At 32.0% G+C, this 57,148-nt stretch overlaps 7 protein-coding genes and 1 long non-coding RNA gene across 8 annotated transcripts; 5 read left to right on the top strand and 3 right to left on the bottom strand.

Annotated features, from left to right (window-relative positions):
* The first annotated feature begins 2,116 nt into the window (after positions 1-2,116).
* Positions 2,117-2,451, top strand: LOC146957260 (uncharacterized). The gene is made up of 2 exons (XR_015022600.1): positions 2,117-2,291; positions 2,410-2,451. It is a non-coding gene; the product is annotated as an uncharacterized LOC146957260 (long non-coding RNA).
* Positions 2,452-3,654: 1,203 nt separating this feature from the next.
* On the top strand, positions 3,655-7,808 carry RPT5A (regulatory particle triple-A ATPase 5A). Its single transcript, XM_085735216.1, has 10 exons — positions 3,655-3,909; positions 4,026-4,142; positions 4,587-4,694; positions 4,912-5,103; positions 5,210-5,401; positions 5,818-5,936; positions 6,100-6,187; positions 6,496-6,615; positions 6,705-6,845; positions 7,563-7,808. Exons 1-10 carry the CDS (start codon positions 3,793-3,795, stop codon positions 7,638-7,640), a joined length of 1,272 nt encoding a protein of 423 aa, XP_085591342.1. The 5' UTR covers positions 3,655-3,792; the 3' UTR covers positions 7,641-7,808.
* A 1,764-nt stretch (positions 7,809-9,572) lies between these two features.
* LOC146957262 (Methionine sulfoxide reductase (MSS4-like) family protein) lies at positions 9,573-11,351 on the bottom strand. Its single transcript, XM_085735271.1, has 4 exons — positions 11,247-11,351; positions 10,609-10,682; positions 10,203-10,489; positions 9,573-9,898 (listed from the first exon to the last, which is right to left on the bottom strand). Exons 1-4 carry the CDS (start codon positions 11,272-11,274, stop codon positions 9,781-9,783), a joined length of 507 nt encoding a protein of 168 aa, XP_085591397.1. The 5' UTR covers positions 11,275-11,351; the 3' UTR covers positions 9,573-9,780.
* A 7,193-nt stretch (positions 11,352-18,544) lies between these two features.
* Positions 18,545-19,412, bottom strand: LOC146957263 (translationally-controlled tumor protein homolog). The gene is made up of 3 exons (XM_085735287.1): positions 19,375-19,412; positions 18,965-19,251; positions 18,545-18,866 (listed from the first exon to the last, which is right to left on the bottom strand). Exons 1-3 carry the CDS (start codon positions 19,396-19,398, stop codon positions 18,749-18,751), a joined length of 429 nt encoding a protein of 142 aa, XP_085591413.1. The 5' UTR covers positions 19,399-19,412; the 3' UTR covers positions 18,545-18,748.
* A 3,998-nt stretch (positions 19,413-23,410) lies between these two features.
* Positions 23,411-26,033, top strand: LOC146957264 (uncharacterized). The gene is made up of 2 exons (XM_085735223.1): positions 23,411-25,104; positions 25,193-26,033. Exons 1-2 carry the CDS (start codon positions 23,426-23,428, stop codon positions 26,031-26,033), a joined length of 2,520 nt encoding a protein of 839 aa, XP_085591349.1. The 5' UTR covers positions 23,411-23,425.
* A 985-nt stretch (positions 26,034-27,018) lies between these two features.
* On the top strand, positions 27,019-28,301 carry LOC146957265 (uncharacterized). Its single transcript, XM_085735245.1, has 3 exons — positions 27,019-27,276; positions 27,390-27,491; positions 27,590-28,301. The coding sequence occupies exons 1-3, from the start codon at positions 27,136-27,138 to the stop codon at positions 28,115-28,117; spliced, it is 771 nt and encodes a 256-aa protein (XP_085591371.1). The 5' UTR covers positions 27,019-27,135; the 3' UTR covers positions 28,118-28,301.
* A 3,079-nt stretch (positions 28,302-31,380) lies between these two features.
* LOC146957266 (branched-chain-amino-acid aminotransferase-like protein 2) lies at positions 31,381-38,534 on the top strand. Its single transcript, XM_085735233.1, has 20 exons — positions 31,381-31,570; positions 31,674-31,772; positions 31,869-31,940; positions 32,059-32,151; positions 32,219-32,356; positions 32,775-32,833; positions 33,040-33,142; positions 33,817-34,005; positions 34,113-34,213; positions 34,410-34,464; positions 34,655-34,741; positions 35,046-35,097; positions 36,169-36,254; positions 36,533-36,586; positions 36,670-36,753; positions 37,118-37,189; positions 37,329-37,409; positions 37,838-37,873; positions 38,025-38,156; positions 38,259-38,534. Exons 1-19 carry the CDS (start codon positions 31,502-31,504, stop codon positions 38,151-38,153), a joined length of 1,659 nt encoding a protein of 552 aa, XP_085591359.1. The 5' UTR covers positions 31,381-31,501; the 3' UTR covers positions 38,154-38,156; positions 38,259-38,534.
* Positions 38,535-46,081: 7,547 nt separating this feature from the next.
* LOC146957267 (translationally-controlled tumor protein homolog) lies at positions 46,082-47,901 on the bottom strand. Its single transcript, XM_085735257.1, has 4 exons — positions 47,802-47,901; positions 47,093-47,166; positions 46,684-46,970; positions 46,082-46,365 (listed from the first exon to the last, which is right to left on the bottom strand). Exons 1-4 carry the CDS (start codon positions 47,827-47,829, stop codon positions 46,248-46,250), a joined length of 507 nt encoding a protein of 168 aa, XP_085591383.1. The 5' UTR covers positions 47,830-47,901; the 3' UTR covers positions 46,082-46,247.
* Positions 47,902-57,148: the final 9,247 nt, after the last annotated feature.

The following is a 57,148-nucleotide window of genomic DNA, read 5'->3' on the forward strand; positions in this document are numbered from 1 at the left end:
TTAATTAGATTAACAACAATTGACCAATTTTAAATACTATTGTTTGTCATCATCAAAAAGGGGGAGATTGTTGGAACAAAATGTGTTTAACAATGAACCTCAAAGAGTTTTGATGATAACAAGGTATTAAAAATTGTAAATTGGACTAGCTAATATTTGTTCAAGTGTACATGACCATAGTTAAAAAGTTACATCATTAATTGGTTCTGAATGAGCAAATAAAGAGCAAATGAAAATGAAGCTTAGACGATTCTGAAGGCAATACGCTCCTGAAAGTGGAAAGCGCTCCTGAAGTCAAGCTGCTCCTGAAGAGAGTAAAACACGCTCCTGAAGAAATAGTGCTCCTGAAGACAAGAGGTCCAGAAGCCACATTATCAGAAGCTGCATCATCAGAAGCTGCACCATCAGAAGCTGCTTCATCAGAAGCTGCCTCATCAGAAGTCATTTCACCAGAAGCTGAAGATCAACTGGATTTGCAGAAGATTCAAAGATTGAAGAATCTACACTGCAAAAGCTGTCTATTGGACTCGAAAACACAGCAGAAAATTAGTGGAACTTTGCAACGGTCATTTCAAAGGTGTTTGAAGGCATGTGCTTGCAATTTGGACGAAAGCGTTGACATTGTACCTTTGTACGAACTGTACAACCACCTTCTCCACTACTCTGTTTTGTGTCCATGCTACAAGACAAGAAAACAGCTTCAGAATACGGCTTCGCCTGCATAGATGTTCCTTTAGATAAGGAATGGATTTCAAATTTGTTCTTCATAGGACAACAACCAAATCAGGCAAAATATCATTGGTGAAAGATCAAGCTTCAACAATGACTCTTTGGTGTGCTGGCAATTTCACAACGTCTCTTTCACACCTCTATATAAAGGAGTGAAGACTTAGAGTTTTGGCAATGCAAGAACGCTGAACGAAAGACTCACAACATTTTTACAAGTGCCAAACCTCTGCTGAAATTGTTCTGCATTCACTTAGAATTTCTGTGTCTCAAAGTCATATCTTAGAAATTCTTAAGTCCATTGAGTCTGTATCTGATTTATATTGTGAGCACCTCTGATTATATATCAAGTGTTCAACCTTAAACAATTTTCTGTGTAATTTTGTTAAGTTAGGAAGTCTCTTGCAGTTGTGCTTGAGCAGGAAGTCTCTTGATTGTGTTCTTGAGCAAAGGAAGTCTCTAGCTTGTGTGCTTGAGCAAAGGAAGTCTCTTGCTTGTGTGCTTGAGCAATTGTAATCAGATATTACTCTTAGTGAAATCTCCTTGGAAGTGCAAGGGGGACTGGACTACTTCCGGATTGTGGAAGGAACCAGTATAATTGCTTTGTGTCGTTCTTCTTCTCTCTCTCTCTGTTTTATTCCGCTGCATTTAGATTCTGATCATCACTTCAGAAGCTGTCTCACTTAGCTTCTGATCAGTGTGTTCAGTTTTTAGGAGAAACGAAGAATTTTTCAAAACACAATTCAACCCCCCCTTCTTGTGTTTTTCTCACCTTCAAACTCATATGTATAATTCATATTTTTGAATATAATTTTGCAGAAAAATTCATAATATCGTAAGAATCTCTCTAAAAAAAATAGAATTTTTTAACAAAACAATAATTTAATATGAATTTTTATTGTTAAAAATTTATATTTAATTTATATTTTGTTAAAAAATTCTAATTTTTTTAAAAATATTCTACACATTTTTGCACAAATTTATTAAAAAAAATACAAAAAATAACTTAAAAATAGGGACCAAAGGTAGTGATTGAAAATTTTATAAGGACTAAAAGTTGAAGGAAAATTTTAGAGGGACTATCACGAAAAGTTGGTATATTTACTGGGAACAAATACATATTTAACCCTAATTTATAATCTTATATATTGTTTTTTCTTCTTCTTCACTTTATCAATCCCTAATCTGCTACACCCTCCAGTCACAAATATAAGCAAAAAATCATATTATAGATTCAATCAATAAATGATGTATGTTGGCTACAACCACATACATCATTTATTGAATGAATCTAAAACATGGATTTTTGCTTATATTTGTGACCGGAGGGTGTACTGCTGAATTCAACCTAATTCCCAAATCTGCTATTGTGGTGAACTTAACCTATTTCGATTCACGTTATTAGGTTAATCTTATGAAAGGTTGCAGACAATTGAATTGAAATCGATATGGTGAGTGCAATGGTAGAAGATGCTAACTTCGAAGATGACCAATTAGCGAATATGAGCACCGACGATATTGTCAGAGCTTCTCGTCTTCTCGACAACGAGATTCGCATCCTCAAGGTTCCTTTTTTCTTCTCTCTTTATTCATTTTTCTATTTATGTAACTTTGTATTGTTAGGGTTTGCTTAGTTTTGTTGAGTTCCTGATTTTGGTTGAATTTTTTGTATTATTGATGTAGGAAGAGTCGCAGAGGACGAATCTGGAGTTGGAATCGTATAAAGAGAAGATTAAAGAGAATCAGGAGAACTTTAGTTGCAAAATGTTTGATTTAGACAACTGTTTCAGGACATGACAAACAATAACCGTATGTAAGGGATATAACAAAAACAATTTTTTTTTCTTCACTAACTACTACACAACTTTTTGTCTCAGATATAAATTATCTAAATACCAAAATAATCCCTAAAAAAAAAATTATGTCCACCGAAAAATTGTATATGACCAAAAATCATTCAATACAACAAAAATTTATTTTGTTCGGTACTTATTCCGTCTCAAAATAATCGTCTCTTTAAATTTTTTTCTCTATCTCAAAATAATTGTTACTTTAGAACATCAATGTCATAATTATTCTTTTTTTTCGTCCTATTAATATATCTTTATATATTGAACTTCATTCAATTTAATTATTATTCTAATTACAGTTAATAAATGTATATTAGTAAATAATACTAACTTTATCATTCCTTCAAAAAATACTAACTTTATCATTGAGATCAACCCAATTAATTATTTCTTTAAAAGTTGTAGACAAATATTAGACGACTATTATTTTGAGCCGAATATTTACCATTTTTGATAAAAAGCTTAATTACACTTTTGACCTCTTAAGTTTCCCAAAGTTGTGATTTTGTCCCCTTAAATAAACAACTCTTTCCCGGCCCCTAAGTTTACTTTTTGTTGCAATTTTGGCCCCCCCACGCCAATTTTGACCCAGTCAACGGACACGTGTGCATTTTTTTTAAAAATATTTTTATTTTTTAATTTAAAAAACATATTTTTTTTTGTGATTAAAAAAAAATTATTTTTTTTTTTGTTTTTTTAATTACTAAAAATATTTTTTTTTGTTTTTTTATGACAAATAAAAAAATTTAATTACAATTTTATTTTTAGTTTTTTATTACAAAAATTAAAAATAAAATTTATTTTTTTAATTACAAAATAAAAAAATTTAAAAATACAAAATAATTAAAACATTACACAAGTGGCACCCACGTCACTGGGTCAAAATTGGCGTGGGCGGCCAAAATTACAACAGAAAGTAAAATTATGGGGCTTGAAAAGAGGTTTTTTTTAGGGGCCAAAATCACAACTTTGGAAAACTTAGAGGGGCAAAAGTGAAATAAGCTTTGATAAAAATAATAAAATACTTGTGGGAAAGGACATAATTTATAATCTTATATACTGTTTTTTCTTCTTCTTCACTTTATCAATCCCTAATCAGCTACTGCTGAATTCAACCTAATTCCCAAATCTGCTATTGTGCTAAATTGAACCTATTTCGATTGACGTTATTAGTTTAATATTACGAAAGGTTGCAGAAAACTGAATTGAAATCGATATGGCGAGCGCAATGGTAGAAGATGCTAACTTTGAAGATGACCAATTAGCGAATATGAGCACCGACGATATCGTCAGAGCTTCTCGTCTTCTCGACAACGAGATTCGCATCCTCAAGGTTCCTTTTTTCTTCTCTCTATTCTTTTTTCTACTTATGTAACTTTGTATTGTTAGGGTTTGCTTAGTTTTGTTGCGTTCCTGATTTTGGTTGAATTATTTGTATTATTGATGTAGGAAGAGTCGCAGAGGACGAATCTGGAGTTGGAATCGTATAAAGAGAAGATTAAAGAGAATCAAGAGAAAATTAAGCTTAATAAACAATTACCCTATCTTGTTGGTAACATTGTTGAGGTAGATTACTATTTACTGTTACTTGCTTTCTGTTTCTGTTGAATTGTTCATATCTCACTGAATCTGTCTAGTGTTGTATGCTGATTTAGGGTTTTATTGGGAAATCTTAGACTTTTCTATTGCGTTTAATTGTATATCTATTTGCTCACATATGGTTATAAACACTATGGCAGATACCACAATCGAATAATTTTGGCAAATTAATTTAAAAAATTGGCAATAAGATCGAAATAAGCTTCTTTATAGTGTTCAATATTGTTCTTATTGTAGTGGGTTTGTTCCTATTGTAACACTGATTTTTCTATAATGAATGGTATAATTGGAAGAAAAAGTACTACTCAAAACTTAAGTATTCCCTTTATATATAGGTATATAGATTTAGATAATCTTCTGGATTTGCTGATAATGGATTTTAATGGTTTTTCTGGGCTATGCATAATTTAGATATTGGAAATGAATCCAGAAGACGAGGCTGAGGAAGATGGTGCCAATATTGATCTTGACTCACAAAGGAAGGGAAAATGTGTTGTGCTAAAAACATCTACTCGACAGGTGAGATAGACCATTCATAACGTTTCGAGTGGAATATTTCAATATCTGCTATACCTATACATACCATTTTAAGATTTGTTTGTTATATGTATTTTTTTTCCCCTTCTGTTTTTAGGGGCCTTAGTTAACAATAATATATTCATAGTTAGGTTTTGAAGAGATGCTCTTTATATATCTTGTTGCAACCGTATACTCAATAGTTTTCTTTTTATTGCAGACAATCTTTCTTCCAGTTGTTGGACTTGTTGACCCTGACAAGCTAAAACCTGGTGATCTTGTTGGTGTAAACAAAGATAGTTACTTAATCTTGGATACTCTGCCTTCTGAGTATGATTCTAGAGTTAAGGCCATGGAAGTTGATGAAAAGCCAACAGAGGACTACAATGACATTGGTGGATTAGAGAAGCAGGTAATCTTTATTTTTGTATTGAAGCACTTATGTTTTTATTGTGAATTTGTGGCCAGTGATATAACTGGATGGATCTTCTGATCAATAACTTTGTTTTTGTCAACAGATCCAAGAATTGGTTGAAGCCATCGTTTTGCCAATGACCCACAAAGAGCGCTTCCAGAAGTTAGGAATTCGTCCTCCCAAGGGAGTGCTCTTATATGGTCCACCAGGGACTGGGAAAACTTTAATGGCCCGTGCCTGTGCAGCCCAGACAAATGCCACTTTTCTGAAGTTAGCAGGCCCTCAGCTGGTCCAGGTATGACCATCTGAATCTGTTTTTTCTTAATGTCCATCATATATATTTCTAATCATGGCTAATGATTCCATTTTTCATTGTTTGTGTCAATATTCCTCCATGATTTTCTAATACAATTGAATAGATGTACAATTAGGCCTGATTTTCTGTTATCTTCAGTTCAATCTTTACTTAGCTAGTCATTTCTTCAGTTTGTGTCAAATCCCCCTGCTGATTGTACAAAGATTTTTTGTTATTCATTTCTTATTGTCTTTATTTTCAACACAAACTTGCTTGGTTACTAGTATCCATTCTTATGTTTTAATATCCCATCCCTCTATCTTTCCTTCCTTCATTCCTTCGTTGTCTGTATAAATTGAATTTACATTTTTGCATTGGGATTCATAGTCAATGATGTAACCTGAAACTATGTACAGATGTTCATAGGAGACGGAGCAAAACTTGTCCGTGATGCTTTCCAACTCGCAAAAGAAAAGTCACCATGCATTATATTTATAGATGAAATCGATGCAATTGGTACAAAGCGTTTTGATAGGTATGAAATTTTAGCATGCAGGCTTTTAGATCAACATCCCAATTTTTTTTTTCTTTTTCATTGTGGTAGAGTGAATGTTTATTGATTCAAGTATTGAATTTTAGATTGTTAATAAACAGTAGACTTTCGTCAATCTTATAATTTTTATTGTGGCTAATTGCAGTGAAGTGAGTGGGGACAGGGAGGTTCAAAGAACCATGTTAGAGTTGCTCAATCAGCTTGATGGTTTTAGCAGTGATGACCGAATTAAGGTTTGTCTTAATTTTCTTATCTGTATGGTATATTTTTTATTTAGGTGATGAAGTTACGTATCATAGATGAATGCTGGCTTTGGGTTACGCATACTAGTTCATATGTTCTTAAATGCTGTATTTTAGGCCTCCCATAATTTTGTTGACCTTCAATCTACCAACTTTTTTAAGACTACCTTCAATCTAAAACCTTGAAGGGCGATTAATTATATATATTTAGAAGTTGGAACCAAATTTATTGGTTTTCATTTAGTACGGACGAAGTGATTAAAGTGCCCTCCATTTTCATTTACACTTGTCAATTGCAGGTGATAGCAGCAACAAATCGTGCAGATATTCTTGATCCTGCCCTCATGCGTTCTGGTCGATTGGACCGCAAGATTGAGTTTCCTCACCCAACTGAAGAAGCAAGAGCTAGAATTCTGCAGGTTTGGTATCCTCATACTTCATCTGCTTTGTTCTATTTATTTTTTTGAGGATAGAATATTTGATTATTGTTTTCATGTGGATATTTCAGATCCATTCAAGGAAGATGAATGTTCACCCAGATGTAAATTTTGAAGAACTAGCTCGGTCCACAGATGATTTCAATGGAGCACAACTGAAGGCTGTCTGTGTTGAGGCTGGCATGTTGGCTCTACGCCGTGATGCAACTGAGGTTTGTTTTCTTCCAGATTTTGAACAACTAATTTACACACCCTGAATCATCTTACAAGATATATTCTATGAATTATATAAGCATACTACAAAATCCTATGAAGTAAATTACCAATAACAATTAATTTTGGTTGGACATTTGTCTTGGCAAATTTACCCCTAACAAGCTAGTTTTGTTTTCAAGTTTAAATCTACACCTTAATTGAAGAGAATTTTACTAATTTTAGTTGGTCATTTTTCTGTACGAATTTTCTTAACACAATTCTAATTCAAAATTTAAAACACATCATGAATATTGAAACTGAAATTTAGATAAGTTTATATAATAGATTTATAAAATTGAAACAATACACACACACACACACACACACAATGGAGCATGGCTTCATCATAATCCGAGCATAGGTTTTAGCTGCCCATTGGTAGTTCAAGCGATTAATAATTGAGCTTAATAGTTATACGTTTAGGCATTTAATATTTCATCATTTTATTTGTTACACATCATAATATTTCTTTAAGCATGCTTACACTGATAAAATGAAATGTGTTCACAATTCTAGTGTGTAGTTATCAAACCTTTCTATAGTTGCCATAATGATTTTGCCATTTTTGTTTTAAATCAGTGCAAAAGCAAGCACTAGACCAACATATATTTTACTTCTTATATGACCTGTTGATGTGGGAATTTCCTTTCTATCTCTTTTTGTTTCAAATGTAGGTGAACCACGAGGACTTTAATGAAGGTATAATTCAAGTCCAAGCAAAGAAGAAAGCAAGCCTGAACTATTATGCTTAAGCTAGATTCTGTAACAAACTATTTTTCAGTTCAAAAAAATTTGAGACTTTACAGGATAAGAGAAAGTCTAACTTGGTGTTTGACATTTATTTACTTATTTTGGGGTGCTATTTTACTCTAATCACATGATTTATTAAGGCTTAATACATGCTTTGGTCCATTAACTTATTTTTGGATTTCATTTTGGTCCCCTAACTATAAAGTGTCTCAATTTGGTCCCTTATGTCTGCTCACGTTACCTTTTTTGGTCATCTCTGTTGGTTTTTTAACATCAGATGCCTAAGGTGAACCATATTTAAAGGTGGTCCACCATATGCCTCACTAAATTTTTTAATTTACCTTTGATATTCTCTTTAAAAGATGACCGTTAAATCATGTAGGGTCTATTGTACTGTAATGTGAACCACTAACACCTAATAAAATCCATTCATCTTCTTCTTTCCTCATCTCTTCATGATCTTCAACAACAACTTCATCAATAAAATCCAGAATATCCTAAAAAATAAAATAATTAAACCTACTCTTATATCACCACACAACCATCATTGTCATCTTCAGCTATCGTTATCAACACCCTTCTTCCTAAATATTATTCTTCGTCTTTATATCACTTTTCAACATCTTCATCACACAAAAAAATTGAGAAAATCAAAAGGTAGTATTATTTGGGAATAATAAGCAGTAAAAACACATGAATTTGAGGTAGGGTGTTTGTCGATTAGGATAACCTTCTTCCTTCAACATCGTCGTAAAAAGTTGTATATGGTTAGGGTTTTCAAAAATCAATTTGGGGACAACAATGGTGGCTTGAAGTCATGGTAACGACAACAGATTCACTCTGGTAACATCATGGTGGTGCAGCGGCGAGAATTTCTGAAGTGAGGGCGGTCCGGCGAGAATTTCTTTGTTTTGAAAAACTGAATGGATGGGATGATAGATCGTGAACAGAGAAAATATTTGGTACTGGTTTTATGGCCAACAGAGATCAGGTGTGTGGCTAAGAGTGGGCGGCGATGGTGGGTCTTAAAAAGATGAAGATAGCACTGTCAAACAATGAATTCCAGAATGAAGAAAATTAATGAATTAACAAAATATTTTAATTTTAATTATATGATTAATATTATTTTTGACGTTTATGGTTAATATTAACATATAATTGAAAGTGCTTTGAATTGAAAACAGGGGTATTGAAATTGCAATTAAGCCAATTTTGTATGAATATGAAGAAGTGATGGAAGGAAGAAGATGAAGACAGGGAAATTTTTTTGGTGTTGGTGGTTCATTGTTGTATACAATAGACATGCAATCGAATGGTTAAAATCATATGAAAAACATCATACGTTAAAAAGTAATAAAAACTTAATCCACGTGTTATATTTGAATTAGTTTAATTAGTGTGATCAAGCATTGTGTTAGACCAGTTGAGTTGGGAGGATCATGTGTCTGTCTGGATCATGAATAATTTGGTTTTTGTTAATTTAGAATTGATCTCAACATAATGTTATGCTAAATATTACTAATAATAATAATTATTGATTCGATTTGGATTCGATGTTGTAACATTGCACCATGAACTGGTATTGTTTTAGCACAAGAATGGGTAACTTGGTTCAACTTAAATTATTAACCGGATATGAGGTCTAACTGGTATTGTTCTAACTCTCAAAAAAGCATCATCATTCACGATTGAGGTCTTTTCCTAGGCGAACCATAAACTTCCCAAATGGTCAAATGTGCCTTTCTAGCTGTCTTGGTATCACACGAGAATTCGCTAAGTACCAAAAACTCCAACTACCTACTAGTAACTTCTAACTTCACACCGACCAATGCGCCAAGCTGCGTTTCCAAACACAATACTAATATTAAATTGCGTATTGACTAACATAAAAAATCTATGAACATGATTAAATCAGCAAATATAACAAAAATACATAACAAAAACCATACTACTGAAATTTTATAGTGATAACATGTTGCTCTTAGAAATATAAGAATCGATGTAAAGATGCAAATTTTGAAACAATCTCCTAATTAGAAAATACGAAACTCATAAAACTCAATTGTATATCGAAAACCAAAATCCCAAAATCACTAGAGTAACATAATCTTTTTTTCAGCCTAACATGATAACTAAACGTGCTTAGCACTTGATTTCCTTCAAGCCATAGGCAAAGTAGAGAAAAGTTGGATCAGTGGCACCATCCTTGTAGTAAGCAAACACAAGGCTTCCATCATCATGCATGCTCTCCCCAACAAAACTGCAACATTGATTAATTACTTAATCAGTAAATATTATTTATTTATGGGTCATGTTAACTTGTGCCCTAAGGGCACAAGTTAAGGAGATTAAAATAGAAATTAAAAATAAATTTTACATTGAAAGTATAACTTTTGCAACGTTTTAGACATTGAATACACAAGTTTCAAGAAAAACTTTCTATATTTGTCTTCTTAACTTATGCCCCAAGGGCACAAGTTAACATTTCCCTTTATTTATCCACAAAAAAGAGAGAACTTAATAAAACCAAATAAAAAGATGAAAGATAATGATGAAATACATACAATTGTAGGTCCTTGAGTTTAGGGAGAAGGAACTTAGTTGCTGCTTCAATGTGCTTCTTGAACAACTCTTGCTTTTCTGGCTCTAATTTAGATGTCAGCAACTTAATATATCTTTTCATATAAGTAACAAATTGCTTCTTATCAAAAGCTGGTTGCTCCTGAAGCCTGAAAGTGTCAACAATATCAACCACTTTGACGGCTTGATCATCAACACCGTCATCCTCGTCTCCACCCTCTGCAGAAGGGTTAGCACCAATATTCACATCCACTGCTCCTTGAACAACCCACTGCAAATAATCACATTACACAACAATCAACTTTAGGCTAATTTATGAACATACATTTGGTGACATGAAAAATAAAGCATATAGAAAGAAACATTATAGAAAGGAAATTTGTTCCTAACCTTTCCTTCCACTTCCCACAACATTCCATTCTCAATTTCCTTGTAGGGGAATGAGTCAGAGAGAAGCTCATCACCTAAAGAAATTCATCAGCAAAGTTAGAAACATTATTTCACTCAATCCATCAGCAACCAAAAACAATAATCTCTAATATTTGAAGCAGTTAGCAATCTCAGAAACTAAAATCCATAATCAAGTATTAGATTAAGAGATAATCATGTTTAAGGGTTGAAAATATTAATTTAGCACTTTGTCATAAAACCATAAATTTAATCCTGTCACAACACAAACACAACAACTTTTACTTTAAATTAGACCAACAGAACACAAACAACATAAAATTTCATATTCTTTTGAAAACCTTAAAACTTCTCTGTTTTTATGGGACAAAACACATCACAAAAAAAAAAAAAAAACTCTACAGCTAGAAAAATATTAATTATCTAACAAGATAAAGAAGAATTATTTAAAACTAAAGTGAGGTTTATTATGAACAACATATGCATAAAAACATAACAAGAAATTCATTCACTAAATACAGGAAACAAGTATTCAATATTCATCACAATATCAAAATCCTATGAAAAGAAATACAAACGAAAACTAAAGCAAAAAATCTCAAAGATGATGATGGATTTACCTGTAAGAAGATCCTGGTATACAAGCATGGTTGCAGTTGTTATTTACTTTGTGTTTGTGAAGAAGAGAGAACTAAAAGAAGGATAAAGAGTTAATTAGCGAAAGTGAGATTGAATAGAATAGAGGTGGTGAGTATTTATAGAGCTGATAATGAAGAGTTCAAGTGATGGTAGGATTCTTTGTTTGTTACATCTTATTATTATTGTTACACATCATGATATGTTCATATTTTAAAAATATATTGTATATTTAGATTTAGATTCTTTTTGAAAATATATTTAGGTTTAGATACTGATATGTTTGTTTTATTTTATTTTTTGAATAATTTTTAGAAATCTTCCTATAATCTCCTTATCTAAATCTAATGAAGATTTATTGATCTTAGATATACAATTAAAAAATAATAATTTGTTGAACCACAAAAATTATATTTGAACCGTTTTTTCAGTAAGGAATTGTCAAGAAAGTATGATGGAAGGGAATATTTTGTCAATAAGATAATAGAAAGGGATGAGATACATCATAATAAAATGCTGAAATTTATCAAAATAGAAATAAGATGCTGGAATTAGATGAGCATCATTGGCCTAACTCATACATACCAAAAAAAAAAAAATCATTGGCATGTTTCTCATATCAAACGGAAAAAGAAAAGAAAAAACTTAAAAAGGCTAATCTATTTTTATCTATAAAAGTTAACCCGAAAGCTTATTTTAGCCCTAATTTTAACCTAAAACCTAATGCTTAAATTTACTGTTTTAACCCTAATCTATCTTCTATCTATATATAAAAGTTGTCCCAAGCCAATTTTGAAGCCCTAATTTTTCCAAAACCCTAATGGCTACAATTACTGTTTTACCCTAACTAAATCGTTAATCTATTTTTCTATAAAAGTTAACCCGGAAGCTTATCTATCTATATATCTATCTATATATAAAAGTTGTCCCAAGCCAATTTTGAAGCCCTCTATCTATATATCTATATATAAAAGTTGTCTCAAGCCAATTTTGAAGCCCTAATTTTTCCAAAACCCTAATGGCTACAATTACTGTTTTACCCTAACTAAATCGTTAATCAATTTTTATCTATCTATATATAAAAAATGTCTCAAGCCAATTTTGAAGCCCTAATTTTTCCAAAACCCTAATGGCTACAATTACTGTTTTACCCTAACTAATTCTATATATAAAAGTTGTCCCAAGCCAATTTTGAAGCCCTAATTTTTCCAAAACCCTAATGGCTACAATTACTGTTTTACCCTAACTAAATCGTTAATCTATTTATCTATAAAAGTTAACCCGAAAGCTTATCTATCTATATATCTATCTATATATAAAAGTTGTCCCAAGCCAATTTTGAAGCCCTCTATCTATATATAAAAGTTGTCTCAAGCAAATTTTGAAGCCCTAATTTTTCCAAAACCCTAATGGCTACAATTACTGTTTTACCCTAACTAAATCGTTAATCTATTTATCTATAAAAGTTAACCCGAAAGCTTATCTATCTATATATCTATCTATATATAAAAGTTGTCCCAAGCCAATTTTGAAGCCCTCTATCTATATATAAAAGTTGTCTCAAGCCAATTTTGAAGCCCTAATTTTTCCAAAACCCTAATGGCTACGATTACTGTTTTACCCTAACTAAGTCGTTAATCTATTTTTATCTATAAAAGTTAACCCGAAAGCTTATTTTAGCCCTAATTTTAACCTAAACCCTAATGCTTAAATTTACTGTTTTAACCCTAATCTATCTATATATAAAAGTTGTCCCAAGCCAATTTTGAAGCCCTAATTTTTCCAAAACCCTAATGGCTACAATTACTGTTTTACGTACCCTAACTATGAGAATGATGCTTGATTATATTTTGCTTTCTTTAGTCTTTAGATATACATTGATGAATAATTTGGAGGCTTATTACTTATCATGTTTTTTGGTTCCTGTAGGAATTTTGGAAGTTGTTTTGATGTATTTTACTTTTTCACATGCCCTGAGTTTTTCATGTCTCGATAGAGAAAAGATATATGATAATAGAGTATGTTGTTTTTACCCTGACATATCACAACCAAAACCTGGCATAATGTGGTCAACTAAAGCTATATTTGATGAGATGCTCTACATGTTTTCTTTAATCTTATTGTTTTTGACATGTTTTCTTATCCAAAAAAGGGGAAGTCAAGTCATGATAGTTTGGTCATTTTGCCTTTGATTTAGCCTGTCTTCGAGTTGGAGTTGTTCTGTCTGAGTAGTGTGTTGTAGTTTTTGCAGTGTTGATATATGCATACTATTTCAGGATTTTGGTTGCTGTATTGTATCTTCAGTGGGGAGTTGATGTATCAATCAAGAGAGACGTAGCTAGCAGACTATCCATATCACTGTTTTTCAGCTTGCCGAATTCATTTAGACTGTTGTATTTTGTGAGAGGTGCCTTATAACTGTGCAACTCATGCTTCTCTGTGGCAGAAGTTGCCTCTGTATAGTTTGCTGAGTATAAGTGATCAAGTTTCTTTCAATTGAGGCAAATAATGTGTCTTGACGAATTTTTTAGTGGCTTTGGTGTTATAACACTCTTTTTCCCACATTGTAATGGTGTAAGTCCGTGACCAACTTATTGGTGTTGAATACTTATGTAAACTATAGTTATAGTTATGCTGAAATATTCTAATACATTAATTTTACTAACTATATAAAGAACAACCATCAATTCTCCTAAAAAAGTCATATTGTTTTAAGCCAAGAGCACTCCCACGTGATTTTTTATAGTGAAGTGATGTCATCTTGGATCAGTGGCTTTCACACTCTTATAAGGGTTCTATTGTTGTCTGATGTATCAAATTATTTATTTTTTAACAGCAAGTGAAGTATCAATTTATTTCCAAGTTTTCAAAAACTACATGTTTTGCATATTAGGTATGTTCCTAATCAATTGGCACACTTTTAGTAAAATTGAAAGAGAATAAAGAGTAAAATACAATTGTATTCCACTGAAGTGTGTTTATGTCACATTACTAATTCAATCTTAAAAATCATAAATCACTGATATTGAACAATGCATTAATAAGCTTCCTAGACACACTTTTGCGACAAGCTATTGGTTTTTTTTTTTTTTTTGAAACAACAAAATAAGCTATTGGATGTATAGAGAGTGAATTGAATTGGATCACAGAGGAAACAATCAAACATGTGGAGGACATTAATATGATTAAGTTGTGATCAAGTTGTCTAAAAAATATCAAGTAGTGATCACGTTCCTATTACCCCATCCAGCAAAAACTTATAACTTAGACTACTTTTGTAAGATAAAATCTTATATTAGTGTAAAGTTGTGATAAATTTATTTTGTTTCATGTCATTATATTCGATTGTCTTATTGCGAATATAATATAAATGTCATACATGTTAGTCGCAACTAGCAATTTAAAAATCATTTGTTCAAAAATAATCTTCATCTATATCAGACCCGTGCGATAGCACGGGTGAAAAGTCTAGTGCATAATAAAAAGATATGTTTAGCGCACAAGCAAACAACACAGAGAATAAATTTGGAGGAGCTTTATCTAAAACACCGGTTCCTTAAAATTTTTAGCATCCAACTTAATCAAAAGATAATTTTGATGACGTGTCAAAAAATTAAGAAGGGGTAAAATTTATTTTTAGTAGACATTAAGTTTTATAATCAGAGAATAGATAAGTTAGTGTGTTTTTTTTTTTTGAGGGAATATAAGTTAGTGTGTTTTATTGAGTGAGTTTGTTTTAATTATTTTTTAAGAGAGAAAAATAGGGGGAAGTTGAAGCAAAAGACATAAAAATATATAATTTTGATGAAGTGTTAATAAGAGGTAAGATTGTATTTGTGGTAGACATTAAGTTTCATAATTAGAGAATAGAAGATTAAGTTTCTTTGTTCTTTAAAAAAAGATTAAGTTAATGTATTTTATCTAATGAATTTGTTTTAATTTGTTTGTAACAGAGAAAAATAGAGGAAGATTGAAGCAAAAGACACAAAATGATATAATTTCGACGACATGTCAAAAAATTAAGAAGAGATAAGATTGTATTTTTGGTAGACATTAAGTATTATTAGTGAATAAATCACATTTTTTTAAATAATTTAATTTGTTTAGATACAAATATATAAAAACATTTGTTTATTACAAAATCAACTCAATCTTTTATGAGTTGTTTTTTGCCTCCTTGAAATATTATTTTTTGTTATAAAAGAAACAAAATGGTTAAAATATGTTGAGATGAGATGGCAAATGATCAGGATATGACAAAATTATATTTTTGTTTGTCATTAACTTTCATCATTAGAGAGAGATTATAGAAAAATTTGTTTTGGTTGGGATTAAGAATAAGTTAGTTTATTCTTTCAGAAAAAGATTAAGTTAATGTGAAAATTTGTTTTGATCGGGTTAAGATTAAGTTTGTTTTTCTTAAAAAAAAAAGATTAAGTTTTTTTTGAAAAAAAGAAGAAGATTAAGTTAGTGTGTTTTAGGAGAGAAAAATAGGGGGCAGTTGAACCAAAAACATAGAAGATATAATTTTGATGACGTGTCAAAAAACCAAGAAATGGTAAGATTGTATTTTTAGTAGTAAGGTCATAGCCAAAAACTTGTAAGGTATTTCGCAAGTGTACGAAATCGTTCAAGTAGTAAAATAAAACGGTAAGACCGAGTGTCGAACTCGAGGATCGCGTTATACTATTGAATTGTATTTAGACTTAATCGAACAAAAGGTTACGAAGTTGGTTTTTAGTGCAATAATTGAAATTGAACAATATAGAGATGGTTCAAATTAATAAAGAGAAAAGTGTTGGAGATGAGTTTTACTAGATGACTTATTTCATGTTATTAACCTAATTCTCATCATTGAATTGACTCACTTAATTGCTACCGAATCCTCTATAAAATTCGTGCCCTAATTCCTTAGTGACAGAAACGTTGACTCTAAAATAAACACCTAATTCCTTAGTGAATTTTAAGATTAGAATCAAGCATGAACGAACAAGGATTCATAATTGGTTCCAAGGGTTTGTATCTATTCCTAGATTACAAAGGCAAAGATTTCTTATCTCAAGCGTTTATAAATTCCACTTCCGTATCACAATATAAACCGTAATTCAATTTATAGATGGCCAATCAATAAAAGCATTAAGAACAGAGATAAGAGAAGCAATTCAATGAAATTCATCAATAAATAAAATTAGGTCAAATAACAATCATGTTCATCTAGGGTTACTTTCTTCAACCGATTGATACTTTCTTCAACCGATCAATAAAATGAGCACAATAGTTCTTCTTCCTGAAGCTTGCGGCACAACAAAATCAATTTATCGTCCTCCCCATTTGCGGAGTAACACTCTTCCCGTCACCGTCACTAAAAAACCACGTCGGCAAAGCACTGTGTATCTCCCTCCCCAAAAGCGGACTAAAACACATTCAGAGTTGAAGACGAATGTGTTCTATGCCGGGTCACCAATCTTTTCAGCATCTCCACCTCCGAGTTCCGTTCCGTTACCAACCTACATCATTAAGAAGATTGTAGCTGAATGAATAGTAAAAATTGTACATAAGAAGAATTGTACATCAGAAGAAGTCGTTAATAGAAATATGTTAATATCGTTTCATTGTTTTTGTATATTGATATGCAGTTTTGTCGGAAATATTGGCACAATTGACCGAAATTTATTATAAAACATAATATGTTCATTGTTTACCTCTTTTGCGTCTATTCTTTTGAAATATCACGACACGACTGTCTTGATTGTTTTTTGTTACGAAAAGATATGAAACTCCAAATTTCATTCACTAAATTCACTAAATAATAGTCGATACCTTTCAAAGCCTCTGGAATTTGGCTGAGTTTTGAGCAAATTCATTTCAGCCGCTTCAAAATAGAGATGAAATATGTTTCCAATTCTTGTGTAGTAATCAAACCTTTATATAGTTGTTGATTGACATTTTTGTTCAATCAGTGCAAAAGCAAGCACATGACCATCATATAATTTGCTTCTTGTACTACCTGTTGATGTGGGGATTTCCTTTCTATCTCATTTTGTTTCAAGTCCAAGCAAAGAAGAAAGCAAGTCTGAACTATTATGCTTAAGTTATAGATTTTGTAACAAACCATTTTTCAGTTCAAAAAAATCTGAGACATATCAGTCTAAGAGAAAGTCTAATTTGGTGTTTGACATTTACTTACTTAATTTTGGGGTGCTATTTTACTCCAATTACTTGATTTGTTTATTTATTACCTATGTAGCTTGCCAAGATCGTAATGTAATCAATTTCGAAAAAGTAATAGAAACTTAATCCGCTTGTTATATTTGAATTAAATTAATTAGTGTGATCAAGCTTTGCGTTAGACCAGTTGAATTAATTTTAGTTTTTTGTTAATTTAGAATTGATGTTTCTCTATTTACACAAGTCACAGTATAGATACACAGAGCTCTGCGTTCAACACACAGCTCCAATTTCATCATCATTTGCACACCATTCATGTTGAAGATATCACAAAACTATGAAATGTACGATCAGTCAATAGACGCTCACGAGCCATAAGACATTCATGTTAATCTTTCCATTTCTATAATACTAGTTTCCATTCACCATCATATCCGATTCAATTTGTGGTGATATAATAGTATGCAATGCATTGCTAACCGGAAACTAATTAGAACTGTTATCACCCCAGCAAGTTATGTCATCGCAATCATCAGATAAAGGCGGCGAGATTGCAATGATCAAATTAAGTGCTTTCATTTCAAGAAAAACCAATTATGAATCAAATGTCCCTATCTAGCAGTCTTGGCATCACCCAGATGAAGCACATCTTAAGTTCACTAGACTTGAGTAAAAAACAAAGAAAGTTTACTAAATTTATTTTGACAACAAGAAAGTATAACAAACCAAACAAACCTACCAAACCAACAATAACAAAGAAGATAACATTAAAACTATTTTTGATTTAATTAAGTATTTATTATTTTAAATGGTTCAAAACTTAGCATTTTCAATTGATTAGCATTGGAAAAAACTTTAATATAGCTGAAATAGTAAATAGATTTAATATAATCTATGAATGAAGGTTGTTTAGAAACATTGTTTTTACGATCCCACCAGACATACCACCAAAAACTCAAACAACTGACTAGATTCACACTGATCATTCGCCACGCTGCGTTTCCAAACACAATACTAGTATTAAATTGAGAAAAAAAAAAGTGAGTTGTGGTCGTACTGACTATCACGGAAAAACTACGAACATGATTTAATCGACAAATATAACAAAAATACATAACCATAACCATACTACTGAAATTTTATAATGATACCATGTTGCTCTGAGAACAATATAAAAATGTAAATTTTTAAACAACCTCCTAATTAGAGAATAGTAAACTCATAAAAACTCAATCGTATATCAAAACCAAAATTACCAGAGTACTATCGATTAAGAATGTAATCTTTTTTTTTATCCTAACATGATAACTAAATGTGTTTAACACTTGATTTCCTTCAAGCCATAGGCAAAGTAGAGAAAAGTTGGATCAGTGGCACCATCCTTGTAGTAAGCAAACACAAGGCTTCCATCATCATGCATACTCTCCCCAACAAAACTGCAACATTGATGAATAATTAATGATCATTTATCCACAAAAAAGAGAAAACTTAATAAAACCAAAAAAGAGATGAAAGATAATGATGAAATACATACAATTGTAGGTCTTTGAGTTTTGGGAGAAGGAACTTAGTTGCTGCTTCAATGTGCTTCTTGAACAACTCTTGCTTTTCTGGCTCTAATTTAGATGTCAGCAACTTAATATATCTCTTCATATAAGTAACAAATTGCTTCTTATCAAAAGCTGGTTGCTCCTGAAGCCTGAAAGTGTCAACAATGTCAACAACTTTGACAGCTTGATCATCAACACCGTCATCCTCGTCACCACCCTCAGCAGAAGGGTTAGCACCAATATTCACATCCACTGCTCCTTGAACAACCCACTGCAAATAATCACATCACACAATAAACTTTAGGCTAATTTATTTATGATCATATATTTGGTGACATAAAAAATAAAGCATAGAAAGAAACATTATTATAAAATAAAGAAATTTGTTCCAAACCTTTCCTTCCACTTCCCACAACATTCCATTCTGAATTTCCTTCACTACAAGAAACACTACCCTTTGCCAGGGATTTTGTGAGGGGTTTGTAACCCCTGGGAAATTTCCCAGGGAAAATGCCAAGGAAAACCCGTGGCATATAACACAAGGGCAGGCCCTCAATTATTCCCTCGCATTATGCATGGCGCCAACTCAAAAATTCAAAAGGAGCATGCTGCAGGCTTGGCAGGTAAAAAGCTGTTGCATGTCAGCCCAAAACCGACGGAAAAAGCCAGGGAGAGGCCGTCGGATGAGCAAAAACGAGGGGAATCTCTGCTGTCTTTACTGTTGATGAGACAATGGCCTGGCAATGGAATCACGTGGCAGCATGCGAGGGGCAAAAGCCGTCGGTTATTGCATGAATCCCTGGCTTATTTTGGAACGTTCTGAGGCTATTCTGCACCTAGCTAAGCTAAGATTTGACCACATATGCGTGGGGCATGGCCGTGGGAAAAGCCCTGGCTTATTTTCTTTCCTATATAAGATTGTGTGCACCGGTTGGATAGTTTGCCCAACACTTAGAAAATTTCTTTACATAAAACACAACCCTTTCTCACAACAAATTCATCAAACTTCTTTTATTTGGTAAAAAATACTTCACTTGTTATATTTTTTATCATGATATTAATTTTTACTAATTATTAATGTTATTTATTTTGTATGTTTAATTTTTGCAGCTGTGTTACATATCTACCTCCTCCTGTGGTTAGCTAGTGCTCAACTCTTGCTGTTTGGATTGCATTGCAGATCTGCTATATTTTCAAGCTTCAACAAGTTAGTGATTTTTTTCCTCATCATAACTCTATAAATGATATGCATGTTGATGATATGTTCTAAAATATGCTAGTTGTCCAATAAAATGATGTTTTTTTTATTCTGAAATTCTGAAGAAAAATAATTTAATTATGATTTTTTTTTCGTTTTTTCATATTATGCCTGAATTTTGGTTGGTTTATTTTATTAGAATATTTCAATGTTAATTGTCCAGAAATTGATGCTGAATATATGCATGTGTGTTATGTGATATATGCATGTTTTTTTTTTGTGATAAAATGAAATATATGCATATATGTTGTTTTTTTTTTGTGATAAAATGAAATATGCATGTTGTTTTTTGATAAAATGAAATATATGCATGTTGTTGAATATATAGTTATTAGGTTGATTTTTATATATTATAGAATATGGTTTATTTAGTAAAATAGGTTTATTTAGTAAAATAGGTTTATTTAGTATGTTAGGAGCATAATATGTTTTTTGTAATTTAGGGCAGCTATTTTTCTGGTATTTTTTTTAAAAAAAAACTGTTTGACGTAACATAATCTGTTTTTAAAAATTTGTTATTTATTCAATTTTAAAAACTGGTTTATAAATAAAAATATATTTATACAATAAAGAAAGCAGTTTTTTCAATGTAACAATGTAATAATAAAACTGATTTTTCAAAAAATAAAGAAAGCAGTTTTTTTAACAAGTTAAAATCTGTGTATATGTTTATACAATATTTTAAAAAAATAATTTAATATATATAGTAGTGCCTATTGTTTAAAAATAGTAGAAAACAATGTAATATAAAGTTGTTTTTTTAACAAATTAAAATCGTTTTATATAAAAAAAAATACAACGTTTAAATTTTAAATCTTTTTATATAATAAAAATTTAAATCTGTTTTCAAAATATTATAAAAATAAATCTGTTTTTTCAAAAAATAAAGAAAGCAGTTTTTATTCAATTTTAAAAACTGGTTTATAAATAAAAATATATTTATACAATAAAGAAAGCAGTTTTTTCAATGTAACAATGTAATAATAAAGCTGATTTTTCAAAAAATAAAGAAAGCAGTTTTTTTAACAAGTTAAAATCTGTGTATATGTTTATACAATATTTTAAAAAAATAATTTAATATATATAGTAGTGCCTATTGTTTAAAAATAGTAGAAAACAATGTAATATAAAGTTGTTTTTTTAACAAATTAAAATCGGTTTATATAAAAAAAATACAACGTTTAAATTTTAAATCTTTTTATATAATAAAAATTTAAATCTGTTTTCAAAATATTATAAAAATAAATCTGTTTTTTCAAAAAATAAAGAAAGCAGTTTTTATTCAATTTTAAAAACTGGTTTATAAATAAAAATACATTTATACAATAAAGAAAGCAGTTTTTTCAATGTAACAATGTAATAATAAAGCTGATTTTTCAAAAAATAAAGAAAGCAGTTTTTTTAACAAGTTAAAATCTGTGTATATGTTTATACAATATTTTAAAAAAATAATTTAATATATATAGTAGTGCCTATTGTTTAAAAATAGTAGAAAACAATGTAATATAAAGTTGTTTTTTTAACAAATTAAAATCGGTTTATATAAAAAAAAATACAACGTTTAAATTTTAAATCTTTTTATATAATAAAAATTTAAATCTGTTTTCAAAATATTATAAAAATAAATCTGTTTTTTCAAAAAATAAAGAAAGCAGTTTTTTTTAACAAATTAAAATCTGTGTATATATTTATACAATATTTAAAAATAAATAATGTGATATATATAGTTATTTAATACCTATTGTTTAAAAATAGTAGAAAACAATGTAACATAAAGCTGTTTTTTTTTAACAAATTAAAATTAAATCGGTTTATATAAAAATAAATAAATACAAAGTTTAAATTTTAAATCTTTTTATATAATAAAAATTAAAATCTGTTTTAAGAATATTATAAAAATAAAGCTATTTTTTCAATACATAATAAATAAAGCTGATTGGAAATAATAAGCCCTTGTATTGGAAATAATTATTATATGTTTGCACGTATAATTAATAGTTATTACTAATAAGCCCTTGTATTGGAAATAATTATTATATGTTTGCACGTAGAATTGTTAGTTTTAAATTGGGTGTAAATGAAATTAATTGGTATGGACGTAAAAATTTATTTTATCGTTTGAGCGTAAAATTAGTTTTTTGCGCATAAAGCTATTTTCCTCGATTGAGTAATAATTTTTTGACGTGTGGAATATGATATGTCGATGAAGTTGGTGAACGTGTAGAAGATGGAGTATTATCAATATTATCGTAGTTGGATGTACGATAGGACGTTTCCGGGAAGAACAGGACTAAAACCGCAATTTGTGGCAGGAGTTGACGGCTTTATTTCATGGGCATGGGAGCAAGAAATTTGTAGATATGAGGGAGGAGTTAGATGTCCGTGTCTAAAATGTAGGTGCAGACATATAATTACCGATCCTGGAGATGTGAAGAAACACTTAAAAAGAGTTGGTTTTATGCCTAATTATTGGGTTTGGGCATATAATGGTGAAATTTTTCAGAATTTTGGGGTAGGGGACAATGCACAAGCTTCTACTAGCCATGGTGGAACAAATGTGGAAACAAATGTGGAGTACAACGAAGATGTCAACACAGAACAATTCAACATGATGGATGATATGGTTGCGGACGCTTTAGGGGTGGAGTTGTCTTACGGTGATGATGTTGAAGTTGATGAAGAGGAACAACCCCCGAATGAGAAGGCGCAGAGATTTTACCGATTGTTGAGTGAAAGTAATACACCTTTGTATGAAGGGTCTTCGTACACTAAGCTATCTATGTGTGTGTGGATTTTAGCTCATAAGTCAAATTATCTTAATCCTGATGATGGTATGGATGATATTACGGAGATGTTGAAGGCCGTGACTCCGTTTAAAGATAATCTGCCAAATGATTATTATGCTGCGAAGAGGTTGGTGATGAAGTTGGGATTATCAGTTAAAAAGATTGATTGTTGTAGAAATGGATGCATGCTGTTTTATGACAATGAGTTTGGGATAAATGATGGAGCATTGGAAGAATGTAAATTTTGTGATAGTCCGAGGTACGATATCAGCAAGCAGAAATGAGTGGCGGTTAAGTCAATGTTTTACTTGCCAATAATACCAAGATTACAAAGACTGTTTGCATCGATGAAAACTGCTAGTAAAATGACGTGGCATCATTCAAATGGAATTCCTGGAGTGATGCGACATCCTTCTGATGGTGAAGCGTGGAAACACTTTGATCGAGTACATCCTGATTTCGCAGCAGATCCACGAAATGTGAGACTTGGATTATGCTCTGACGGTTTCCAGCCATATGTCCAATCCTCGGCAAAACCATATTCTTGTTGGCCAATCATTGTAACCCCGTATAATCTCCCTCCCGAGATGTGCATGACAAAACCATACTTGTTTTTGAGTTGTATTGTACCAGGACCAGATAACCCTAAAGCAGGCATAGACGTGTTTCTACAGCCGTTAATTGATGATCTGAAGAGGTTGTGGGTTGGAGAATTGACATATGATATTTCTAGAAAACAAAATTTCAAGTTGAGAGCAGCTTTGATGTGGACCATTAATGATTTTCCTGCTTATGGCATGTTGTCTGGTTGGAGTACTCATGGTAGATTTGCATGTCCACATTGTATGGAAAAAACAAAGGCATTTACTCTGGATAATGGTGGGAAGAGTTCATGGTTTGACTGTCATCGTCCATTCTTGCCTCATAATCACCCATTCAGAAGACTTAAGAATGGCTTCAGGAAGGATAAGAGAGTATTTGATGGCCCGCCACCGAAGATTTCATCAGAAGAAGTGTGGACAAGAGTTTGTGATTATCCAAAAGTCACTGATTATGGCCGAACTGTCCCGATACCAGGATACGGAGCTGACCACCACTGGACTAAACGGAGTATATTTTGGGACCTCCCATATTGGAAAGATAACTTGCTCAGACACAATCTTGATGTAATGCACATTGAGAAGAATTTTTTTGATAATATATTTAACACAGTGATGGATGTCAAAGGCAAAACAAAAGACAATGAGAAGGCAAGAAAAGACTTAGAAGAATATTGCAAAAGAAAGGAGTTGGAGTTGAAACCTCAACCGAATGGGAAGTTGTTGAAACCAAAAGCCAACTACACCCTATCTGCCCAAGAAGCGAAATTAGTGTGTCAATGGTTGAAGGATTTGAGAATGCCCGACGGATATTCTTCTAACATAGGGAGGTGTGCCGATGTCAACACGGGAAGGTTGCATGGGATGAAAAGTCATGACAATCACATTTTCATGGAGAACTTTATCCCAATTGCATTTAGTTCATTGCCCAAACATGTGCTAAATACACTTACTGAGATTAGTCAATTTTTTAAAAATTTGTGCGCTTCAAACTTGAGAGTTGATGAACTTGAGAAAATGGAGAAGAATATTCCAATCATTATCTGTCAGTTGGAGCAAATTTTTCCACCAGGTTTCTTTGACTCTATGGAACATCTTCCTGTGCATCTACCATATGAAGCTATACTTGGCGGACCTGTTCAATATAGGTGGATGTACCCTTTTGAAAGATTCATGGGTGACTCAAAACGAGCTATTAAAAATCTGGCCAAAGTGGAAGGATCAATTATTGCTATTTACACTGCCAAGGAAACCATGTACTTTATCAGTCATTATTTCGTTGATCGTCTACTTATTCCATCAAATACAAGAAATGAAGTTGAGGTTAATGGTGAAAGGGATCCGTCAACCTTATCGGTATTCAATCTTCCTGGTCGACACGCGGGCAAGGTGCTTCAATATTGGATGGTAGATCCGAGAGAATTGCGGTCTGCTCATGTTCATATTTTGATTAATTGCGCGGAAGTTAAACCATACCTTGAGTAAGTTAATCAAACCTAACCTTTTCTACTAGACCCTTTTACAATAAGTTTTAACTCATCTAACAACTTTGTATTGAATTTGTAATAGGGAATTTAATGCTTATTATGAGGAGTTTGGTGATGGTTCAGCAGTTGGTTCGGTACATGAATATTTTCCAGCTTGGTTTAAACAAAGAGTGTACAATGCCGAACCAACTGAAGAAGTCATTCGTTTACGGTATTTATCTCAAGGTCCTTTACAAGGTGCCCGTGAATTTCACACCTACTTCGTGAATGGATATAAATTTCATACCCACTCTTGGTCAGAAGGTAAAAAGACATATAATAGTGGTGTTTATGTAAAAGGAGTTACCGAAGGAGGTGAAGATGATTTCTATGGCGTGATCAAACACATTTATGAGCTTTCATATAATGAAAATAAAGTGGTGTTGTTTTATTGTGACTGGTTTGATCCCTCTCCTAGATGGACAAAAATTAATAAATTATGCAACACTGTTGACATTCGAGTTGACAAAAAATATAAAGAGTATGATCCGTTTATCATGGCACACAATGTTAGGCAGGTATACTATGTTCCTTATCCCCCTACTCTACCACGCAAACGAGGGTGGTCTGTTGCAATCAAAACAAATCCGAGGGGCCGCATCGAGACCGAAGAACCAAATGAAGCAGCAAATGAAGAAGTTGCTTACCAAGCAGATGATATGACACATGTTAATGAGATAATTGAAGTAGATCAAGTTACAGGTTGGCGTGACTCTCAAGTAGAAGGGGACCAGGTTGACCCTTCTATTTTGGAGATGCCTAATGAAGTTGAAGATGAGAATGAAGAGGTTGTTGATGATAATAATGAAGGGGACCAGCAAGACAAGCAAGTTTATGATGGTGATGTCGATGAATTTGACTATGCGTCTGATAACAACACTTGAAGGATATAGTTATCCATATTTGTAATGATTGAAATTGAATTTGAATTTATTGTAATCTTGAATACATTTGAGTTTGAATGAAGATACATTTGTAATATGATTTGTTTTAATATATATGTTTGTTGATGATGTAGGTATATTGTCTTTTTAAAAAAAAGATTAATCTTTTTTTTGTTATTGATAAACTAGATTCGCAATGCCTCCGAAAGATAAGGAGAAAGGCAAGAGCAGGGACCGCAGGAGGCGGTACAATACATACGTTGTGGACGCTGCCACGCTTGCCACATTGACTCCCTTCCCCAGACCACCCTCTTCTTCTAGCCAGGGATCGAGTGAGTCATCCCAGGCTAGTGCTGTTGCACCCAGTGGAGTGTCTGCTGGTTATGGATGTCCTCCTGGTTTTATCCTCCCTACGGGTTTCCAGATTTCTCCTCATGGGCAAACCGGCGTTATCATCCCTCTACAACAGCAACCCACACCCCAACATCAACAACCCCCACCACCACAACAACAACAACAACCCCCGCCCCAACAACAACAACCCCCGCCCCAACAACAACAAGGTGCTGATGATGATGCTGATGAGGAGATGGCCCTTTATCCGCAAGATGATCATGAACGTTATATCATTGAGCCCAGTGGCAACTCGTAAGTCTTTATTGTATTTTTGTTCAATATGTATGTTGTTATAAATTTGTGTTATGTTTAACTGTGAGTTTTTATTGTTTGTAGTTTCATGCCCTGCAAGCCAGCCGCCAGTGCCATTAGAGACATCATCCAGGGAAGGTATCATGGATTTTGGAAGACATATGGTGATGTCCCTGATGATGAAAAAGATGCATGGTTTGATCTTTTTGGGGTAATATTAATATTTATCATAATATGTATTTTAACTTACATGCACATATGTTATAATCTACTAATTTCCTATAATGTGTTAACAAATATGCAGGTGAAGTGTACCTGGAACCCCAGGTACTATGATCGGATCAGGAGAAACTTTCACATCAGAGCTTCTGCCCGCCTCTCTGACATGTTGCGACATACCCGACTTCGTTACGAGGCTGTTGGAAAGAGGCCATACTAGATCGGGGAGCCACTTATGAGGCAGCTGGTGGACTATTGGGGGAGTGCAGAGTTTAAGATGAAATCAGAAAAGGCAAAGAAGAATAGAGCATCAGAGAAAGGAGGATGCATCCACACGGGAGGATGCATAAGCGCAGCAGAGCATGCCCGTCGACTGGTAAAAATAATAACCCTGTTAATTAATTTTAGAATGTATGTTTTTAAATTTTTTGTGGTTAAATAGTGTAATGTTTTACTAACTACTTAATAATTGTGTTTCTTGTCAATTAGGCAAAGAAGCTGGGTAGGGAGCCATATATAAATGAGCTCCACAAGAAGACCCACACCTATCGATCAGGCCAATATGTTGACGATCGCTCCAGGCTATGCCAGGTAATTGTTACATAAGTCTATTTTAATTAATTTTATTTGTGGTTATAATTTTTTGTTAATTTTTATTTCTCTTTAACTATTGTTATTATTTATTTTAGGAGGAGTATGATCGGCAGCTATCAGAGTCGCTCTCCAAAGGATGCTCTGTTGACGAAGCTCTCACACTCCGTACCTGGACGAAAGTTGCTGGTGAGAAGAAAAAGGGGCGTTTGTACGGTGCAGGAAACTTAGCTGGCAACTACCGCAAGGGTGTTGCTGCCACTCTCAAGTTGACCCTTAATGCCGGGGAGGGATCTTCTCGTCAACCTGAGCTCACTCCCGAGATGCGGGAATTGATCGCTAGGTTGACTCAAGAGCAGCTTGCTGCCCAGATGCAAACCCAAGAGGAGCTTATTCAGAATGTGCTTAGGAGACAGCGAGAATTCTTAGACTCCCAGTTGGACGCATTTAGGCAAGAGCAAGGCTGGAATTTGGATGGGCAAGATGTTGGGCAGCAGGGTGGAAGCCAGCAAAGCCAGCATAATGTGAGAGCTCCAGCGTGTGATGATGATGCGGACGACCCCTATGAAGTGTATGGTGAAGGTGATGATGACGACGACGATGACGGGATCGAGGAGGATGATTGATGCATATGATGTTTGTTGTGTGTTTTATTTATTATTATATTATGGTTTGTATGACTTTCGGAGGTTTTCTATGCTTCCCTGAACAATATTTATTTTCCTGCATATGGTCTGTAATATTATTAAGTACAATTAAGTACAATTTTTATTTCATGCCTATTAATTAGACTTAGTAGTGTTTGTGTGACTACACTTTGTTTATATGCATTAAATTGTGTTTTAAAAAATAATTTTAAAATTTTTTAAAATATATTTTATTAATTAAAATGATTTTTGAGCCATTTAATTGTATTTGAAAAACAACTTTTAAAAAAAAATCGATTTTTTTAATCAATTTAAATACATTTTATTAATTAAAATTATTTTTAAAATATTTATTTAATTAATAAAAAATATATTTTATTAATTAAAATGATTTTTGAGCCATTTAATTGTATTTGAAAAACAACTTTTAAAAAAAAATCGATTTTTTTAATTAATTTAAATACATTTTATTAATTAAAATTATTTTTAAAATATTTAATTAATTAATAAAAAATACGTTTTTATAAATAAAACATTTTTAAAAAAAAAATAAAATGGACGTTTGCCAGGGGTTAAACCCCTCGCATGTCCCTGGTATTTTTCGAATTGACTTGAGTCAGTCAGAGTCAGAGTCAGTCAGAGTCAGTCAGTCTGGTTGCAGGAAAAAGTGAGGGAAAATACCAGGGCTTATGTCAGGGAAAATGCCAGGGCTTTTACCAGGGATTCAGCCCCTCGTTTTTTTCCCAGGGGTGGGATCCCTGGCAAAAAATTTGCGACGAGCGGTTTTGCGATGGCTTATGCCCCTGGGAAATTCCCTGACAAACGTCCAGTTTGCCAGGGATTCCGCCCTTTTGACAGGGATTTCGCCCCTGGGAAATTGTAATGTTTCTTGTAGTGCTTGTAGGGGAATGAGTCAGAGAGAAGCTCATCACCTAGACAAATTCATCAACAAAGTAAAGTTCATAAGTAAAACCATTTGAATGAATTTTTGTTTTTAATAAGTAAAACTCATAATAAAAAACAAATAATCTTAAATATTAGTAGCAGGTAGTAATCTCACAAACTAAAATCCTCAATCAAGTATTAGGTTAGGCTAATCGTGTTTAAGGGTAGAAAATATTACTTAGCAGTTTGTGGTAAAGTCGTATATTTAATCCTCTGTCACAAACACAACAACTTTTAAATTAGACCAACAAATTCTATTAAATTAAAATTTTGGATAATAATGAAAAACCTAAAGGTTAAACCACAGAACACAAACATAAAACTTCATACTTTTGCCACAAGTTTGATCTATAATAGTGTGTGTTTGGTCCCAAGAAATTTAAGGTTTTCCAAAAAAGTATTTTAACCTTGTGTCAAAAAAAAAAAAAAACTCTAAAGCTAAAAAAAATCTTAACAACCTTACAAAAGGTTAATATATAAATATAACTCTAAAGAAGAATTATTTAAAACCAAAAGTGAAGTTTATGAAAAACGCGTGCATAAAAGCATAACAAGAAATTCATTCACTAAACACAGGGAACAAGTATTTATCATTCATCGTAATATTTGGTTAAAAAATAAAAACCATTCATTATGCTATCAAAATCCTATGAAAAACAATGGAGAAAAGTAAAAGAAACCTAATTGGGTGGTAAAGTAAAACAAAAAACTCAAAGATGCAAGGTTTACCCGTAAGAAGATCCTGGTAAACAAGCATGGTTGCGGTTGTTGTTAGAAATAAGAGAGAAGCAAAAGAAGGAGAAAGAGTTAACTAGCGAAAGTGAGATTGAGCAATAGAGGTGGTGAGTATTTATAGAATAAATAATGAAAGAGTTCAAGTGATTGTAGGATTCTTTTGTTTGTTACATCTTATTATTATTGTTACACATCATGATATGTTCTTATTTTCAAAATATATTTAGGTCTTTATTCAATATATATATTTTTTGAATAAAGACCTAAATATATTTTGAAAATATGGTATTATAGGAAAATATCTAAAACAAACATATTGTATCTAGATACAATATGTTTGTTTTAGATATTTTTCTATAATCTTATAAAAAAAATAAAAAGAAGAAGAAGAAATCTTCCTATAAAAAAAATAAATATATAGCATTTTTTTACGGAAATATATGAGATCTGTTGGTAATTGAGTGAAATATAAAGCAATTTTAATCCTTATCTTTTTTTTTTCCTTATAAAAAAAGCTTTACTACATTTAAAAATTAATAATTTGTTGAATCAGGAAATTATTTTATTTTGAAGCGTTTTATCAATATAATGGAAGGGAATTGTCAAAAAGTGTCATGGATGGGAATATTTTGATTATAAGATAATAGAAAGGGATAAGATATATCGTATTAAAATGCTGAAAATTTATCAAAATAAAAGTAAAAGTGCCTGAAACTCACACATTCAACCTCAATTATAAATTTATATATGTGTGTCTATATATGTGGAGAGGTGTGGGTGTCCGAGATTCGAACCTCGACCCAACCAATTGAGCTAAAATCACGAAGATGTGTGTATATATACACACTTTTTTTAAATAAAAATAAATATATATACACTTTTTTTAAATAAAAATAAAAACAACTGGGCCATTTTATTATTTATTTGAAAACAAAATATTTCATATTAATAAATAAAACAAAAATAAAATGGAGATATTTCTAATTACTATCTCCTTCAAAAAAATAAAAAAAATATTTCTAATTACTATCGGTTGACTTGAATTTTTTTTTAATAAGAGGGGTAAGAGCTCAGTTGACTTGAAATTTTTTTAATTAGTTAATGAATTTGATTTGATTTTCTAATATAATAAAAATTGTTTGTTTTTATAAGGCAAGTTCTGAATAGAAAAATTAATACTTTTGTGATTTGCCTTGATTGGTAATAATATGGCTTAATCGGTAATAATGTGATGATGAGTAATAAATATGCAATTTGTTTTAATATCAAGGCTAGCGAAAAAATTGTAATGTTCAATCTGATTTATCATTTCCTAAAATATCAAATTCAATATATTTTCCCTTAAATAAAGGTCTATAACTAGTTAAAAGAGAAAAGAAGAAAGGTGAAGAGAAAAGAGAGAGGAAAAAAGTTCAGGTTTGTCACTCACATGTATATCTCTGTTTTTTTATTGAAGTTTTTATTTGTGCCAGCGTATAAACAAAGTTTGACTTTGTAGGTTCATTGGATAAATTATGTATGTAGTCTATATCATAGGTCACATACATCATTTATTCAACAAATCTAAAAAGTCAAAGTTTACTTATTTACTTATAAATGAAACCGGATGGTAAGATTAAAGAGAAGTGAGAGTGATAACTGTATCTAACTTTAATTTTGATATTGAAATTCTAATCACAGCATATGGAGGTGATTCATGCATGGTCTGCACCAAGGTCTTTGAGTACAAGTCTAATGTACTCTTTTTCACAGGTATCATCATCACTATCTCTGTGTTTTCTTTTCATTTTCCACTTCACTTTATTCAGTTCAACTTATGTGACTGTGTTTATTTGATCAACAAAACTTAATTTAGAGGAATGATATTGAAGTGCTTGATGAGCCTCTCTATGCTCATTTCCTTCGAGTTAGTGGTTTTGATAGACCTTACAGAGACCAATTACTCTCCAATATGGTATTATTCATCTCTCTCACGTTTTAAATATCTTATAATTTAACTATGCAAATGCAACATTCATTCATAAATCCTCATTTTTGTTGTATGCAACAGGAATCTGATGGAAATAAGGTCGTTAATGACATAATTTATCGTCCAGGAAACACCAAGTATAGATTTGTTAAGGTAAATTGCATCTCCTTCAAGATATAAGGAAGCATTAAATTATTTCGTACATATGTGAATTTGTATTATGTGATATATATAAATACATCACTTATGATTATTACTTTGTTGCCTTCAGCATATATCAAAACAAAGGGTGCTTGGTTTGCCTGATGATCTAATGAAGAAAGGAAAGCATTTCATTCTCATAAGAAATCCTCTTGACATATTGGTAACACTCTTATATTTATACGCTACTTCAATCTTCTTGTCACTGGCTTATGTTGTGTGTCTTCCAGTCATCCTTTGACAAGGTTGTCCCCCCATCTTTCTTTGAGTTGGGTTTGTTGGAGCTTGTTCAAATATACAATGAACTCTCTGAGATTGGAAACCCACCGCCTGTCATTGACGCTGAAGAACTTCTAAAAGATCCTGAGGTATTTGAGTTTTTTCGACTTGCTTGATTCCGATTACATAGTGAAGTATGAAAACAAGGTTATAAATAACAAGATTGAGAGTAATTTCTCGAAAGTAATTTAAGCCAATTCATTCAAGTTGGCTGTGGAAATACTATCTGATGGAAATTTACACTGTCTATTACTTGCTCTCTAGTCTAGACCCTTGTTTGATTATGAATATGAAATTGATAGTTAATACTTTTTTATGATTGATCACCAAAAAATTTAATGAAATTCTACCAAAGTAGTTCACCTTATTCTTTCTACACGTCTTTGAAATCTTCTTTAAGTTAATTTTTTTTTTTTAAAGTTTATGTTCTTCTTGATACATTTGACTGACTTATATGCAAATCAAAATTCTGCTTTTAATCTTGCTTGTGACCTTGTTAATTTGCAGGCTACTCTAAGGGGTCTCTGTGATGATTTGGAGATTCCTTTTCAACCTGAAATGCTCAGGTATGCAGAGTGTTGATTATGCAAGTCCGGCCCTTGTGCTGCTACTTTTTATGATCTTTCTTTTATCAAAGATTTCTTGTTATATCTCGTTAGAATCGATATATACTTGGAGAGATCTAGTCATTGAAAATTTGGTCAAAGCATTCTTACAAAATTATTGTATATTGATACTGCTATAACACAATTCATGTTTTTTAACTTACCAGCTGGGAAGCAGGTCCAAAACCAATAGATGGCTTGTGGGCCCCTTGGTGGTATAGCAATGTACACAAATCTACTGGTTTTGAGGAACAAAAGAAGTATCCTGAGGTATGCAGTTACTTTTTGTATGCCTTCATTTTAGTTCCTGATGCAAGGAGTCTAGGCCCATTATATAATTTGCAGTAATAATCAATATTCTCTAGCAGTGATTAGGCTTATAAAAGGACTGATGTTGAATAATAGCATTAAAAAAGTAGAAAGCATCTTGTTTCTACTCTTCTCGTAGACTTCTAGCAATCATTTCACGATCTCTCTACCGCTCCGTTCTCATCTTTTTAAAATTTAAGGGTATTTTAACTATTTTTTTTGTCAATTATATTTTTACGTTATCCTTTATTTTACACTTATATTAAGGAAGAGAGCGTAAACTAATGAGCATGTCAATAAAAAGTAAGAGTTTATATGAAATTTTCTTATTAATCAAAATTATTGTTTTCATTTGTGAAATCAATCTTAAAAAACATGTATTCAATATAAAGTGCTTATTATATTTTCTTGAATAAGGAAAAAGTCTTTGTAAACATGTGGTCATTGCAACATGGTTTATATCAAACCACCTAGTTAGCTCATATCTTTGTAAAAAAAAGGGGGTATAATCTTATTGCAGTTTGGATACAAAATTGATTTTTTATAGCTATCCCTATTCCGTCTTTCCCTATGATTGGTAGGGGCCTCGGGGAAATCCTGGTTGAGTTGAGGCCGTGTTGTTATTTCCTTTTCAGCCATTTCCCTTTTCTCTCTATGATTTGCTGGAGCAAAGTCTACCTCTCTACAACATGCTTCGGCGCCATGTAAAGAAGAAGACATCCCTTCTTAGTTCTCATTTGCCTCCTCCCGACCTTCCAGTTCCTGCAAACGAGAAATTGCTTGCTTGGGTCGGTGATGAGATTGTGACACGTGAGAGTGCTAAGGTACTTATTTTACAAAATTTTAAGTTTTCCTGTAAATAGAATAAGGTAATTTTTTTTATTGAGCATGCATTCTCGTGATTCTAATTTTTTATTCTGTGATATATCAGGTTTCGGTGTTTGATTCAGTTGTCCAAGGTGGCGACTCAGTTTGGGAGGGTCTTCGAGTGTATAAAAGAAAGATATTTAAACTCGAGGAACATCTTGATCGGTAGTGTTGCTAACTTTATAAATTGAAAGTGTATAGCTGTTTAACTAAACAAGTATATATATATTGAATTCTATTCAGTTATATATTTTAGTTTCATTTCCAATCAATTTGTTTAAAACTTGTGATTGAAAATATGATTTCATCTGTAAAAACATCTCGTGTTCATTAATGTAATTGATTTTCATAAATCTCGTAGGATATATGATTCAGCTAAAGCTCTGGCTTTTGAAAATGTTCCTACTCGAGATAAGGTGAGTCTGAAGATGTCTTCTGTTCATCCATCATGAGTTGCCAAGTCTGTCACCTCATTTTATATCTTGATGGGCTCTGTGATTTATGTTTTTACAACTTACTGAAAAACCAAGTGCTTTAATTCAGTTGTCTTTGTCTTGTTTACTTCTCCATAGTTCTAGTGATGGATTTCGTTGTAATATATTGCAGATTAAGGAAGCTATATTCCAAACCCTAATTAGGAATGGGATGTTTGACAATGCCCACATCCGACTATCACTAACACGAGGAAAGAAGGTTTTATTTTCCGAGACTCTTTGTTTTAGTTATGTAAATTCTTTGTTTGCTCATAATTTTTATTTCATTCTTATCAATGTAACCTTGTAAACATGCAATATGCTGAATGATAGCCTATTGTTTCACTAGTGGTGGTGACTATATTTCATACTATTTGCAACCAACAACAACAATAACCAAGCCTCTTCCCACCAAGTGGGGCCGACTACATGGATTTCATACTATTTGCAACTGAAGTTATGAAACCATTGATCATATTTAATTCAGTTGTGAAACTGACCACTTACCAATTCTTCTTTTCTAGGTTACTTCTGGGATGAGCCCGTCACTAAATCTGTATGGATGCACATTAATTGGTAAAAACCTATCCTTTCACAAACAACAATGATACTGGTACCAAAATATTTATGTTCTTCCAATAATATATGTTCTAAACCAAGGCATTATTTGACAAATTTTTTGGATTGATAGTAGCAAAATCTTTGTGATCCTGGATCTACCATACGATGATATCAACAAATAGAGGATGATCTATATAACTATATTATAGGATGTAACCTAGTTGGTTGAAATGGAGGAGTGCTTTGTGTATTATTTGTGATCAAATTAAAAGGTGATGTCCTTCCTTCTTAAGTCGAAGGGGAAATTTTAACCACACAGCCATAAGATTAGAAAAGGTTTATTGAATGGAGTGCTGGCTAGCATAGTGCTGTAAGCCTTCAAAGATGAGTATTACACCGAATGAACGGTCACACTATATGTAAGACATAAGTGAATGTATTAGTGGGAAACTAGAAGCAACACCTATTGAGGAAAATTTGCTAAGATCATGCCTAAGATGGTTCAGACATGTGAGAAAACATCTAATAACACCCTCTAAAGAATTGATCAGATGAGGGATAACCTAATAATTAGAGGAAGAGGAAAATTATGAAAAGCTCCAAGCGAAACCCTTAGAAATTTAGCCTTAAATAGTCTCTGAAGGGATTTTATGCGGGAATGACTTAGCATTCAAGGGGATCATAGGAAGAAATAGCATCAAGTTGGGAAACTTTGATATTACTTATGGGTTTTGGTTCCAAAACAAATGTCGAATGTGATTTAACTCTTGCAAGGCAACCTGGATTAGATCATGTTCTTGCAGAGATTTGTGTAATTTTTATGGTTAGTCAAGTCATTTAATGGACTTGATATGCCGATGTGATATAACTCTTCAAAGGCAACCAGCTGGGTTAGATCTTGTTCTTGTAGAGATTTATGTGATTTTTATGATGTTTAGTTGAGTCATTTCATTGATTTGATATGCTGATAAGAGCAATAAGTTAAGCTTTTAAGTTTTGAACTTTAAATATTTTATTTCTCAACAATATGCTTTTCTACTTGGCATGCAATTTTATACTGAAATTGGTCTTCAATGAATTTTGCAGTGCTCGCTGAATGGAAGCCACCTGTTTATGATAATGAGCGTGGTATAGTTCTTGTAACGGCCACAACACGCCGCAATGCACCGAATGTAAGTTTCTTGTTTATATAATTGTTAATGTGAGAAGGAAGTTCTTGTTTAATAATCTATGCTTGAATTGTTGTCATGATTTCATACTTTTTCGTGTATGAAACTCTGATTTTATTCATTACAATAATTGAAATTTTGCATGGGCTTGCTAGGGATATACTACCTTTTAATCAAGGAGATTAATTCAAAACCAACAATGTTCCTGTTTGATTGACATGCTCTTTTTTGGTCTGTCTAGTTGATTATTTGTTCTCCTTTTTATTTGTTTGTTTCAACAGAGTTTGGATTCAAAGATACACCATAACAATCTCCTCAATAACATACTCGCTAAGGTAATTTACTATTCACCTCTTGAATTTTTACATATAATAATTCAAATGGAATGAGTTATGAATCATTATTTGGTCTGGTGCAGGTTGAAGGCAATAATGCCAAAGCAGACGATGCAATCATGCTTGATAAGGATGGTTTTGTATCTGAAACCAATGCTACAAATATCGTATGTCTTGAAATTTCACTCAACTGTTATAAAGGTCTTTGCTCTCTATTTTGATAATTACATACTAGGGTTGCTAGGTAGCATAGAGTTGATTTACCCAATATTGATAATTTATGTTGATTACATACTCAGTCAGTTTAGTGCATAGCTTATTCGAAATCATCTTCTTGCACAATGTTCATTTCCCCTCTAAGCTTGCTCCCCGAAGTGGTAGTTAAATCTTGTTAACTCTCTTTATTAGATATACTTGAGAAGGGCTAAAAGATTTTCCTTTTGGGTTTCTTTTTGCACAAGTTTTTGCTAAAAACGGGCAATGGTAGACTACATGTACATTTTAACTAATATATTGCTTTACTTTATGTAGTTCATAGTTAAGAAAGGCCGTGTTTTGACACCACATGCTGATTATTGTCTTCCTGGCATTACTCGAGCAACTGTAAGTGCCAAATTCCTTTTCTCTCAATGAGATTTGTTTATTGTTGCATTTTTATTTGATTTGTTTATTATTGCATTTTTATTTTGTGAAAATTATTATTGTTCGGTACTTACAGAACTGAAATGTTTCACAATTTAAGGTTATAGATCTTGTGGTGAAGGAGCAGTTTATTTTGGAAGAGCGGAGAATCAGCCTGTCAGAAGTGCATACAGCAGATGAGGTTCACCAATAATATATATACTTTTTTTTTTCCCTAAAATCTGTTAATCTAAAAGGAACAGTTTTTTATTTTCTATTGAATAAGTATTTGTGAGAGAACCAAACATAGAAATATAATAGAAATAATTTACTTTTATTGATAATAGAATAGGATTGCACAATATGCTACCCAACCAATATCCAATCGCAAATAAAATGCCTACTGATTTTGGATTTCATTTCCCTATTTATTCAATAAATGCATAAATGTAACGCCATAGCATAGTGTTCTCTCATAAACCAATATTACGTATTTGGTCCATGTCATTGAGATTAACATAGGCAGTATTATAGCCTTACATTCAATATGTTCCATAATTTTAATACTCCCTCTCTCCATTGGTTTGAATCAAATTTATGTCAAGTTATAACTAGAAAGCTGCCTTGCAGGTATGGACAACAGGAACAATGGGAGAACTAAGCCCAGTAAGTACCTTATACCTTGTGAAATTTTGTCTGAATTATGTTAGTGACATGATTTATTACTTAGTTTGAATTTTCTGTTCCTCGTAGTATAGTCAATTAAGTTGATAGGTATTCTCTCATGATGTGCTAAAACTTTGCTTACCGTCTTCAGGTAGTGAAGGTTGAAGGACGCACAATTGGTAATGGAAAAGTTGGCGAAATAACTAGAAAATTGCAAGCTGTTTATAAAAAGTTGACCGAAGAGTCCGGTGTGCCAATACAAAACTACTTTGAGACTTGAAAGGTATTCAATTTCTTTCTTGAAAGTTTCCAATACCACAATATTTGGACTTAATTTCCACTATCCTAATGTTCTTTTTTTTTAAACAATTTTTCAACTATGCAGTTGGAACTTCAAAGTTGATTAAAATGGCTGGTGTGCCACTGCTATAAATCTCAGCATCTTCGTTTTTTCAATCGAGAATAAAAATGTACTACAATGCATGAAAGTATGAGTTTAAAAATTCAATTTGAAACAGAACTTACATTTTTATCAGTTTTTGTACTTGCGCCGTTGTGTGCACTAATACTTTCGTCTCATGATTTGAACAATACTCCACATTAACTTCTTGAACAACAACCCAGACGAACTATCTTGAATGTTAATCCAAACAGACTTTCTTGAACGTTTATCCAGATGATATGTTTTGCTTTCAGAAGATGATTTTCCTTTTTTTTGCTTTGATTCAGGAAAACTTGTTTGGTTTAAGTTTCCATGTTCACATTCCTTAAGTGATAAGTGACTTATCTGTTTGTCCAAATATTTTTTACACTGACTAACGTTTTTAAAAACAAACTTAAATCATATTTCCACTTGAATATATGTGATAAATATATTAATGAGTAAATTATGTAAATGATATTTAAAATTTTGATTTTAGTCCCTACAACAAAAAATGCACTTTTATAGTGCCTGCAACATTTTCTTTTAGCAATTTTAGGGATCATAAATGTTGACGAATAATTCTACAAGGACTAAAAATGCTGACAGAAAATTTGTAGAACCAAAAGGTGTGATTTTTTTGTAGGGACTAAAAATTAAATTCTGAATATTTATAGGGATGTTTATATGGATCAAAGTTAATTAACCATAAACTAATTGCATTCTCCTAAAGTGATTGTAATTTTTGGTAATTGTAACTTTTCCAAATGCATTCCGCATTTTCAATATTCAATGATGATAGAATAGAAGTGTTCTTAAGTGATCAAATTAGATGTACTTTAGCGTTAAAAAAAATCGAATTAGAAGTAGAGAAGTACTTTAGCCTAAAAAGAGAAAATGTATTTAAAGTTTATTTTTGAAATCTAGATGTACTCTGTATGTTTCCTATCACGATGGGTATGCCAAAATCATTATGACCCACCGTAATTTTATAAAAGCTACAAAAATGTAGCGTTGTGTACTTTTTGAAAAATTATTGTGAATCAGCATGATTCCGACACATCCACTGTGATTCTGGCTAAGCGTGTGTTTGGTTGTTCGGTGATCAGAATTGATTTTGGTTAAAAGTGATTTATGTTTAGATATCTTCAAAGCAAAATATTTTTGATAAACGTTGTTCGAATGATTGTGTTAAAATTGCTTTTGGGTGTGTAAAAGGGTATATCACGTGTGTGTAGAGCAATTTTTTAATTTATTTAGTTTTTTCTCCTTCATTTATTTATTTTAGTCTAGTAGACTAGTGGCTAGAGCTCGCGTGATTAAATGTGAAGAAGTAGGGTGTCCGGGGTTCGAACCTCTGCCCCTGCATAAATTATGCAATGTCCTTACCAATTGAGCTAAGCTCACCTGATCAAGGTCTATGTCTTCATTCTCATAACGATTAAAATCAACATCCATATCATCATTCCTTCTAATAAAGTTTTGTATAACCATTGTTGCAACAAGTAGTTAAACTTGTGTCTTAATTGTGAACTTAGACATGCGATGTAGAATTGCAAACCTATTCTTCTATAAGCGAGTTCTTTCTATTGTGGACCTTAAACTTGAACGATAATAATTGAATACCTCATTATGATGTTCAAACCCACGAAAACGCATAAAATCGTTAAGATGGTAACCTCCACGTCTGTATAGACCAAAATACCCTATTGATGTTGGATAACCGAAATCCACCAAATCATACATACCTACTAAAAAATAAAGTTAGAATCGGTAAAGTTGGACTATCCCTTTTGGAGGCTAAATTCATTATGTTGTTTACATGCGGTTGTGTAATTGTTTTTTTACTTCTTACTGTGTAATATTCACTTTTCAGTTCCCCCCCGGCATGTCTTGTGCTTGAGGAACTATTTGGTGTCTCTTTAATATAATTTCGCTTAGTTTCTTAAAAAAAAATTGGCAAAGAATAAATCTAATGAAAGGTGAAAGACAGTTTCAAATCAAGGCAAAAAAAAAAAGGAAAATTGATGGAAGGCGCAGTTCACCTAGAATTGAGTCAGAACTTGGAAACATACGATGGTGTGGCAAAAGTTATTATGCATAAGGATTTCCTTATGCATGGTGCATAAGCAAATCAGAACCATTAGATCAAGGACAGGTGTTATAATCTGGTGCTTCAGCTCAAACAGAAGCCAACACAATAACAGAGCGAGTACCTCACACGCGCTCACCAAAATCACCACCACCACAACCACCTCTATCAACGACGGCGAAAAACTCATCTCCAGTCACCGACGAAAAAGTCGTCTCCGGTCTCAGCACAATACTCGTCGCATCAATTCAAGAAGCCAAAGACAAAATCTCCCAAATCGAATATGTTTTCTGCTCCCAACTCTACCCTAATTTTCAATCCACTTCCAAAAACTCCGACGCAAAACGATGTCGTATCATCGAACTCGAACACGAACTCGACGAAAGCATGGCGCTTCAGAAGAATCTCCTTGATCTAATTCGTTCAAAAGATTCTTTACTGAAATCGTGCAAAGAGAAGCAAAAAACGCGCAATTGTTAAGGAAAATCGTTGATTTGGAAGAGAGATTAAGGTTGAAGGTGAATGATGTTGAGGTTTTGGAATTGAAATGTGATGAGAATGAGGGTTTGTGTAGGAAATTGGTTGAAGAAGTTGAATTGTTGAAGTGTGAGGTTAAGGATGAGAAATTGAAGAGGAATCATTTGAATGAAGCGTATAAGAGACTTAAATCTCAACATGTTTATTTGAGGAAAAAGGTTGGTCTTAATGAGGAGAATATGATTAGGGAGAGTGATTATTGAAAATGGACTTTGTGTTTGCGATGGATTCATCTCCTCTGTCTTCTCCGGCGAAGGTTTCTTGCTGTGAATTGATGAAAAAGAAAATTCAAAACCATTAAGTACATCTAATGGTTTTGGAGTACAACTCACAGAAACCATTTCGACAGCAAAATGGTTTTGGAGACCATGGAAACTATTTTCACTGCAAAATGGTTTTGGAGTACAACTCACAGAAACCATTTCCACAGCAAAATGGTTTTGAAACCAAATCACAGAAACCATAGCCATAGCAAAACCATTAGACAATTATTTTGGTTTCTCATAGAAGACTATCAAAACCATTAAACCATAATTATGGTTTCAGTAATAATTTCAGTGTATAACATCTTAATCATTATTCAAAACCATCTAACAATAATAATTTCATTAAAAACCATTACACAATTATCTTGGTTTCACATACATGATTATCAAAACCATTAAACCATAATTATGGTTTCAGTAATAATTTCAGTGTTAAACAACGTTCCAGTAAAGAAACTCATAATCCATACTCATTTCTCTCTCTAACTCATAAAAAGCTTATTCAAAACAGCTTATTTTGTGCAAAATAGCTGTTTTGCACAAATAAGCTGTTTTGTATAAATAAGTTGTTTTGAATAAGCTGTGTTGCACAAATAAGCTATTTTGTATAAATAAGTTGGTTCGAATAAGCTGTTTTGTATAAATAATCTGTTTTGAATAAGCTGTTTTGCACAAATAAGCTGTTTTGTATAAATAAGTTGTTTTGAATAAGCTGTTTTGCACAAATAAGCTATTTTGTATAAATAAGTTGTTTCGAATAAGCTGTTTTGCATAAATAAACTGTTTTGAATAAGTTGTTTTGCATAAATAAGTTGTTTTGAATAAGTTGTTTTTTAAAATGAAATCGGAATAAGCTGTTTTGTATAAATAAGCTGTTTTGAATAAGCTGTTTTGCACAAATAAGCTATTTTGTATAAATAAGTTGTTTTGAATAAGCTGTTTTGCACAAATAAGCTATTTTGTATAAATAAGTTGTTTCGAATAAGCTGTTTTGCATAAATAAGCTGTTTTGAATAAGTTGTTTTGCATAAATAAGTTGTTTTGGATAAGTTGTTTTTTAAAATGAAATCGGAATAAGTTGTTTTTGTAGTTAAATAGTATCACAAGAAAGGGGGGTTTGAATTGTGATGTAATAAAATTTACCTATTAAAAATTTCTCAAACAAATTGATTAGTAATCTTAATTGAAAATAAATTAAGATAGTGATTGTGAGTGAGTGTGAACAATATAAATATTAAGGAGATAAGGAAGAGAGATCACACAAAAGAGTTATCCTGGTTCCCCCAATGTGGGTTAGTCCAGTCCCCACAATACTGTGAGATTATCCACTAGGTAGTTGAGTTATAACTTAACCTCAACTCCTCTTTGATCTTTCTGATCTTTACACCAACTTCTTTCAACCTTCACTTGGTCAAGTCACTTGCTGTTACGAGCAAGAATTTTTTTAATCTTTGTGCCTTCTGCACAATCACAATTTTTCTTACAAAGGTATTTGAATTTGAAAAGTATTAATCTTCTTCAAAGATTTAATACATAAAAAGAGCAGCTTGCTCAAATCAAAGATAAAGTTCTTGAGTGATTTGTAAACAAAGAGATTCTTGATGAATAGGTTCTTTTTCTTTTTGCTCAAAAAGTATGTGTTCCTCTTGCTGAAGTCTTATATTTATAGGAGAGGAACTCTTGGTACTTTGTTTCAAACTTGCTGCGCAAGACTCAAGGGAGCCTTTGAGATGAAACTGTTCTTCTGAATAGTTGAGATCGATCTCTAAATATATTGAAGCTTTCCTTTGTACTCTGTTGCTTGCTGCGTGAAACATGAGCTTTGTACAACTCATTTATTTTTCATTCCTGCTGTAGCTTTCATCCTTGGGCCCAAAGAAAAGGCTTTTGTTGTACTAGGTTGCTTTCTTGTCATGTTGTGAGGTAACCATAAAGTGTATATCCAAAGGTTCATAAATTTGTATTTGTCTTACACTTTTGATGTGTTTGTCGATTTTCTAGTGGTCCTCCTTATGTCAACCTTTTTTTTTGCACATGATATTAAATATGTTCTTTTTGTTCATATGTACATTTGTAGTAAGCTTCAAGTAATATTTCCTTGTCATAACAAATCTTATACTTGAAATATTTATTGTCTCCTTAAATGTGACATTCTCAATATTTCCATTGCCCTGTACGTGCTTGGCTTGATTTGAACTTAAGTCCATTTTTGAGACCAATACTTGAGATCAATCTCTTGCAACTTGATGCTTTCTTTGATCATCATATAATGCTTTTATACCTTTAGCTTAAAAAAGAAATACTCAAGAGCACAAGTTAAATAACAATTAAAATCAGAATTAATAAAGTTTAATTTAATTAGTTTGTTATCTTTAAAACTAAAAAATAGGGATTTAGATTTTATATCAACAGTTTTGTATAAATAAGCTGTTTTGAATAAGATGTTTAGCACAAATAAGTTGTTTTGTATAAATAAGTTGTTTTGAATAAGTTGTTTTGCACAAATAAGCTATTTTGTATAAATAAGTTGTTTCGAATAAGCTGTTTTGCATAAATAAGCTGTTTTGAATAAGTTGTTTTGCATAAATAAGTTGTTTTTTAAAATGAAATTGGAATAAGCTGTTTTGTATAAATAAGCTGTTTTGAATATGCTGTTTTGAACAAATAAGCTGTTTTGCATAAATAAGCTGTTTTGAATAAGCGGTTTTAAAAAAGTGATCCTAATAAGTTGGGTGTAGAAAGCGGTTTTAAAAAATTATAATATGGGGCTTTATTAGGCCCACAAATAAATAGATTTTATAGTGGGCTTGACCCCAAATAATTCTTTTCACTTGGGGTGTAGAAAGCAATTATGCACGGTGCATAAGGATCTCCTTATGCACCATAACCACACCCCGATGGCGTCATGGAGTTGAAAAAAAACTAAACCAGCTAGAATCGCGTTTCAAGGGGTAAATGCACGTTTTCATCGTGTAACCAAACACTAACGTACTTTGTGGTGATGAAATGTAGATGTACTTTAGCCTAAAAAGAGAAAACGTACATTAAAATTTGGGGTGGTTATACATGTACCACCTTATGTGGCAACACCCTTTGAACCCCCATACAAAATTGTGACATGTGTTCACATGTGGTCCCCACACAAAAAAATCTCAGTTTTTTTTTGTCTCTCACTCTCTCTTCCGTCTCTTTCCTTCACCATCTCTTCTCCCACTTCTTTCACCACCGTCGGCCACCCTTCGCCACCTCCAGACACAGATTTGAGAGAGAGATGCAGAGAATTGTTTGACAGAAAGAGGTTCGGTTGGATTAGGAAAAAAGTTTGTGAAAATTTTGAAACCTTCCTCTTCTTTTTCTGTTTTATTTTGTCATTTTTTTATTATAAAAAGAAATTGTTGTTGAGGGTGACGCTGACGGCGGGGGCGACATGAATTTGCCGGCATGATGGCCGTTGTTGTGTTGCACAGGGTGGTGTATCTGGTGGTGACAGAGATTTGTGTTTTTGTTTAGAGATAGAAGGGAGAAGAGAGTGAGAGTGAGTGAGAGAGACAAGGAGATTCAAAAGCAAAGGATGGAGGCAAGCAAGGAGAGGTGGGCGGCGACAGTGCAAGCAGGCGGCAGTGGCAAGAGGATAGGATGGAGGAGGAAGAAAGTTCTGAGAAAGATGAGTTAAGGAAAAATAGACATGTGAAATTCCAATTTTACCCCTTGCATTTTAATAAAATCACAAAGATGGCATCCACGTAAGCAGGTGTATGGCAATGGTATTGAAAAAGGGGTGTTCACCAATAATTTTCCTAAGAGTAATGATATTTTGACATCTATTTGATGACAACTTTGTTGACAACCTTGTTTTTCTCACTTCTTATTGGTCAAAAACAATGGAGAGAGAAAAAGGAAGAGAGATGATAACAATATCATGTGAGTATGATAGAGAAAGTTGTTCAAAAGTTGTTAAAAAGTGGTTGTCAAAATATCATTTCTCTTTTCCTAAAAGTTTGTTGTGAAATGTAGATGTACTTTGGGTTGCGCATGAGGTGTAGTAGTAAAATGGTCAATGGCTGACAAATACATTTTCAACAAGCATGTGATCAATTTCAATTGACTAGGCGTTAAGTAAAACTTTAGTATAACGAAGTAGTAAATAGTTTTAGGCAAAATTACACATTTACTTTTTTAATTAGTAACACTTTTCTCCTTTAATTTTTTTCTTTCTGATTTTATCCTTTATGTTATATCAGATAAATTTTTGTCCTTTATTATTTTTATTTTTTCAATTTAATCTTTTATGTTATAAAATGTCAACATTGTTATCATTTATTATAGGATTTCTTTTCAATGGAATTAAGGTTTCTATGTTTGTACGATGAAGATTTGAGTTTGTTTATGAGTTTGATGAATTTTTATAAGTTTATTTTTATGAATTTTTTGATTTTGTTTTGATAACATAAATGACTAAATCGGAAAAAGAAAAAAAAATAAAGGACGAAATGTTTACCTAACTATAACATAAATGATTAAATCAGAAGGAAAAAAAATACGAAATTGTTATTTAAAATTGAGTTAATGGATAAATTGTGTAATTTTGTCATTGTTTTATTTTGATTTCCCTAGACGATAGTTGATAGTGTTGATTAAAACATTAGTTAATCAAAATCTTAAAGCATGTGTTTGGATGTTGTCACGATGCCACCACACGCCCTACCAAATATAATGAAATCAATTTTGAGATTGGCTGATAAAGATCAAAATATACAAATTTGGTAGAAAAGCCATTATTTGGGTGAAAATTTTCAATGAATGAATTGATAAAAAAAATGATTTATGGGCGAACAGGTAACATTAGAAATTATTAACATGATGATTAACTTGGCAAACAGAACACAAATACATGACTAAAATCATAACTTCATAGGAAAATAAGAACCATATAAAAATGTATCTTTGAAACAACCTCCTAATTAGAACTTAAAAATTCATAAAAACTCAACAAAATCACTAGAGTACTACCAATTAAGAACATCAATTTAAACAGCAAAACATGATAACTAAACATGCTTAACACTTGATTTCCTTCAAGCCATAAGCAAAGTAGAGAAAAGTTGGATCAGTGGCACCATCCTTGTAGTAAGCAAACACAAGGCTTCCATCATCATGCATGCTCTCCCCAACAAAACTGTAACATTGATTAATTACTCAATCAGTTAGGATTATTTATTGGAAAATGCTACTTCTCAAGAAAAATAGCTTCAAGAATTTTTCAAGACACAGTTGGCAAATCTTAATTGCATGATTGATTTGTCCACTTCCTATTTTTCAGCCACACCTCCTTGAATTGTGGCAAATAGTGCATTGTGATTGACTATTCTTTATTCTTGAAGAATTCTTGATGTTATTTTTCTAGAGATATAGCATTGCTCTTATTTATTTATACACAATAAAGAATAAACTTAATAAAACCAAAAAGGATGAAAGATAGTGATGAAACACATACAATTGTAGGTCTTTGAGTTTAGGGAGAAGGAACTTAGTTGCTGCTTCAATGTGCTTCTTGAACAACTCTTGCTTTTCTGGCTCTAATTTAGATGTCAGCAACTTAATATATCTTTTCATATAAGTAACAAATTGCTTCTTATCAAAAGCTGGTTGCTCCTGAAGCCTGAAAGTGTCAACAATATCAACCACTTTGACAGCTTGATCATCGACACCATCATCCTCGTCTCCACCCTCAGCAGAAGGATTAGCACCAATATTCACATCCACTGCTCCTTGAACAACCCACTGCAAATAATCACATCACACAATAAACTTTAGGCTAATTTATTTATGAACATATATTTGGTGACATAAAAAATAAAGCATAGAAAGAAACATTATAAAAAAGAAATTTGTTTGTTCCAAACCTTTCCTTCCACTTCCCAAAGCATTCCATTCTCAATTTCCTTGTAGGGGAATGAGTCAGAGAGAAGCTCATCACCTAGAAAAATTCATCGCCAAAGTAAAGTTAGCAACATTATTTTACTCAATCTATCAGCAACCAAAAGCAATAATCTTAAATATTTGTAGCAGTTAGCAATCTCACAAACTAAAATCCACAATCAGTAACCAAGAAAATAAAATCCACAATCAAGTATTAGGTTAGGGTAATCATGTTTAAGGGTAAAAAATATTCATGTAACACTTGTGGTAATTAAAATCATAAATTTAATCCCCTGTCACAAAAACAACAACTTTAAAATTAGACCAACAAGTTTTATCAAAATTTTGGAAAATAATAAAAGTTACTTTCACTCCTTCAAATCTAAAGGTTAAACCACAGAACACAAACAGAAAACTTCATATTCTTTTTGAAAAACCTTAAAACTTCTCTGTTTTTTGGACAAGAAAAAACACTTATAGATCAACCATAAAACTTCTCTGTTTTATATATGGGACAATAATTATTTAAAACCAAAATGAGGTTTATGAGAAACATAACACAAAATCCAATTATGCACTAATTACAGGAACAAGTATTTAACATTCAACACAACATCAAAATCAAAATTCTATGAAAAGAAAAACAAACGAAAACTAAAGGAAAAAAATCTCAAAGATGAAAGGTTTTTATACCTGTAAGAAGATCCTGGTAAACAAGCATGGTTGCAGTTGTTGGAGTCTTGAAGAGAGAACAAAAAAAAAGAGAAAGAGTTAATTAGCGAAAGTGAGTGATATACGGTAGAAGAGTGGTGATGAGTATTTATAGAAGAAATAATGAAGAGTTAATTAGTTCTTGATTTTTTCTCCAATAACTATATCTTATCTACTTTTACGCTTGCTACAGTTTTTTTTGTTACATGCTCATGTATTATTGTTGGACGGTGACATACTCAAAACACGTTTTTTTTTTTCTTTACTTATCAAAAGATAATACACATCAAATCTTTTGCAATACTAGTATATGTTTGGAGTTGATATCTTTTTATTTTATTATAAAAGAATATCTTTGTTATTTATTTTTGAATAACTTTTTAAAATTCTTCGTAGAATTCCTTCCTAAAAAAAATAAAAATCTTCCAAGAAATTTCATAAAAATAGAGAAATCTGTTTTTATAACAGAAAAGAGATCTCCTTATAAAAAAAAAATACTTTGTATATGTAAATCTATTTTTTACTTGTTTTTTATTACTTATCAATGACACAAATAATATAATTTTTTTTAGGGGAAATAATATAATATTTTATTTCTAACTCATTTTTTTGTTACATACTACTCAAAATCGTATCTTAGAGGTAAGATATATTAATAGTTTTATTAATTTAATTTCTCAAAATTAAGGGTAGATTTATTCAAGTTTATTTTATACCAAAGTAAAAATTCACACCAAAAATATAATTTGATTCAATTATAGATGAAATTTCATCTATATCATCAATAAATTAATGATATTAATGATTTGATTCAATTTTTATTATAATGAAGATTGATAGTGGCCTTTATTAAATAAAAAATGTATATGCATCCTAGCGAAACAAATAAATATTTTGGTAGAGAAATAATATTTATACAACTAAAATAATGGCTCTCTAATTCGACAACTTTGTTGACGCAAATAGATATCTATTAATTACGAGAACCGTGCAGCCCTAACTTGTTTAATGGTGTGCAATTTGCATGCCAGTGGGGATACAGCAGCAGCAGTGGATATATCTCTAATCGTAATATATCCTTCAAAAACAAAATTTGGATTGTATCCATTCCTCAACAAAAAAAAATGAGACTGTATCCAGCTTGGAATATTCTTCTCTAGCTAGTGGAATATATTCGTTTTCAATTTCTATAGATTGATGATGGCGTGATTGCAACTTGCAAGTGGAATAAGAATAGAGGCACGCCCAAAGTGAAGGGCCATCGGCCTCTATTTGTTACTAAAACAAAAGCAAATTTTGAAGTGAGAAAGTGGAAGATTGTGTTGCTCTCATCGGTCGTATGGTCATATATAATAGACCAATATTTCAACTAATTATTATGATCATATCATGGATACTTTGCATTGTCTTTTTCTCATTCTTTCTCAACCCTAGTATACTCCAGTGTATTCTATATTTTAAAATTTTAAGTGTAAGTGAGAGTCATATTGAAAATGTCATTAATTAGGAAAAGTCATAAAAAAATTATACATGAATAAAAAAAATAAGCGGACAACAAGTCATGTCGTTAATCCTTTTTTGGATTGACAAAATCAATACTTCTAAAAACTAAATCCATAGTGAGATGATTTACATATATCTATTATCTTAAAGTTTTGGATTAACATACGGTGTCTAATTCTACTTGTTTTGTTGGTCAAAGTCCAATATGATGATTCCTCAAACCTCTCATGACTTAGCATATTCGATGCTTAGTGGGATCCTTAGTAATCATTCTGATAATGGTGATCAAGCAATGCATCTCGTTGATGAATGAGCAACAATGGTGTAAGTGTATGTGGATGAAAAAGTCTCAATTTGAGGGGGAGCATACCCCTTAAAAATAGATAGACTCACACTTGCGAAAAAAATTATTGATTTTCAAGTGTGAGTAAGAGTCTTGCATTGAATAGAAAATTGTATATTGAAAAATATATAAGTGAGAGGGTTCGTTTACGTACTATCTTAAGATTTTTGAGTTAAGAAATTGTGTCCAATTCCACTTGTGTGTGGTTGCATGTGCAAAGGACCGCTCAAACTCTAGCACTCTCGAGTAAGACATGATCCACAATCGACCCGCTTGGGTTGGTCTGGTGGTGTTGAGTTGGGATTTTGAAGTGTGTTCCTCTCATCAAGGTGACAGGTTCGATTCTCTCTGGTATCAATTTCGGTAGACAAATTTGGCTTATTAAAAAAAATACACGATCCACAATTTATTAGTATGTGTGTTTGAATTTGGCTTTGTGACTTGTTTGACAAGTAATCAATTAGTTGTGTTAGTTTTATAAAGTTGTTTGAGTTGATAACTATAAATACAAGTGATCACGATGTAATTATGTGTGATTAATATTCAATAAAATTGATCCCTTATCATCTAATTTTATACTATTCTCTCACAATTTCTAAAAAAACTATATTCAAACCAACATTGAGACTGCCACTTTGTGATCGTCTGTTCGCTTTCTTACTGCATTAATGCTGTAAATTATAAGCAGTATTTTTTATTAAATTTTTATTAAAATTAAAATTAAAATTATAGGTATAAATGTGTGTGACTTTCCAATTGTAACAACCTTGTTTATCTTTTACCGTTAATATGACAAATATAATATAAACTCTTATATTTTTCAATAACATGCACTAATTGTATAACATTGTTATAGGCATATTTGTTTAAGAGTATAATTGGAATAGTAAAAAAATCTGCACAAAATTCCTATCCCATTATGCTTTTGTGCTTTGTTTCTTCTCTTTTTAAGAGAACCAATTACATGTTTTATTAAATCAATATGTTACTTTAATAGTAAGTGAATGATAAGATTGACTAATAAAAGTCCATCCCAAAAAAGGGTGTATTCTCTTTATATATTACTAGCGAAAAGACGGGCATGAGTGTCCGTCTTTTCGCTCTTTTTATTGCGTTATCGCCTCAAAATTATAAATTTTGTTTTTATAAAATTTTGATTTTGATTAAAAGTATGAATATAAATGCTTGTTACTTTTAAATTTAATAAACCAAACTAATCATGTTTATCTATTTGAATGACACCAACAATATAACAAAAAAATATAATATAAATTCTTATCTTTTTAATGACACCAACAACAATTATTATTATAGGAAAAGTTGTTTAAGGAGATAATGAAAAAGCCTACCCAAAATCTCATATTTTCTTTATATATTATATAGTATAGATATAGTACATAATATAGATATATTTGATCTAGTTTGTTACACTTATTTTAAGGATATTGCTTAGATTGCTTGGGTTTGAACTGACTCTCTATATGATTTTGAATATTGCTCATGCATTAGTGAACCTGTTAACCTATTGCATCTTTGAAAATTATATTCGACATATCTTTTTGAACTTTTATTTACTATAGACATTCTTGAACCTGATGATCAATGACAATGGATGGTGCGCTTTTAAAGTTTTGCATCTTTCGAACCAATTGCAATGGGTGATGCATGAAGATATGTCTGAATCATTGATTCATTTATTCCGAAGTGACATATATTACCGAAGGCACTATGTGTTTTTAAGACCATTCTTAATTCCGAAGGGACATTAGACCGAAAAAGGGACTATGGTCTCAAGAACACTTTTAATTCCGAAGGGACAGAAAGGAGTAGAAAAAGGAGAAGGACTTGTTAAACAAGTCGAAGGAGGGAGAAGAGAGGAAAGACTCGTCAACACAAGTCAAGAAAGGGAGAAGAGAGAAAGAGTTCCCGACAACTCAATGAAACTCTTTGGTGTGTGGAATGCACTGTGTGAGCTCTCTATTTATAGAAAAAATTCACAACTAATAAGTGAGAAACTTTGGGAACAAGTAATACATTACTTTGTCATTAAGTAATTCAAATATTAGATCTAGTAAAAAATATCTCAATTGAGTACCAAAATATATTATATGTAGTACAAAAATATATTATATTATGTACCAAAATATATTTCAGATCAAGCACTAAAATATATTAGATTGCCTACCCAAATATTTCAGATTGTGTTCCAAAATATTTTAGACTGTGTTCTAAAATATTTTAGCAAAACTTGGGGACTAAGAAAGCACTTTCTAATAATGATTAAATTAATTATTTAATTTATCATTTACAAATAATAAAATATATATCAATATATATTTTTTCTCTAGTGCTTATGTACCCCCATTAATTAGAGGTACACCCCCACTATATAAACACTACTAATGTGTGTGTTATATCCGATGTGGGACTTCCACTTTTTTCAATTCACACAACACTAGTTCTACCCAACATGGGAATTTGTGTTTAGTCTTTTTAACTCAATTTCCACACATGTTCCAACAATCCCCCACTTGAATTTAAAAAATGGTTTCATAAATAACGTCAAAAACGTCTCCATAAGATTTGCTATTAAACAAAGGTGTCGCCTACAACTTGAACCTCTGCATAGCGAGTAAAATTCTGATTAACAAGAGTTGCTTACAGCATTGAACTCTTTCTCAGACATAGAACCCACACACAAACCTTTTCATAAGGTGTATTCTAAAAGCCCGTGCGTTTATGGCCTTGCACGTGTATCCCGGTTTTAACGAACGCTCTAGGTATTCTGCCCCGAATCCCATAGAAACCGGCCTCAGTTCCACATTCGTATATGTGAGTCTATCAAGAGTACTCCTGTAGCTATGTACTCCACTCCACGTAGAGTATAGATCTCATTAAGAGTTTCTATTATCTCATCCTTCTGTCACTGCAGGATTCATGCTTTCTTACCTTTGTAATAGCATGTTCTATCACTTGTGACTTGTTATTACCCATTGAACCTATTTCTTGGGATCTCCAGTCATGTAGGTCGGGTTACCATCACTTGTGACCTTTGGGCATTAGTCCCATCCTATTGGATGTGTTTAGGACTTTCTTTCTAGTAATTCCTTTCGTCAAAGGATTGACTAATTCTTTATCAGTACGTACATGGTCTACTTTAACCGTTCCTTTTGAGAGTAGCTAGCTCTCTAACCTTGTATGTGTTCATGCCTTAATTATCGTCTCTTTCCATTATACTAACGATTCTCAATTTTTGTAATAGCTGCAGACTATCACAATAAATTAACACTTCGAACAACGGTTTCACCCACTAAGGGTTCTCAGCTAGCAAGTATCTTATCAACTTGTTTCTTCACTAGTTTTCTCTAGTGTTCTCATCCCAGATTAATTCCATAGTGGACTAAGTCAATATCATTTGTTTTAACAAACAACTCCTCCAATGATGCTCAATATGCAGTCACTGGTCGCTTTAAGACTCATCTGAATGATGTTCTATTTTGAAATTTGTACCATTCAAGTACAATAGGTTACTCCTAGTGAAGTAATCTTAGATTCATAATCTTCTTAAGGAACCTCGTGACTCTTTCTATAGCATGGCAATGCTTCTCATCCGTCTACTAGTAAACTTGCACAAGAGTTTCACGACATCGGCAATGTAGGATCTAATACATTCAGTGGCTTACCTAAGGACTGCCAATGATGCTCGCATATTTTATTTGTTTAACTTCATATCAAGTGTTTTTACACTTGGATCATAATATATGCTTGCAAGTTTACACTCAAATAATAACATTTTCTTAAGATCTTCTCAACTTTGTGAGATTTATCAAAAAAGTTATCTTTTCTGATCTAGTAATCTTGAAACCAAGAATTACTTCAATTTTGTCTAGGTCTTTCTTATCAATGTTGTTGATAAACAATGATTTCACATAATTTATAACATGAATCTTTAAATCAAATATGAGCAAGTCGTCTTCATAGAGACATATGATCATGCAAATATTATTTGTCACTTTCATTCACTTTATACTCATTCGATAGCATTAGAATGACAAATTTTTCATGTCATTCCTTTTTAGACCTCACAAAGAATTATCTAACTTACAGACCTTGTTTTCTTGTCCATGAATCACAAAATTTTTCAGGTTGTTCCATATAGATTTCTTCTTCTAGTTCACCATAAATAAGGCAACTTTCACATCCATTTGGAGTACTATTGAGTTATGAACGGATGCTAAAGGGACTAGTACTCTTATGGATATGATTCTAGTCACTGGTGAATGAATGTCGAAGAAGTCTATATTTTTTTTCTGTCTAAAACCTTTGACTACAAGGAAAGCCTTGTATTCATCAACCGTACCATCAGGTTTTAGTTCATTTTTCCAAAATCCAAATACAACCGATTGGTTTTGCAACTATGAGATAAGTCAACCAAGTGTCATGTTTTGTTAGACTCTAGAAAATTCATTTCATCGTTTATTGCTTTTTGTCATAATTCAGCATCCAATGAGGATATAACTTCTTTAAGGCTTAATGAATCTTCTTCCAATGTATAAACCAAGTTCATACTCTTTAGCAATTTTAGCTTTCTTACCTCCTTGAGGTTCTATAACATCTCGTATGATGTTTTCATAACTATTTCTGATTATTGGAATGTGATCAGATATAGTGCCCCCACTAGTTCTTAATTTTTAAAAGATAAGAATTTATTTTGCCCCCACTAATGTTGTGCTCCCACTAGCGCCCCCACTAGTGCCCCCATTATTCTTTAGTTAAGGGGTAAATATTTTCATAGAAATCAACATCGTTTTATTCTATGAGCACTTTAGCATTTAGGTCATAAAACTTATATGTTTCGTTATTTGTTACATACCCAATGAATACATATTCATAGGCTCTACTAGTGAGTTCAACTCTCGGGGTCCAGAATCCAAATTCAAAAATAAGGCAAGTTGGATTGTCTTTTCTTCAAAAATTTCTTAATTAGAATTTTTGTTCTTAGACTTGGGTACTCTATAAATTTCAATTTTTGTTATAAAAATTGAACATTCAAGCATATCATTTTTATTTTCCAAAATTCATAGTCATCAATAAATATGATAAAAATATCATTTTATCATTTCTAATTTATGTGTCATCAAATTCACACATATCATAATTTATTATGTTTAGAGATTCATATTCTCTAAATTATGATTTATATGAACTTTTGGTTCATATATCTTGACTGCAATAAATAAAATTGTCTAATCATATAACGTTGGAATTAAGTCCAAGTTAATCAAGTTTTAATATTAAACGCTTGTTCACATGTCAAATATTAAAATCACACAACTAATAAAATAGAAGGAGAATTTTAATTTTGAACATGCCATCTTTTTCCAACAAGAGTGCATAGCACACAAGTCTCTCTTTAAGTCTGAGTCAACTCAGTCTTATTCAATAGAAATCTGAAATTCAGATTCTTTCCAATTTTTAGAGTAACTAACTTCTCAGTTTTAGCACTCCCTACCGAACTATAGTCATTCTAGTTCCTTCAATCAATTAACCAAGGACACAAATTTAAGAATATTAAATTTGAGCAATTTTTCATATGGTTATTCCAAGAGCAATTCACTAAAGTAGCAACTGAATTCATTCCAACTAATTGTATTCCAAGAAATCATTAGCACATTACCATCTATTTTTTAATGGTCACCAATAAGAGGTGCAGCGCTGCAGATGTTGGATTTTCCATAGCAAGAATGACGTCATATCATATGTAGAGTTCATAATTTTATGCAGTTGCCTAACAATTCATTAGCATCGACAGAAGTCACATTAATGAAAGGTAACAAGTCGTGCTGCATGAAATGGTTTAAATGTGGCTTCAAGGATCAATATTATTCTCCGATGGATTTTAGTGTTGTTCTTTAAAAACAACAAGCACTTCGTCGTTTCTGTCAAAATATGTAATTCTATAACTTGATTTTTCCTTGTTTTATTTAGGGACAATTGAACCTCAATAAGTAACTTCTTCGGTAGATATAACATAACGAAACGTCTTAAAATTGTTGTTTTTGGATTTACAAATTATTGTATTTGGATTTCCAAATTCTATTATCTACCGAAGTTGTTACTAGGTTGAGTCACGACCAGGTCGCTCTCTTTAAGACGTTTCGTGGCACTAACCAAAATTGTGCAAGGTAGAATATCAACCACGCCGCCTCCAGGATAAAACAAGTCCAACTACAACTGGACGATTAACTACTGCACTGTAGAAAATCGTTCGAGAATTACACCTTCAAATATGGTACTAAGACCACTCTTTAATACTGAAACCACTTTAATATGGTGTTATTACCATTCTATTATGGTGCTAAGACCACTCAAATATGGTGTTTCCATCATTCTAACATTTAAGTTCTCCAAACTATCAATATGGTACTATGACCACTCAAATATGGTGTTACCACCATTTCTCCTCAAATAGAAAAAATATTGTTATAATATGTATATACCGTTAAGATCATTCTTGATTCCGACGGGACATTATTATTTCAAATAAGGACTATGATCTTAAAAGTACTCTTTATTCCGAAGGGACATATATTACCGAAGGTACTATGTTTTTAAGATCATTCTTAATTCCGAATGGACATTAGACCGAAAAAGGGACTATGGTCTCAAGAACACTTTTAATTCCGAGTGGACAGAAAGGAGTAGAAAAAGGAGAAGGACCTGTTAAACAAGTCGAAGGAGGGAGAAGAGAGGAAAGACTCGTCAACACAAGTCAAGAAAGGGAGAAGAGAGAAAGAGTTCCCGACAACTCAATGAAACTCTTTGGTGTGTGGAATGCACTGTGTGAGCTCTCTATTTATAGAAAAAATTCACAACTAATAAGTGAGAAACTTTGGGAACAAGTAATACATTACTTTGTCATTAAGTAATTCACATATTAGATCTAGTAAAAAAATATCTCAATTGAGTACCAAAATATATTATATTTAGTACAAAAATATATTATATTATGTACCAAAATATATTTCAGATCAAGCACTAAAATATATTAGATTGCCTACCCAAATATTTCAGATTGTGTTCCAAAATATTCTAGACTGCGTTCCAAAATATTTTAGCAAAACTTGGGGACTAAGAAAACACTTTCTAATAATGATTAAATTAATTATTTAATTTATCATTTGCAAATAATAAAATATATATCAATATATATTTTTTCTCTAGTGCTTATGTACCCCCATTAATTAGAGGTACACCCCCACTATATAAACACTACTAATGTGTGTGTTCTATCCGATGTGGGACTTCCACTTTTTTCAATTCACACAACACTAGTTCTACCCAACATGGGAATTTGTGTTTAGTCTTTTTAACTCAATTTCCACACATGTTCCAACAGTGAAGATGTAAGAAATTAGCTTTGGTGTTTGGAAGGGCTATGTGTTAGTGATGATGAAAGAGACTTTGAAGTATAATTTTTTTT

The sequence above is a fragment of the Medicago sativa genome, chromosome 1, assembly GCF_051527215.1.
Source record: "Medicago sativa cultivar Bolivia chromosome 1, Bolivia_mono, whole genome shotgun sequence".
Taxonomy (NCBI): Eukaryota; Viridiplantae; Streptophyta; class Magnoliopsida; order Fabales; family Fabaceae; genus Medicago; species Medicago sativa.

Excerpts from the sequence above, each read along its gene's own strand:
- LOC146957263 (XM_085735287.1), bottom strand. The coding sequence starts at position 19,398 with ATGTTGTGGGAAGTGGAAGGAAAG. Across the intron at positions 19,252-19,374 it reads TGTGGGAAGTGGAAGGAAAG|TGGGTTGTTCAAGGAGCAGT; the intron begins GTTTGGAACAAA and ends GATTATTTGCAG. Across the intron at positions 18,867-18,964 it reads AAACTCAAAGACCTACAATT|TTTTGTTGGGGAGAGTATGC; the intron begins GTATGTATTTCA and ends TCAATGTTGCAG.
- LOC146957267 (XM_085735257.1), bottom strand. The coding sequence starts at position 47,829 with ATGCTTGTTTACCAGGATCTTCTTACAG. Across the intron at positions 47,167-47,801 it reads TTACCAGGATCTTCTTACAG|GTGATGAGCTTCTCTCTGAC; the intron begins GTATAAAAACCT and ends GAATTTTTCTAG. Across the intron at positions 46,366-46,683 it reads AAACTCAAAGACCTACAATT|TTTTGTTGGGGAGAGCATGC; the intron begins GTATGTGTTTCA and ends TCAATGTTACAG.
- LOC146957264 (XM_085735223.1), top strand. The coding sequence starts at position 23,426 with ATGCGACATCCTTCTGATGGTGAAGCGTGGAAACACTTTGATCGAGTA. Across the intron at positions 25,105-25,192 it reads GAAGTTAAACCATACCTTGA|GGAATTTAATGCTTATTATG; the intron begins GTAAGTTAATCA and ends AATTTGTAATAG.
- LOC146957265 (XM_085735245.1), top strand. The coding sequence starts at position 27,136 with ATGAGGCAGCTGGTGGACTATTGGGGGAGTGCAGAGTTTAAGATGAAA. Across the intron at positions 27,277-27,389 it reads CAGAGCATGCCCGTCGACTG|GCAAAGAAGCTGGGTAGGGA; the intron begins GTAAAAATAATA and ends CTTGTCAATTAG. Across the intron at positions 27,492-27,589 it reads ATCGCTCCAGGCTATGCCAG|GAGGAGTATGATCGGCAGCT; the intron begins GTAATTGTTACA and ends TATTTATTTTAG.
- LOC146957266 (XM_085735233.1), top strand. The coding sequence starts at position 31,502 with ATGGAGGTGATTCATGCATGGTCTGCACCAAGGTCTTTGAGTACAAGT. Across the intron at positions 31,571-31,673 it reads TAATGTACTCTTTTTCACAG|AGGAATGATATTGAAGTGCT; the intron begins GTATCATCATCA and ends AACTTAATTTAG. Across the intron at positions 37,410-37,837 it reads AAGTGCATACAGCAGATGAG|GTATGGACAACAGGAACAAT; the intron begins GTTCACCAATAA and ends GCTGCCTTGCAG.
- LOC146957262 (XM_085735271.1), bottom strand. The coding sequence starts at position 11,274 with ATGCTTGTATACCAGGATCTTCTTACAG. Across the intron at positions 10,490-10,608 it reads TGTGGGAAGTGGAAGGAAAG|TGGGTTGTTCAAGGAGCAGT; the intron begins GTTAGGAACAAA and ends GATTATTTGCAG. Across the intron at positions 9,899-10,202 it reads AAACTCAAGGACCTACAATT|TTTTGTTGGGGAGAGCATGC; the intron begins GTATGTATTTCA and ends TCAATGTTGCAG.
- RPT5A (XM_085735216.1), top strand. The coding sequence starts at position 3,793 with ATGGCGAGCGCAATGGTAGAAGATGCTAACTTTGAAGATGACCAATTA. Across the intron at positions 6,188-6,495 it reads GCAGTGATGACCGAATTAAG|GTGATAGCAGCAACAAATCG; the intron begins GTTTGTCTTAAT and ends TGTCAATTGCAG. Across the intron at positions 6,846-7,562 it reads TACGCCGTGATGCAACTGAG|GTGAACCACGAGGACTTTAA; the intron begins GTTTGTTTTCTT and ends TTTCAAATGTAG.